At 42.4% G+C, this 71648-nt stretch overlaps 3 protein-coding genes and 1 non-coding gene across 8 annotated transcripts in view; 2 read left to right on the top strand and 2 right to left on the bottom strand.

Annotated features, from left to right (window-relative positions):
• Window positions 1-27830: 27830 nt before the first annotated feature.
• LOC133770641 (U6 spliceosomal RNA) lies at window positions 27831-27937 on the bottom strand. Its single transcript, XR_009867351.1, has one exon. It is a non-coding gene; the product is annotated as a U6 spliceosomal RNA (small nuclear RNA).
• Window positions 27938-38650: 10713 nt separating this feature from the next.
• LOC133769510 (olfactory receptor 4F15-like) lies at window positions 38651-39580 on the top strand. The gene has a single exon (XM_062204724.1). It carries the CDS (start codon window positions 38654-38656, stop codon window positions 39578-39580), a length of 927 nt encoding a protein of 308 aa, XP_062060708.1. The 5' UTR covers window positions 38651-38653.
• A 20853-nt stretch (window positions 39581-60433) lies between these two features.
• LOC133770543 (olfactory receptor 4F3/4F16/4F29-like) lies at window positions 60434-61378 on the top strand. The gene has a single exon (XM_062206621.1). It carries the CDS (start codon window positions 60434-60436, stop codon window positions 61376-61378), a length of 945 nt encoding a protein of 314 aa, XP_062062605.1.
• Window positions 61379-68872: 7494 nt separating this feature from the next.
• Window positions 68873-71648, bottom strand: part of LOC133770027 (neuroligin 4-like) — an 11309-nt gene continuing 8533 nt past the window's right edge. For all 5 annotated transcript variants that reach the window (XM_062205553.1, XM_062205556.1, XM_062205557.1 and 2 more), the window contains 2 exons: window positions 71573-71648; window positions 68873-70762 (listed from right to left, as the gene is read on the bottom strand). The exon at window positions 71573-71648 is cut by the window's right edge and continues 717 nt beyond it. In XM_062205553.1, the coding sequence (XP_062061537.1) occupies window positions 69835-70762; window positions 71573-71648 (1004 nt within the window). In that variant the 3' untranslated portion in view covers window positions 68873-69834. The remainder of the gene's footprint in view (window positions 70763-71572) is intronic.

The following is a 71648-nucleotide window of genomic DNA, read 5'->3' as shown; positions in this document are numbered from 1 at the left end:
TCACTCACAGAGATATTTCATTTAGGTCATTTTTTTTTGTCAGAATGTTTTGGCTTTCCATGCCTGAAATACTCTCATGGGCTTTTTAGCCAGATCTGAATGCCTAAGGGCTGATTCTGAGGCCAGAGTGCTGTTTAGGACATCTGCCATTCTATGAGTCTGTTGTGTATTCCACTTCCCATGTTGGACCATTCTCTCCCTTTTTAATTCTATTATTATTGCAGACACTGGTATTTTTTATGTGATCCCTTTGACACTTATTCCTATTTTTTTTGTCAATTATGGACTTAAACTGATCACTTTAACAAGTAAAATGGCATTGGTACATGCCACCTTGATGGAATTGAATTGGAATCTGCTGGCATGTTTCTAGCTCTACCATTAGGGGTAAGTCCAAGTGAGCATGTGCCAAACTGTAAGATGTAGAGATTTTAAGAAAAGCAAACTAACAAACCTAAATTCTCTATCATCTCTCAGATGATAGACAGTAGGTCCCCACCATCCCAACAGAGATTACCAAATGATGAGTTCATCAAACCAAATTTGAAATCTTTCCTGCTACCAACAAGGAATTTATTTTATATCTGTGCAAACCAGAACCAGAACTAAATATGGCTAAAAGCCAGAAAAACAGCCACCCAGGAAAGAGAGAGAGAAACAAGAATGTCTGTGAAGATAAACTCTTTTTTTTTTTTTTTTTTTTTTTTTAGTGGGAGGTAAAATACAAAGGTTTATTAGGGAAGGGACATCCATAAGAACGGATGGGCACCTCTCCAGACAGGACCTGGGAGAGAGTGCAGTTGCCCGGACGGGTGGGGGGGGGGTGTGAGGAGCGGTGTTACATGTTGAGTGGAGAGAGTACACCTGGCCAGGCAGGCGGGTGGCTCAGCAGAGAGGCAGAGGGCTGAGCGTGCAGTCTAGTTGAGGCCGGGGTTTTTAAGGAGATGGGTCTTGCTTCCCCACCTCTGCTCCTCTTGGAACAAAGGGCTTTTTGGATGTAAATAGAAAAACTTCTATCTTGAGTTTTCCCCTGAAGGTATCAGACAGGAGAAAGCCTAGCTGGCTCCATCCTGAGTTTAGAGGAAGGGTGAGCAAGATCCCCTGGAGAATGGGGATCCAGAGCAGGGTGTTTGAAATGCAGATACTGGGCTGCACCTGGGAGATTGTGGAAGATTTGTCGGGCAGAAGGGGCGGGGACCTCCACCTGGCAGGTTATCAGGTAGAAGGGGGCAGAGCAGGATGCGAACTCTGGGCTGCCCCTGAAACATTGTCAGGATGACTTTGAGATGCAGATGCATATGCTGGACATAGACGTCTTCTCTTTAGGTCTGTTACACACACAAGCTCATAACTGACTTCCTACCTAACATTCCCCCTCAAGAGGTAATACCCAAAATTCTTCTTTGGGATTATGGATGGAGTTCCGTTTTCTGTAACTGCTTCAAAGCTGGAATGTGGGCGTCGAGGGGGATTTGGGTATTTCCTCTTGCTATATGGCATATGGTGTGCAACAGTGGCCTTGGAAAGACTGTCCTGCTCGGTCCAGAGGGCTGCTCAGGTCGTCCAATGGAATGGGCTGGAAGCCTTGTCTGACAACCATTTGGAGTTTGACAGCTTTTAGTCTGTTAGAGACAAAACAAACAAGGGCATTAAAAACACATGGTCCAAAGAGAAGCAGTAAGACTACAGAAGTTATTGGGTCAAGGAGAGGAAATAGCCAATATTTCCATGACCAGATGTCAGGCCAGCAATCCCGGCCCTGCTTGGCCTGGTCCTGGAGCTGTTTGGCTTTGTCCAGTGTGATGTTTTTTTTTATAGAGCCTGGTTGGCTCTTTCTATCTTACCGGAAGACTGAGGTCTCCATGCAGAGTGAAGGGGCGGGTTATTCCTAGGGCCTTACAAATCACTTGTGTAGTCTGGGAGATGAAGAAAGACTCATTGTTGCTTTGTAAAGATTTTGGGAGACCAAAGCGTGGAATAACTTCCTTCAGGAGAGTTTTGGTCACTTCCTGAGCTCTTTTAGTTCTGCTTGGGAAGGCTTCTACCCATCCAGTAAAGGTGTCTATAAGTACAAGCAGGTACCTATAGCCTTGACAGAGTGGCATCTGTGTAAAATCTATTTGCCAGTCTTCCCTGGGGTAAGTTCCCTTTTGCTGTATAGACCCCTGGGAGTTATTTTTCTCTTGTCCTTACCTAGTTTTAGAGCTCTGGTTAAATGATCAGTTCTGTTAACTGAGCAAAAGCTCCTTGGGGCAGAGCACGCTTCAATAACGTGCCATGCCGTAACTGTTGTATACCCTGAGAAGCAGGTCCCGTCTGACAAAACTGCTTCTGTCTGTGAACCAAACCTCATCTGTGTTAGGGGGCTGTCATTTGGGTCCCTTCTGCTGGCATAGATCAAGTCTATAGTCTCAGTACAGGAGTGGAGGGGACCACTTTCCCCTGGAACTGGCATTAAAGTAGCTGGGTTTAGAGTAGAGCAGTGCCTTATTTCACCTGAGGGTTTTTTAGAAGGAGGACCTGAAACATTAGTATCCTACTATCTGTGAGCCAGTGAGAGCCCTTTTGCTCTAATAGAGAATTTATTTGAAGTGAGGTATAAAGGGTGATGATTTGCCCCAATGTAATTCTAGATACCTCCTCTGTCAGCAAGGCAGCTGCTATCATCCTTAGGCAGTGAGGCCATCCTTGTGCAATCATGTCTAAGGTTTTAGAAAAGTAGCCCACAGGTTGCTTAACAGGTCCCAGATCCTGAGTTGACACTCCTAAGGCGACTCCCTGCCTCCCAGTGATGTACAGCTGGGAGGGTCTCTCTGGGTTTGGCAGTCCTAGCGCAGGGGCTTTAGTCATAGCATCCTTTAGCTGAGCAAAGGCTGTGGTTTGCTTTTTCCCCCAAAGGAGGGGGCTCTGCATTGGCTTCCTATTGAGAGCCTAGTTATGAACTGTGCTGTTTCCCTGTATCTAGGAACCTGATAGAGAAAACTGGGATTGCCTGAAGTTTGCAGAAGTAGGAATTTGCTGCATGGCCCATATCCTCTCTGGGGCTGGTTTTCTCTCCCCAGGGGTGAGGATAAGGGTCAAATAATTAATACTCTAATGGACTAGCTATGCTTTGTTTTCCTCTGGATACCCAGTAGCTAGTTTTGCTAGGAAGTTAAGCCAATGTACAAGACTAGAGACTCAGGCTGGGAAAGGAGACAGACTAACAAATCATTTACATTTAACCATCTATATTATGGATTATTGTGCACCCCCCTCAAGAGATAGGCCCTTTAAGTCCTCAGTGAGGACCTGTCCAAATAGGTGCATGACTATCTGAGTTAGCTGTTACTGAAAACCCTGTTTTTAGGAACTGGCAGGGAGGGCTTTCTAAGCTTAACACTATTGGATAGACTTTTAAGGCCTGGCTGGGTGTGTGAGGCCCAGACCTATCCATGGGGTGCTGGAAGAGAATTGAAAGAGATGCAAATCTCCTTTAAGGGAGGCACCCTGTTGACTTGCATTACATGGCTGGACTAGGAGGAGAGCTGAATAGGAGGCTGATAGAAATAGGCAACTTGCGTTTCACTGACCCTAGGCCATCCCCTCATAAGCAGTAGCTGGAGCTGGAAGCTGGGCAGAGGCTGGGCAGAGCCAAAGGCTTTTTAGCTCAGGGCCACAGGGTCTGCGGTTCTGAACTAGGAGTCCTTCGACACCCAGGGCAGTTCTGTGTCCAGTGGCCTTGCTCTTGGCAGAGCTGACAGAAGGCAGTTTTTGTCATGACAGCTCCTTGCCCAATGCCCTGGCTCCTCATATTGGAAACAGGTGCTGTTTGGGGTGCACTGGCCTTGTTGGGTCTCCTTGATGGCGTATCACTGTGCAGAACAGTCATTGATTGGCCTGTTGCCTAACCTTACATCGCTCCTGCTGCTAGCTTGCTCCTCGTTCTCCTGGTCTCTGATAAAGTAGACCAAGGAGGCAACCTCTATGATGTCAGTCAAATGGGTGCTCAACCCATCCCTGATTTTTGAAGATTTCTTTAATATCAGGGTGAGCTAAAAAAAACTATGGTCATGGGCAAATTCTGACAGTATTTTCCTGCGAGTTAAGACTGTGCCCATGAGGAGAACTATGACCTTTTAGGTAAGATCAACTGTGGTGACCTGCTTGCATACTTTGAGGTCATCAGTGCAATTTTCTATCTATCCCTCAGTTTGGTTTAAAAGGAGAGTTCTGGCCAGTGCCGTGGCTTAACAGGCTAATCCTCCACTTTGCGGCGTCAGCACACCGGGTTCTAGTCCCCATTGGAGCGCCAGATTCTATCCCGGTTGCCCCTCTTCCAGGCCAGCTCTCTGCTATGGCCCGGGAGTGCAGTGGAGGATGGCCCAAGTCCTTGGGCCCTGCACCCCATGGGAGACCAGGATAAGCACCTGGCTCCTGCCTTGGGATCAGCGCGGTGTGCTGGCCACGGCGGCCATTGGAGGGTGAACCAACGGCAAAGGAAGACCTTTCTCTCTGTCTCTCTCTCTATCCACTCTGCCTGTAAAAAAAAAAAAAAGAAAAGAACTAGTTATCAGCCTATGAGTCCATTGCTTAGGTTTCCATTAACTGCAAAGAGAAAAACCCATCAGGTTGGAAAGGGTTAATGGATTACGGTTCTTGCTCCCTTAGGTAAGGCCAGCAGTAGTATTGAATTGGAAATTCTTCCAGGGGAGGAAAAAAGCAGCCCTGGGTGGGTGGGGGTACTCTCCCTAGAGATATCTGGCTGTGCCAGCCTGGGTGCGGCAGGCCATGTGGACTGGAATAGAATGCAGAGAAAGGCTGTGGTCTCCCATTTATGGGGAAGACTGCACACACCGCGGCCTAGCAGGACTGGCTGTGGGGTTGGGAAGGTGTGCCATTTCACCAAGAGTGCTGGGAACCTCCTATAATTCAACCAAAGCCAGATCAATCAGGACTACTGCAAACACTCAATCAATTAAAACAGATAGTTAGGCCGGCACCGTGGCTCAATAGGCTAATTCTCCACCTTGCGGTGCCGGCACACCGGGTTCTAGTCCCGGTCGGGGCGCCGGATTCTGTCCTGGTTGCCCCTCTTCCAGGCCAGCTCTCTGCTGTGACCAGGGAGTGCAGTGGAGGATGGCCCAAGTGCTTGGCCCCTGCATCCGCATGGGAGACCAGGAGAAGCACCTGGCTCCTGCCTTGGGATCAGCGCGGTGCGCCGGCTGCAGCGTGCCAACCGCGGCGGCCATTGGCGGGTGAACCAACGGCAAAAGGAAGACCTTTCTCTCTGTCTCTCTCTCTCACTGTCCACTCTGCCTGTCAAAAAACAAACCAACAAACAAACAAAAAAACCCTAACAGTTAACTTTAGCTCCTTTCCAGATTCAGTCCTCCGGCAATCAAAGCTTAGCAACAGTAATAGTTCACAAAAACTTTAAGATGCACCAGAGCTATCATAAGCTGCAAAGAAAACTTTCTACCAGGTTGGAAAGGGTTAACAGGTAACAGCTTTTCCCTAGGTGCAGACACCTGTGGAATTTCCCTCTCCCTTTTCTCCTGGCCTGCGGTATAGGAATGGAGATGGGCAGAGCAAAGAGTGGGGGAGGGAGAAAGCCACAGAGGGCTAGATGCGAGCACCTTCCTATGCAAATCTCAACTGGAGGAGTGCACAGGGAAAGGCCCTGATGTCTGGGGGCTGAGTGGGGTTCGAAATCTCCTATCACTCAAGATTGCCCACTACCTAGTTGTCTGATTTACCTGGAGGGCCAATATTAGCCACTACCGAAGCTAGGCCCTGCTCGCGTAGCAGTAGGCAGCGTGACCAGGCGTCCCTCCAAGAGAGAGACCTGGTCCTTGGGTCGCAGTCGGCTGCCGGGAAGCCAAAGTGAGCTCAGGGGGTCTCCAGGCTCTCAGCCAACTGTCCTTCCTAATTTCCCTCCTGTTCCTTACAATCCCTCTGGAGTTTCGGCCGTAGCTAAGCCGTGGCCAGGGTTGGTGGGTACTCCACGTTCTCGGAGAGCTGTGGAGTGCCAGACACTCAACGGTCACTTCCACAGATCCAGTCCCGCTTGAGGGAAGGAATACTGACCTTCGATGTCTTCTCAAAATCCCTTCGTGGTTGCCAAAAATGTTACCGGAGAAATCGCAGGGTTCTTGTCTTTGCGCAAGAAAGAATTCAGGCGTGAGACAGAGAGTAGTGGGAGGTAAAATAGCAAGGTTTATTAGGGAAGGGACATCCGTAAGAACGGATGGGCACCTCTCCAGACAGGACCTGGGAGAGAGTGCAGTTGCCCGGATTGGGGGGTGAGGAGCGGTGTTACATGTTGAGTGGAGAGAGTACACCTGGCCAGGCAGGCGGGCAGCTCAGCAGAGAGGCAGAGGGCTGAGCGTCGAAGACAAACTCTTAATGATTTCTAACATTCATGATAGGAACCATAAAGACAGATTCCTAGGTTCAGACAATCCAGGAGATGCATTGTTTGAGAAACACAGTTTGACTCCTGAAGGTTTGGCTACTTGGATATCTTGTTGGGACCTTCAGAGTAGTCAAAGTATAATTTTTATTTTTAAAAAAGATTTATTTATTTGAAAGGCAGAGTTACAGAGAGGCAGAGGCAGAGAGAGAGAGAGAGAGAGGTCTTCCATCTGTTGGTTCACTCCCCAAATGGCCACAATGGCCGGAGCTGAGCCCATCTGAAGGCAGGAGCCAGGAGTTTCTTCCGGGTCTCCCATCTGGGTGCAGAAGTCCAAGCACTTGGGTCATCTTCCACTGCTTTCCCAGGCCATAGCAGAGAGCTGGTTGGGAAGTAGAGCAGCCAGGACTTGAACTGGCACCCATATGGGATGGTGGGGCTGCAGACCAGGGTTTTAACCTGCTACACCATAGCGCTGGCCCCCAAAGTATAACTTTTAAAAAGCTGAAAACACGAGTCCAATGAAGTGATCACATGTCATTTCTTTGACTTGCTGATGAGGGAACCGGAATGATTGTGAACTGGTTGCAATCAGTTTCTAAGACTGAGTGACTCTCCCTGTCATCACTCTTTAAGACTTCTTAATCTCCTCAATTTCATGATTCTGACTGTTGTAAATATTTCATAAATGGGCTGGAGTACCATGGCCACTTCAGACCTTTAAAGAGACTGACCCATGGGAAAAAATGTGGAGACAGATTGTTCCTTATTTACAAAAACGCTCTACATCCTTGTAAATCAGTTTCTTCATTTATTCTTTTTAGAGTGCCATTTGTTCTTCCTGTGAAATCCTAATTGAGGTAAGTATGGTACTTGATATATGATATAGTAGCAACCCATATTTTAAAGCATTTCAGAGGTTTAAAATAAAAAAGCATTCAATATGAAAAATGCTCAACTTTACTATTAATCAGAGTAATCCAAATTAAATCAGCTCTCTAGGCCAAAAGCCTATATGTTATGAGGGACACAATAATTGTTTACAACGTTTGGTCTGGAAATTTCCTTAACTTTGTGACAAAGTGAGAGAATCCATTCTTGGTACCTGGGAACAAAGTCCAAGCGATGTGACAGAGTTTAAGTTTGTTGATTAAGCTGTTGATAAGCTGTTCCTGGTTTCCTAGAGAAAAAAGCTCTAAAATGATAACACCCAGACTCCCCAGATCTGGTGGTGCCACTCTTTTATTATTTATTATTATTAGATTTATTTATTTTTTATTTGAAATGCAGAGAGAGAGAGAGAGAGAGAGCGAGCGAGAGAGAGAGAGAGACAGAGAGACAGAGGGAGATAATCCACTTGCTGGTTCACTCCATAAATGGCAGCAATGGCTGGAACTGGGCCAGACTGAAGCCAAGATCCAGGAGTTTCTTCTGGGTCTCCCATGTGGGTATAGGGGCCCAAGCATTTGGGCCATTCTCTACTGTTTTCCCAGGTGCATTAGTAGGGAACTGGATCAGAAATGGTTTAGCTGGGACTCAAACCAGTGCCCATATGGGATGCTGGCACTGCAGGTGGTGGTTTAACCCACTGTGCCACAGCTCTGGCCTAGTGTCACTCTAACAGTCATAAATCCACCAACTCAGCAGACAAGAAAGAATGATTATTCTAATCAGCAATTATCATATATTAATAAATACATGAATATATTATTTCTGTTGACAAATTAAACAGTGTGATTGTAGGACTTCATTATATTTCCTAGAAGCTGTTTTTTTGGAAGCACTTGCACATGTGTACTAGAAGATATGTAAAAGTATTCTTTATTTGATAAAGCAAAATGAGTATGAACCTAAATGTTCATTAGTGGAGGGATGGTTAGACAAACTCTTATAATATTCTCTACTTGCACTTCCACATCTGATTTCCTCATATCCACTCTGATTCATGTACTTTAAAAATGAACTTTATGAACTGAATCAATATGTGGCCCTTGCCCTCTGGCTTCTGCTTGGGTGTAGCTAATGGAAGCTGTGACAGGAATTGGGAGGACAAGGACAGTGAGATCCTCCAGCTTCCTCCCCTCTCTAATTTGTTTTGGAAATTAACTTCTTTTCTCCCCCAGAGCTGTTAGCTCTCAGTTTTGGCCTTTTTCTACTGCTATAGATTTTTCTCTTGGGTTTTTAATTTTTTTTTTTTTGACAGGCAGAGTGGATAGTGAGAGAGAGAAACAGAGAGAAAGGTCTTCCTTTTTGCCATTGGTTTACCCTCCAATGGCCGCTGCAGCCGGCGCATCTCGCTGATCCGAAGGCAGGAGCCAGGTGCTTCTCCTGGTCTTCCATGTGGGTGTAGGGCCCAAGCCTTGGGCCATCCTCCACTGCCTTCCTGGGCCATAGCAGAGAGCTGGCCTGGAAGAAGGGCAACCGGGATAGAATCCGGTGCCGCAACCCGGTGTGCTGGTGCCACAAGGTGGAGGATTAGCCTGTTAAGCCACGGCACTGGCTCTCTTAGGTTTTTGATACTGTTCCCTCCCACTGTCCCTCTTCTTAGGGGTAGTAATTATTCCATATTAAAGTAAGTCCTAGGTTCTTTTGTTTCTTGTTTTTTTTTTTTTTTTTTTTTTTTTTTTTTTTTTTTTTTACAGGCAGAGTGGACAGTGAGAGAGAGAGAGACAGAAAGGTCTTCCTTTTTGCCGTTGGTTCACCCTCCAATGGCTGCCGTGGCCAGTGCGCTGCGACCGGCGCACCGCGCTGATCCAATGGCAGGAGGTAGGTGCTTCTCCTGGTCTCCCATGGGGTGCAGGGCCCAAGCACTTGGGCCATCCTCCACTGTACTCCCTGGCCACAGCAGAGAGCTGGCCTGGAAGAGGGGCAACCGGGACAGGATCAGTGCCCCGACCGGGACTAGAACCCAGTGTGCTGGCACCGCAAGGCGGAGGATTAGCCTATTGAGCCGCGGCACCGGCTGGTTGGTTTTCTTTAATATTGCCTGTGCCATTTGTGAATTAGGCTTTCTTAATTTACTCTATTGAATGTGGTGTGTTTTTTCCTTTTGAGACCTTGATTATATGTAATTCTTCATTTAGAAGCCACTGAAATGGCTTTCAAAAATGATTGTCGGCAATGGTCATCTCAAATATTTCAGCAGGACCTGTATATCTTCCCTAACTGAAGAATTCTGGATTTTGCTCATATGTAACAGCCAAGTACACTATGATTATTTAATTCTTGCATGTGCTTCCCTAGAATGAAGAGAAGATAAGGTCCAGGCACTGCAACCTACCATTCAGCCAAATGTCATAGCCACTGGAGTTTTCCCCTTATTCCTCCAAGTCTCAAGGAATGAACCTTTCTTTGTACAAAAATGTATTTTTCTTTAGGCTTTTCCTGGAGAAATTCCCCTTAGGACTGTAACAAAAATTACTTTCCAACATATTCTACAGATACAAGTACAAAGCCTCCTCTGAAAATAGTTTAAAAAGAATTGCAAGATTTTGACAATACTGGTAACAATTAGAATCTGGGGAAGATGTGTGTGAGTGAATTCATTGGTGTTACACTGAAAAAGACTAAGGATACTATGCCAGACAGAAATTATTTACACGTGTGTATCATCTGGAATTTAGGCAACAATGTAGTGACTTGTGTACCTGGAACAGTGTTAGTATCTTCTGAGGTTGCCTAATGAAACCCTGTGCTCAGTGAAGCTATATTCTCATGTGAACAACCATAAGAGATCATCCATTTTGGGAAAAGGCTCTTAATTATCAGGTGGATTCAAATTCTGTCTTGCAAAATTGTATACAATTGAAGTCAAGTTCTAATCAGCTTAAAATAGATTGGTCTAATTAACCATAATCTTCATTATAACCACAAGGGAAAAAGATGTAGAAAGTGAAGAGATTGGCTGGTGCTGTGATATAGTATGTCAAGCCTCTGCACGAGGTGCTGGCATCCCATATGGGTGCCAGTTCAAATCCTGGATGCTTCACTTCTGATATAGATGTCTACTGATGGCCTGGGAAAGCAGTGGAAAATGGCCCAGGTGCTTGGGCCCCTACACCTAAATGGGAGACCTGGATGAAGCTCTGGCTCCTGGCTTTGGATTGGCCCGTCTCTGGCCATTGCTGCCATTTGGGGAGTGAAACAGCAGATGGAAGACCTCTTTCTGTCTATTCCCTCTCTCTGTTTGTAACTCTGCCTTTGGAATAAATAATCTTTTTTTAAAAAGTGAAGAGAGCAAAAGAAACAGCAAAGTGCAGAGGCAACCAACAGAATTGGAGAACTTATTTGCAAACTATGCAACTGATAAATGATTAATTACCAGAATATATAAAGAGATCAAGACACTCAACATAACAAAATAAACAACCCAGTTAAGAAATGGGCAAAGATTTAAACAGGCATTTTTTTTAAGAAAACTTTTATTTAATAAATATAATTTTCGAAAGTACTACTTTTGGATTATAGTGGTTCTTCCCCTCCGTAACTACCCTCCCACCCACAACCCATCCCATCTCCTACTCCCTCTCCCATCCCATTCTTAATTAAGATTCATTTTTAATTATCTTTATATACAGAAGACAAACTCTATACTGAGTAAAGATTTCAACAGACTGCACCCACACAGACACACAAATTATAAAATACTGTTTGAATACTAGTTTGACTGTTAATTCTCATAGTACAACTCATTAAGGACAGAGGTCCTACATGGGGAGTAAGTGCATAGTGACTCCTGTTGTTGAATTAACAATTGACACTCTTATTTATGACGTCAGTAATTACCTGAGGCTCTTGTCATGAGCTGCCAAGACTATGGAAGCCTTTTGCTTTCACAAACTCCAATCTTATTTAGACAAGGCCATATTCAAAGTGCAACTTCTCACTTCAGAGAAAGGTACCTGCTTTTTGATGGCCCGTTCTTTCTGCTGGGATCTCACCCACAGAGATCTTTCATCTAGCTCATTTTTTGCCACAATGTCTTGGCTTTCCATGCTTGTGAAACACTCATGGGCTTTTAAGCCAGATGCAAATGCCTTAAGGGCTGATTCTGAGGCCAGAGTGCTTTTTAGAGCATCTGCAATTCTATGTGTCTGCTGTGTATCCTGCTTCCCATGTAGGATCATTCTCTCCTTTTTGATTCTATTATTATTAGCAGACACTTGGTCTTATTTATGTGATCCCTTTGACAATTATTCCTATCTTTGTGATCAGTTAGGAACTTAAACTGATCACTTTAACTAGTAAGATGGAATTAACACCTGCCAGCTTAATGGGATTTTGTGTCCCATGGCAAGTTTTTAGCTATACCCTCAGGGGTAAGTTCAAGGGAACATGTGATGAACTGTACATCTCCTCCCTCTCTTATTCCCACTCTTAGTTTTAACAGGGATCAATTTTCAATTGGATTTAAACACCTAAGAATAATTCTCTGTGAATTAAAGAGTTCAACCAATGGTATTAAGTAGAAAAAGAAAATAAGAAATAATAAAATAGTAAGCTGTTCCTTGACAGTCAGGACAAGGGCTGATCAAGTCACTGTTTCTCATAGTGTCAGTTTCACTATTACAGGTTTCCTTTTAGGTGCTCAGTTAGTTGTCACCGATCAGGGAAAACATATGATATTTGTCTCTTTGGGACTGGCTTAATTCACTCAGCATGATGTTTTCCAGATTGCTCCATCTTGTTGCAAATGACTGGGTTTCATTGTTTTTGACTGCTGTATAGTATTCTATAGAGTACATGTCCCATAATTTCTTTATCCAGTCTACTGTTGATGGGCATTTAGGTTGATTCCATGTCTTAGCTATTGTGAATTGAGCTGCAATAAACATAGGTGCACATAGCTCTTTTATTTTCCAATTTAATTCCCTTTGGGTAAATTCCATGGAGCGGGATAGCTGGTTCATATGGTAGGTCTATAGTCAGGTTTCTGAGGAATCTCCAGACTGACCTGCATAGTGGCTTTACCAGTTTGCATTCCACCAACAGTGGATTAGTGTCCCTTTTCCCCCACATCCTCACCAGCATCTGTTGTTTGTTGATTTCTGTATGTAAGCCATTCTGACTGGGGTGAAGTGAAACTTCATTGTGGTTTTGATTTGCATTTCCCTGATGGCTAGTGATCCTGAACATTTTTTCATGTGTCTGTTTGCCATTGGATTTCCTCTTTTGAAAAATGTCTATTGAAGTCCTTGGCTCATCTCTTAAGTAGGTTTGTTTGTTTTGTTGTTGTGGAGTTTCTTGATCTCTTTGTAGATTCTGTTTATTTTTTCCTTTATCAGTTCATAATTTGAAAATATTTTCTCCCATTCTGTTGGTCGCTTCTTCACTTACCTGAGTGTTTCTTTTGCAGTACAGAAACTTCTCAATTTGATGCAATCCCAATGTTAATTTTGGCTTTGACTGCCTGTGCCTCTGGGGTCCCCTCAAAGAATTCTTTGCCTATACACATATCTTACAGGATTTCTCCAATGTTCTCTAATAATTTGATGATGTTGGTTCATAGATTTAGATCTTTAATCTGTGTTGAGTGGATTTTTGTGTAAGGTGTAAGGTAGGGGTCTTGCTTCATGCTTCTGCGCATGGAAATCCAGTTTTCCCAGTGCGATTTGTTGAGTAGACTGTCCTTGCTCCAGGAATTGGCCTTAGCTTGCTGATCAAATGTAAGTTGGTTGTAGATGTTTGGATTGATTTCTGGTGTTTCTATTCTGTTTTATTGGTCTACACATCTGTTTCTGTACCAGTTCCATGCTGTTTTGATTATAACTGTCCTATAGTATTTCTTGAAATCTGGTATTGTGATACCTCTAGCTCTGTTTTTGTTGTACAAGATTGCTTTAGCTATTCGAGATCTCCTGTGTCTCAGTAAAAGATCACAGGAAGTTCAAAGTATAAATTAGAAATTTCTTTGGAAAAATGGAATTCAGCAGTGAACTCATCCTTTCCTGGGCGTTTCTTTGTTGGGAGGGCCTTTATTACTGATTCAATTTCTGTCTTGATTATAGGTCTGTTTAGGTTTTCTATGTCTTCATGGCTCAGATTAGGTAGGTTGTATGTGTCCAGGAATCTTTCCATTTCTGCTAGATTTTCCAGTTTATTGGCATACAACTCTTTGTAGTATTTTCTGATGACTCTATTTCTGTGGTGTCTGTTGTTATATTCCCTTTTTCTTCTCTAATTTTATTGATTTGGGTTTTATATCTCCTTTTTTGGTTAGTTGGTCCAATGGTGTGTCAATTTTGCTTATTTTTTGTAAAAACCAGCTCTGCATTTTGTTGATCTTTTGTGATTTTTTTTGGATTCAATTTTGTTGATTTCTCTCTAATTTAAATATTTCTTTTCTCTTGCTAGTTTTGGGTTTGGTTTGCTGTAGTTTGTCTATATCCTTGAGATGCATTGATAGCTCATTTATTTGGTTGCTTTCTAATTTCTTGATGTAGGTACCTATTGCTATAAACTTTCCTCTTAAAACTGCTTTTGCTGTATCCCATATGTTTTGATATATTGTGTTGTTATCTTCATTTGCTTACAAAAAGTTTTTGATTTCTCTTTTGATTTCTTCTATGACCAAGTGTTCATTCAGGATCATGTTGTTCAGTCTCCATGTGTTTGCATATGCTCTAGGGATTCCTGAGTTGCTGATTTCCAGCTTCATTCCATTGTGGTCTGAGAAGATGCATGATATGATTTTGATTCTTTTGAATTTTCTGAGACTTGCTTTATGGCCTAGTATGTGGTCAATCCTAGAGAAGGTTCCATGTACTGCTTAGAAGAATGTAAATGTTTTATGTGTAGGATGAAATGTTCTGTAGATATCTGTTAGATCCATTTGTGGTATAGTGTCAATTAAATCTGCTGTTTCCTTGTTATCTTCTGTCCTGTTGATCTGTCTATGTCTGAGAATGGAGTATTGAAGTCCCCCAGTACTATTGTATTGGGGTCTAAGTTTCCCTTTAATTCCCATAACAAGTCTTTTAAATGAACTGGTGCCCTGTAATTAGGTGCATGTACATTTATAATAATTACATCTTCCTGTCGATCCCTTAATCATTATATAGTGTCCCTCTTTGTCTCTCTTAACAGTTTTGCGATAAAGTTTATTTTGTCTGATATTAAGATGGCTACGCCAGCTCTTTTTTGGTTTCTGTTGGAATGGAATATCTTTTTCCAACTTTGCACTTTCAGGCTGCATGCATATTTGTTAGTGAGATGTGCGTCTTTTTTTTTTTTAACTTTTATTTAATGAATATAAATTTCCAAAGTATAGCTTATGGATTACAATGCCCCCCCCATAATTTCCCTCCCACCCGCAACCCTCCCCTTTCCCGCTCCCTCTCCCTTTCCATTCATATCAAGATTCATTTTCAATTCTCTTTATATACTGAAGATCAGTTTAGTATATATAAAGTAAAGATTTCAACAGTTTGCCCCCACATAGCAACACAAAGTGAAAAAATGCAGTTGGAGTACTAGTTATAGCATTAAATAACAGTGTACAGCACATTAAAGACAGAGATCCTACATGATATTTTTAAAAAATTGATTAATTTTCTATGCAATTTCCAATTTAACACGAGGTTTTTTTTTCATTTTCAATCATCTTTATATACAGAGGATCGATTCAGTATATACTAAGTAAAGATTTCATCAGTTTGCACCCACACAGAAACACAAAGTGTAAAAATACTGTTTCAGTACTAGTTATAGCATTACTTCACATTGGACAACACATTAAGGACAGATCCCACATGAGACATAAGTACACAGTGACTCCTGTTGCTAATTTAACAATTTAACACTCTTGTTTATGGTGTCAGTAATCTCCCTAGGCTCTAGTCATGAGTTGCCAAGGCTATGGAAGCCTTTAGGGTTCGCCGAGTTCAATCTGATTCCGACAGGGTCATAGTCAAAGTGGAAGTTCTCTCCTTCCTTCAGAGAAAGGTACCTCCTTCGTTGGTGGCCCGTTCTTTCCACTGGGATCTCACTCGCAGAGATCTTTCATTTAGATCTTCTTCTTCTTTTTTTTTTTTTTGCCAGAGTGTCTTGGTTTTCCATTCCTAAAATACTCTCATGGGCTCTTCAGCCAGATCCAAATGCCTTAAGGGCTGATTCTGAGGCCAGAGTGCTATTTAGGACATCTGCCATTCTATGAGTATGCTGTGTCTCCTGCTTCCCATGTTGGATCATTCTCTTTCTTTTTGGTTCTATCAGTTAGTATTAGCAGACACTAGTTTTGTTTGTGTGATCCCTTTGACTCTTAGACCTATCAGCGTGATCAATTGTGAACTGAAATTGATCACTTGGACTAGTGAGATGGCATTGGTACGTGCCACCTTGATGGGTTTGTATTGGTATCCCCTGGAACATTTCTAACTCCACCATTTGGGGCAAGTCCGGTTGAGCATGTCCCAAATTGTACATATCTTCCCTCTCTTTTTCCACTCTTAAATTTAACAGGGATCACTTTTCAGTTAAAATTTAAACACCTAAGAATAATTGTGTGTTAATTACAGAGTTCAACCACCAATACTAGAACAACAACAACAACAACAACAACAAAATACTAAAAAGGATAAAGTATTACATTGTACATCAACAGTCAGGACAAGAGCTGATCAGGTCATTGTTTCTTATAGTGTCCATTTCACTTCAACAGGTTTCCCCTTTGGTGCTCAGTTAGTTGTCGCTGATCAGGGAAAACATATGATATTTGTCTCTTTGGGACTGGCTTAATTCACTCAGCATGATGTTTTCCAGATTGCTCCATCTTGTTGCAAATGACTGGGTTTCATTGTTTTTGACTGCTGTATAGTATTCTATAGAGTACATGTCCCATAATTTCTTTATCCAGTCTACTGTTGATGGGCATTTGGGTTGGTTCCAGGTCTTAGCTATTGTGAATTGAGCTGCAATAAACATTAATGTGCAGATGGCTTGTTTGTTTGCCAAATTAATTTCCTTTGGGTAAATTCCAAGGAGTGGGATGCCTGGGTTGAATGGTAGGTCTATAGTCAGGTTTCTGAGGAATCTCCAGACTGACCTGCATAGTGGCTTAACCAGTTTGCATTCCCACCAACAGTGGGTTAGTGTCCCTTTCTCCCCACATCCTCTCCAGCATCTATTGTTGGCAGATTTCTGAATGTGAGCCATTCTCACCGGGGTGAGGTGAAACCTCATTGTGGTTTTGATTTGCATTTCTCTGATTGCTAGTGATCTTGAACATTTTTTTATGTGTCTGTTGGCCATTGGATTTGCTCTTGAAAAATGTCTGTTGAGGTCCTTGGCCCATTTCTTAAGTGGGTTGCTTGTTTTGTTGTTGTGAAGTTTCTTGATTTCTTTTTAGATTCTGGTTAACAACCCTTTATCTGTACCATAGTTTGCAAATATTTTTTCCCATTCTGTTCTTTCCTATTCACTTACCTGAGTGTTTCTTTTGCAGTACAGGAACTTCTCAATTTGATGCAATCCCAAATGTTAATTTTGGTTTTGACTGCCTGTGCTCTGGGGTATTTTCCAAGAAGTCTTTGCCTGTACCTATATCTTGCAGGGTTTCTCCAATGCTCTCTAATAATTTGATGGTTTTGGGTCATAGATTTAAGTCTTTAATCCATGTTGAGTGAATTTTTGTGTAAGGTTTAAGGTAGGGGTCTTGCTTCGTGCTTCTGCACGTGGAAATCCAATTTTCCCAGCACCATTTATTGAATAGACTGTCCTTTTTCCAGGGATTGGTTTTGGATCTTTGATCAAATATAAGTTGGCTGTAGATGTTTGGATTGATTTCTAGTGTTTCTATTCTGTTCCATTGGTCTATCCATCTGTTTCTGTACCAGTACCATGCTGATTTGATAACAACTGTGCTATGTCCTAAAATCTGGTCTTGTGATGCCTCCGGCTTTGTTTTTGTTGTACAAGATTGCTTTAGCTATTCGAGGTCTCCTGTGTCTCCATATGAATTTCAGCATCATTTTTTCCAGATCTGAGAAGAATGTCTTTGGTATTTTGATTGCTATCGCATTGAATCCGTAAATTGCTTTTGGGAGAATGGACATTTTGATGATATTGATTCTTCCAATCCATGAGCATGGAAGATTTCTCCATTTTTTGGTATCCTCTTCTATTTCTTTCTTTAAGGTTTTGTAATTTTCATCGTAGAGATCTTTAATGTTCTTGGTTAAGTTTATTCCAAGGTATTTGATTGTTTTTGTAGCTATTGTGAATTGGATTGGTCTTATAAGTTCTTCCTCAGCCATGGCATTGCATGTGTATACAAAGGCTGTTGATTTTTGTGCATTGATTTTATATCCTGCTACTTTGCCAAACTCTTCGATGAGTTCCAAAAGTCTCTTAGTAGAGTTCTTTGTGTCCCCTAAATATAGAATCATATCGTCTGCAAAGAGCGATAATTTGAGTTCTTCCTTCCCAATTTGTATCCCTTTAATTTTTTTTCTTGCCTAATAGCTCTGGCTAAGACTTCCGGGACTATATTGAATAGCAGTGGTGAGAGTGGGCATCCTTGTCTGGTACCAGATCTTAGCAGAAATGCTTCTAATTTTTCCCCATTCAATAGGATGTTGGCCGTGGGTTTTTCATAAATTGCTTTGATTGTATTGAGGAATGTTCCTTCCATACCCAGTTTGCTTAGAGTTTTAATCATGAAACGGTGTTGTATTTTATCAAATGCTTTCTCTGCATCGATTGAGAGAATCATATGGTTTTTCTTCTGCGTTCTGTTAATGTGGTGTATCACATTGATTGTTTTGCGAATATTGAACCATCCCTGCATACCAGGGATAAATCCCATTTTGTCTTGGTGGATGATCTTTCTGATGTGTTGTTGCATTCTATTGGCCAGAATTTTATTGAGGATTTTTGCATCTATGTTCATCAGGGATATTGGTCGGTAATTCTCTTTCAATGCTGCATCATTTTCCGGTTTAGGAATTAAGGTGATGCTGGCTTCATAGAAAATTTGGGAGGATTCCCCCTTTTTTGATTGTTCTGAATAGTTTGAGAAGAATTGGAGTTAGTTCTTCTTTAAATGTCTGGTAGAATTCAGTGGTGAATCCATCTGGTCCTGGGCTTTTTCTTTGTTGGGAGGGCCTTTATTACTGTTTCAATTTCTGTGTCAGTTATGGGTCTGTTTAGGTTTTCTATGTCTTCCTGGTTCAATTTAGGTAGGTTGTATGTGTCCAGGAATCTATCCATTTCTGATAGATTTCCCTGTTTGCTGGCATACAAGTCCTTGTAGTAATTTCTGATGATTCTTTTTATTTCTGTGGTGTCTGTTGTTATGTTTCCATTTCATCTCTGATTTTATTGATTTGGGTCTTTTCTAATCCTTTTTTAGTTAGTTGGGTCAATGGGGTGTCAATTTTGTTTATTTTTTCAAAAAACCAGCTCCTCGTTTGGCTGTTTTTTTGTAATTTTTTTGGATTCAATCCTGTTAATTTCTTCTTTGATTTTAATTATTTCTCTTCTCCTACTGGGTTTGGGTTTGGTTTGCTGCAGATTTTCTAGATCCTTGAGATGACTTGAAAGCTCATCTATTTGGTGCCTTTCCAATTTCTTGATGTAGGCACCTATTGATATAAACTTTCCTCTTAACACTGCTTTTGTTGTATCCCATAGGTTTTGGTATGTTGTGCTGTTATCCTCATTTAATTCCAGAAAATTTTTGATTTCTCTTTTAATTTCTTCTATGACCCATTGTTCATTCAGGAACATGTTGTTCAATCTCCATGTGTTTGCACGTGCTCTAGGGATTCCCAAGTTGCTAATTTCCAATTTCATTCCTTTGTGGTCTGAGAAGCTGCATGGTATGATTCTAATTCTTTTGAATTTGCTGAGACTTGCTTTATGGCCTAGTATGTGGTCAATCCTAGAGAAGGTTCCATGTACTGCTTAGAAGAATGTAAATGCTTTATGTGTAGGATGAAAAGTTCTGTAGATATCTGTTAGACCCATTTGTGGTATAGTGTCAATAAATGTTATCTTCTGTCCTGTTGATCTGTCTATGTCTGAGAGTGGAGTATTGAAGTCCCCCAGTACTATTGTATTGGGGTCTAAGTCTCCCTTTAATTCCCATAACAAGTCTTTTAAATGAACTGGTGCCCTGTAATTAGGTGCATGTACATTGATAATCATTATATCTTCTTGTTGAATTGATCCCTTAATCATTATATAGTGCCCATCTTTGTCTCTCCTAACAGTTTTTGTGGTAAAGTTTATGTTGTCCGATATTAGGACGGATACACCCACTCTTTTTTCATTTCTGTTGGCATGGTATGTCTTTTCCAGCCTTTCTGTTTCAGTCTGTATGCATCATTGTTGGAAAGATGTGTTTCTTGTAAGCAGCAAAAAGATGGGTTTTGCTCCTTAACCCAATCAGCCAATCGGTGTCTTTTATTTTTTATTTTTTAAAATTTTGTTTATTTATTTGAAAGACACAGAGAGAGACTGTGAGAGAGTTCTCTTCCATCTCCTGATACAGTCCCCAAAAGCCTACAACAGCTAAAGTTGGGCCAGGCTGAATCTGGGGGCCAGGAACTCCATCCAGATCTCTCATGTGGGGTGCAGAGATCCAACTACTTAAGTCGTCACCTGTTACCTTTCAGGATGCACACCAGCAGGAAGCTGGATCAGAAATAAAGCCAGGAATCGAATCCAGGACTCTGACCTGGGACACAGGAATAGGAAGCAATGACCTAACCATTGTACCTTGTAAACATCCTCCCCCTATTTTAAACATCATATTCTAATCAAATACTCCAAATGTATACTGGATACAGCTAGAGGAATACACTATTCAGAACAGGAAGTTTCTTGCATCCATTAAAAATGCACACTGTAAAGCAGGCATGTGGGCACCCTGTTTAACATGCCCACATTCCACAGTGAGGTGCTCCTACTTCCTGCTCTCTCGCTTCCTGCTATCGTAGACCCTGTGAGCAGTATTGACTCAAGCCATGGAGTTCCTGCCACCCTCACCGTGACCTGGATTGAGTTCTGCGTTCATTGGTCCCTGACTTTGGCCTGGCCCAACACCAATCTTTTTTTTTTAACTTTTATTTAATGAATATAAATTTCCAATGTGCAGCTTATGGATTACAATGGCTTCCCCCTCCCATAACTTCCCTCCCACCCGCAACCCTCCTCTCTCCCGCTCCTTCTCTCCTTCCATTTGCATCAGGATTCATTTTCAATTCTCTTTATATACAGAAGATCAATTTAGTATAAAGATTTCAACAGTTTGCACCCACATAGAAACACAAAGTGAAACATACTGTTTGAGTACTAGTTATAGCATTAAATCAAAATGTACAGCACATTAAAGACAGAGATCCCACATGAGGAGCAAGTGCACAGTGGCTCCTGTTGTTGACCCAACAAATTGACACTCTAGTTTATGGCGCCAGTAACCATCCTAGGCTGTCGTCATGAGTTGCCAAGGCTATGGAAGCCTTCCAAGTTTGCCGACTCTGATCATATTTAGACAAGGTCATAAAAGACAGAGTGAGGATAGTAACCAATGATCCTAAGAGTGGCATTTACCAGGTTTGAACAATTATACAGCATTAAGTGGGGAAGAGGACCATCAGTACACACAGGTTGGGAGTAGAGCCATTGGTGGTAGAGTAGAGGTTATGATTACAAAGGAATGAGGCCCAAGTGCACTAGACAGGGCCTAGAACAAAGGACAGAGTCATTATTAGAGGAGCTAAGAAAGGTGCTGTCTAAGCTACAATTAAGTTTTCTGATTGAGAGGCAAATAGAACCTGATAGAAGGGGCTTGATAATAATCTGGTGGGCTTTAGGCCTTGTAAATTCAGAGGCCCAGACCTATCAATCTCTTCACATGGGGTATATCCTAAGGGAGGTGTGAACCTCCTAGGGGAAGGCACTCTGTTGACTTTCATTACTTGGCTGGCCTGGGAGGAGAGCTGGCCAGGTAAAGGCAGGGGGCATCTCTAACAAGAAATGTACAGTTCTGCCTGCAATGTTGCTGACCCTACTTGACCATCCCCTCAGCTTCAGGGGTCACTTTGGAAGTTGGGCTGAGTGAAGGGCTCTTCAGCTTAGAGCCAATAAGATCTGTGGCTCTGACCTGGGCATCCTTCGACTCCAGGGCAGGTCCATTTCCAGTGATCCAACTCTTGGCAGAGCTGCCAGGGCTCTTCACAAGCTGACTTCTGCTGAAGCCCAGGCTTACCTCATTGAAAGCCACTGCAGTGGACTGGCCTGTTGGGTCTCCTTGAGGGCAAATCACTGTACAGATCAGCCATTAATAGGCCTGCCACCCATTGCTTCTGATGCCTAGCTTTCTTTTCCTCCTGGTTTGTGTTAAAGCAGACCAGAGGATGCAAGTCAAGGGAGTGCCCGTGTCCCATCTCTAATCTTCGGTGGCCTGAACTACAAGTCTATAGTCACAGGCATGTTCTGTAGTAGTTTTTATAAGGTAGACAATGCCCATGAGGAAAATTATATTCTCACTTTAAAACTTTCTTTCCCTTTGGTCTGAAAGGGAGGTTTTTTCTACTTACTGTTTACTTCGCTGATGGCGAAGCGAATCTAGCTATGAGATTATTATTTAAGTTCTTATTTTGGCTATGCTATTGCAGAAAAATGTTAGCCATCTCTTTTATAAGGTCTAAAGATTAAATTGTGCATCCTACAGATTCCTTCATAATAGAATTAGTTTCCTACCTTGAAGAGAATAGAGAAATGAAAGAACAAGTTGGGCTTAGAATAGAGAAATGAGGGAGCAAGTCCTAGATCGCTTGCTGACAATAACAATATCACATGAATACTTAGCAAACCGTTTCAAACACTAGATAACAACTTAAGAAAACATTTACCAGAAGGTCCAATGCCTTCTATAAATTTTAAGAATCATGTATTTGAAAACACCTCTTAAATATCTAACATGGTATAGTTTGTTTAGCCAGTAAACTTAAGCACAACCATCTAAATGTTTTTAGTTTCTTTCTACAAACACGTTTAAAACATATGATACACAGATTCAGGTCACACAAATTAAAATGTATCTTTGATTGATTTTAGCAGCTTAAATTTATGGACAATCTTATCTATACGCCATTTAAAATAAAACTCTTAATAAAATTTCCCCATGTGGACATACAGTATGTACACACATATAACATAGCATAATAGACCAATATAGCAATTTTAATAATAGCTTTTAAAATCATTAACGCTTTTTGTAGATTGCCAATTGATTTGAATTGCTTTTTGTTTTTAGTAACCTCAGTTAACCATACTTTCTCTCAGTTGGTACTGTTAATACATTATTGGCTTCATCTGTTTACAGAGCCATCCCAAAGTACTGAATAAAACAAAAGTGGCTGGAAAAAGTCCATAGGAACCTATAGGAGGACAGCTAAACACAGAACCAACAACGCTTTAGTTTTATGAGCAGCACATCATATATAATTATGGATGACAAAAGACTTTAAGTCACCATGTTTAAAATTATAAACTCATCAACAAACAAGAGGCACTTGCTTACTTCACAGTATTTTTGAAAGCACCTGTAGGATTTTACAAGAATTTACCCCTTTAGGCCTCTGGGGCTTTCTCATTAAGATAACTATCATGTCTAGTAACACAAGATTATTAGACTTTTTAATTCTCAAACATTTGTATTAATAGCATTTTCCATTATAGAAACTTAAAGTCTGGTACTACATCACATCTTGACACTCCTTCTAATATAATCCAAATAGCCTGATTAGTTGGTGTCTCTATAAGATGAGCGTCATAGGTCCTTCGATTTTTTCAGTTGGGCCCAAACTGGAAAAACCAAAGTCCAGGATTTACTGGAAATTTTAGAGTCCAGATTGTTTGAAACTTTAATTTTTTGAATGCCTGTCAAGAATGCCAAGAAGGCTCAAAATCCAAAATATCTGGTTGAAATAAGATTCCTTAAAATCATGACATAACATAGACCAAATTTGATCATTGTTACAAGGTGATTATTCAAATCTTTGAAAATAAGCACATATTTAAATAACCCATAGCTCTTAATAAAAATTCAGCTGTTTTTGAACAATTAGAATTTAACAGACATCAAGAGAACATAATAGATTTCTTTAACACATTGCTTTAACAGAGCATCAGAGTTTAATTCTATGTCAAAGAGAAATTGAGCTTCCTGTGATCTTTTGCTGTGAGGTTTCCTTCCTTTACCTTCTTTCATATTGGTGACCATGTTTCTGTGTTTCTGTGTGTAACACATCTTTAAGCATCTTTTGCAGGGCAGGATGAGTGGCAACAAATTCTTTCAGTTTCTGTTTGCTATGAAAAGTCTTAATTTCACCTTCATTCACAAATGAGAGCTTTGCAGGATATAGTATTCTGGGCTGGCAGTTTTTCTCTCTTAGTACCTGGGCTATGTCTCGCCATTCCCTTCTAGCTTGTAGGGTTTCTGATGAGAAGTCTGCTGTGAGTCTAACTGGAGATCCTCTAAGAGTAATCTGACGTTTCTCTCTTGCACATTTTAGGATCTTTTCTTTATGTTTCACTGTGGTGAGTTTGATTACGACGTGTCGTGGTGAGGATCTCTTTTGGTCATGTTTATTAGGGGTTCTATAAGCTTCCTGTACTAAGATGCCTCTGTCCTTCTCTAAACCTGGGAAATTTTCTGCTAGTTTCTCACTAAAAAGGCCTTCTAATCCTTTCTCCCTCTCCATGCCTTGAGGATCTCCTAGAACCCGAATGTTGGGTTTTTTAATAGTATCCTGTAGATTCCCGACAATATTTTTTAGATTTCTAATTTCTTCTTCTTTTCTTTGGTTTGCCTGTTTCCTTTCCTGTGCTCTGTCTTCTAAGTCTGATATTCTCTCTTCTGCTTCGCCCATTCTGTTTTTAAGGCTCTCTAATGTGTTTGTCATTTGATCTATTGAATTCTTCATTTCATTATGATTTCTCGTCACTATCACAGTTTCTTGTTCCACTAGTTGTTTCATTTCATTTTGATTCCTCCTTAATATTTCATTTTCATGAGAGAGATTTTCTATCTTGTCCATTAAGGACTTCTGTAGTTCAAGAATTTGTTTTTGAGAACTTCTTAATGTTCTTATAAATTTTTTGAGATCCGCTTCTTGCATTTCTTCGATCTCATCATCTTCATAATCTTGAATTGGGGTGTCTTTTTCATTTGGGGGCGTCATAGTGTCTTCCTTGTTCTTGTTAGCTTGGTTTTTGCGTTTGTTGTTTGGCATGTTGGAGATATTTGGTTTCTTCACTGTGGTGTTTTTTCTTGTTACACTATGGCTCTATATTAAGTGGACTGTCTGCTTTCGGTGGAGCCTTAGAGGCTTGAGATGCGTGTGGACTGAGAGCTGTGTTTGGTTTCTCAGGGTTGAGGGTGTGTCAAAGATGACACTCCCAGGTTAGGTGTGGTAAATCTCTCTCTCTTTCTTTCTTTTTTTGATTCAAAAGGGAAGTAATTCCGCACAGCTGAATGTAATTGGAGGTAGTTAGCAGGCAAATGATATACCCACAGGAGCCAGAGATCGGAAGCTCTTTCCCAAGGACCACACAGGGAATCTCTGCTGCCCTCAGTGTGGGCTCCAATTCTCCTGCAGTCTCCCACTGGGTTGCCAAGTTAGATGCTAATCTCCTGTTATTTCACCCCTCCCTCCAGAGTCAGGTTTTTCTGCTAGGCTCAGGGCTGGTGCAGACCCGAGGTCACCCTGCTTATGATGTATGTCCAAAATGGCGCCTGCTCTGTCTTGCTTGCCTTTGAGAGGTGAGCAGAGAGAGAGAAACTTGTGTCCGTATCGGTCACTTTTTTTTTTCCTCTCTCTCTTCTAGTTAGCCTGGTGAATTTTTCCCCACAGAGTTTCAAGCCTCGTTCCCTCTAGCCTCCTCTTTCTGCTTGCCCGCTGGTGTCTCGGGCTATTGAGGTTCGGCTCACCTCGCGTTCCAGCGCTGGTGTGTTGAGTCTGCTGCTGGTGTCCCGAACTTGGGCTCCCATGCTCTCCACGCAGGTACACTGTGAATCACTAGTTCCAGAAGAGTTTCCTCTGCTGTTTCTTCCCCTACTCTTCCTTGACCCTGCAGTATCTCCACTTATATTAAACTGTCTCTCCCCCGGACTAATGGTGTGCTCCCTGCCTATTCCGGCATCTTGCCGCTCTCTCGGTGTCTTTTAACTGGACAGTTCAGGCCATTAATGTTCAATGTGAGTATTGAGAAGGAGTAACTTTGCCCTGCCATTTGCCAAAGATATTTTCTAATATATGCTTTGAGATTCCTGTGATCTTTTGCTGTGAGGTTTTCTTCCTTTACCTTCTTTCATATTGGTGACCATGTTTCTGTGTTTCTGTGTGTAACACATCTTTAAGCATCTTTTGCAGGGCTGGACGAGTGGTGACAAATTCAGTTTTTGTTTGCTGTGAAATGTCTTTATTTCACTTTCATTCTCAAATGAGAGCTTTGCAGTATATAATATTCTGGGCTGGCAGTTTTTCTCTCTTAGTACCTGGGCTATGTCTCGCCATTCCCTCCTAGCTTGTAGGGTTTCTGATGAGAAGTCATATGTGAGTCTAATTGGAGGTCCTCTGAGAGTAATCTGACATTTCTCTCTTGCACATTTTAGGATCTTTCCTTTATGCTTCACTGTGGTGAGTTTGATTACAACGTGTCGTGGTGAGGATCTCTTTTGGTCATGTTTATTAGGGGTTCTATGAGCTTCCTGTACTAAGATGTCTCTGTCCTTCTCTAAACCTGGGAAATTTTCTGCTAGTTTCTCACTAAAAAGGCCTTCTAATCCTTTCTCCCTCTCCATGCCTTGAGGATCTCCTAGAACCTGAGTGTTGTGTTATTTTTATAGTATCCTGTAGATTCCTGACAATACTTTTTAGATTTCTAATTTCCTCTTCTTTTCTTTGGTTTGCCTGTTTCCTTTCCTGTGCTCTGTCTTCTAAGTCTGATATTCTCTCTTCTGCTTCGCCCATTCTGTTTTTAAGGCTCTCTAATGTGTTTGTCATTTGATCTATTGAGTTCTTCATTTTATTATGATTTCTCATCACTATCACAGTTTCATGTTCCACTAGTTTTTTCATTTCATTTTGATTCCTCCTTAATATTTCATTTTCATGCGCGAGATTTTCTATCTTGTCCATTAGGGATTTCTGTAGTTCAAGAATTTGTTTTTGAGAACTTCTTAATGTTCTTATAAATTTTTTGAGATCTGCTTCTTGCATTTCTTCTATCTCTTCATCTTCATAATCTAGAATTGGGGTGTCTTGTTCATTTGGGGGCATCATAGTGTCTACCTTGCTTTTGTTACCTCGGTTTCTGCGTTTGTTGTTTGGCATATTGGAGATAATCTTTAGTTTTTTTGCTCTGGTGTTTTCTTTCTTGTTATACTATGCCTCTAGATTAAGTGGCTGTCTGCTTTGATGGATCCTTAGAGGCTGTGATGGGTGTGGCCAGAGTGCTCTGTTTGATTCTTCAGGTTTAAGGGTGTGCCAAATGTGACTCACCCAGATTGTTCTCTCCCTCACTCGCTCTTTTCTTTTTCTTTTTCTTTTTTTTTTTTGACTCAGTTGGTAAATAATTCCGCACAGCTGAGTGGAATTGAGTGTAATTGAAATCTGGCCTCTGTGGGTATTCGTTTGATCTACCCCTGGGACCACACAAAGAGTTTATGCATCTTCAGTATGTTCTCAATTTTTTCCACAATCTCTCACCAGGTTGCTAAGGTTACCGAGTTTGTGTACTCAGTGAGTTCTCTTGCCCCCCCTCGGATTTTCACAGTCTCAGATCGTTAGCTCCACCTACTTTCACTAGATTCTAACCTCCTGTTATTTCTCCCGACCAGAGTCAAGTTTTTCTCTGCTTGGCTTTGTAAGGTGAGTGGAGAGAGAGGCTAGTGTCCATGCTGGTTCCCCTTATTTATTAGTTTTTTTTTCTCTCTTACATTCAGCCTGGTGAACTTTCCCCAGTAGGGCCTCAGGCCTCGTTCTGCCTTTCCCCACCAATGTCTTGGGTTTCTGAGGTTTTTGTCTTACCTCCCCTCCCAGCACTGGTGAGATTCTGCAGCTCAACTCCCGCGGCTGGGCTTCCATGTGGTGGGCTCCCCATAGGTCCTCTGGGTCACATCCACTGGATCCAGAAGCGTTTCCTCTGCAGTTTTTTTTCTTGAGTCTTTTCCTGAGGCTACAGTAACTCCACTCTTATTAAACTATCTTTTCCCAGACTATTGGTGTATGCCCTCACTATCTGCCATCTTGGCTCCTGAGATGTGCTTCTTGAAAGAAGAAAATAGATGGGTTTTATTTGTAATCCATTCAGCCAGTCTGTGTCTTAACTGGAGAGTTGAGGCCATTAACGTTCAATGTGACTATTGATAAGTAGTGACTTTGCTCTGCCATTTTTCCAAAGATATTTCTTTTTTTTATTTTTGAAAAATGTGGAATGCTTCACGAATTTGCATGTCATCCTTGTGCAGGGGCCATGCTAATCTTCTCTGTATCGTTCCAATTTTAGTATATGTGCTGCCGAAGTGAGCACCAAAGATATTTCTAATTTATAGTTTGAACTTCCTGTGATCTTTTACTGAGCAATTTTCTTCCTTTACCTTCTTTCATATTGGTGACCATGTTTCTGTGTTTCTGTGTGTAACATATCTTTAAGCATCTTTTGCAGGGCTGGACGAGTGGCAACAAATTCTTTCAATTTCTGTTTGCTATGAAAAGTCTTTATTTCACCTTCATTCACAAATGAGAGCTTTGCAGGATATAATATTCTGGGCTGGCAGCTTTTCTCTCTTTTACCTGGGCTATGTCTCACCATTCCCTCCTAGCTTGTAGGGTTTCTGATGAGAAGTCAGCTGTGAGTCTAATTGGAGATCCTTTGAGAGTAATCTGACATTTCTCTCTTGCACATTTTAGAATCTTTTCTTTATGTTTCACTGTGGTGAGTTTGCTTACAACGTGTTGTGGTGAAGATCTTTTCTGGTCATGTTTTTGGGAGTTCTGTATGCTTCCTGTACTTGGATGTCCTTTTCTATCTCTAAACTGGGGAAGTTTTCTGCTAATATTTCACTAAAAAGCCTTCTAATCCTTTCTCTCTTTCCATGCCTTGAGGATCTCCTAGAACCCAAATGTTGTGTTATTTTTATAGTATCCTGTAGATTCCCAACAATATTTTTTAGTTTTCTAATTTCCTCTTCTTGTCTTTGGTTTGACTGTATACCTTCCTGTGCTCTGTCTTCTAAGTCTGATATTCTCTCTTCTGCTTCACTGATTCTGTTTTTAAGGCTCTCCACTGCATTTTTTATTTGTTCTATTGAATTCTTAATTTTACTTTGATTTCTCTTAAATATATCAATTTCATGTTCTATTGAATCCTTCATTTCATTCTGATTCCTCATTAAGGTTTCAATTTCATGCGAGAGATTTTCTTTCATGTCCTTCATGGGTTTCAGTAGTTAGTGCATTTGTTTGATTACTTCTATATAATCTTGTAATTAATTTTTTGAGTTTCATTTCTTGCATTTCTTCTATCTCATCATCTTCATAATCTTTTATTAAGTTGTTGTGTTCTTTTGTGGGTGTCATGTTGTCTTCCTTATTCTTGTTTCTTGGATTGTTGCATTTGTTGTTCCACATTTGTGGAGATACCTGTTGGTTTCTTCTTTTTTTTCCCACTGTGGCAGTTTTTCTTGTTGTACTATGCCTCTGCAGGTAAGTGCACTGTATGCTTTCAGTGAATCTCTAGAGGCTTGTGGTGGGTGTAGCCAGAGAGCTCTGTCCAGTTCTCCAGGGTTAAGGGCGTGCCTAAGGTGACACTCTGAGGTTTGGCGTGGTAAATCTTCTCTCTCTCTTTTTTTAATAGGAGGGAAATAATTTTGCTTTGCTGAGCTCTTCTCTTTGATGGATACCAGTGCCTGAGTGCTAGCCCTAGTGGGTATAATATTAATCTGCTCTGTCCCAAGGACCACATAAAAGATCTGTACAGGCCTCAGTGTAAGTTCAGATTCCCCTGCAATGTCTCTCACCTGGTAACCAGTACCTCTGGAGCTTGTGGCATCTACCACTGAGACTTTTCAAAGTCTCAGCCATACTGTGAGTTCTCTCACAGACCCTCAGGTTTTTTTTTCTTTTTCACTTTTCCGATTCAGAAGTTTCACACAGTTACAAGCTCCCTGCCCCCTGTTGTTTCTCCCCACTAGAGTCAGGAGTCTCTGCTTGGCTGGTTGCTGGGTGCAGACACAAGCTGGCACAGCTGTTATGGTGGCTGCTCTATCAGCTTGTACACCTTTGTAAGGTGATTGGAGAGAGAAATGTATCTTTACTGTCCACCTCTTTTTTTTCCTCTTCTCTGGTTAGACTGGTGCACTTTCCCCCACAGGGCTTCAAGCCTCATTCCGTCTAGTCTCTTAATGCTGCTTTTTCAGCAGTGTTTCGGGCTACTGCAGTATACTCTCATCTTACTTTCCTGCGCTGATGCTTAGACTCTTGGCTCTTGGAGTCCCGAGCCATGGGCGCCCATGCCCTCTACGTAGGTCCACCGTGTCCTTCTTATTTTGGTAGTTTTCTCTGCCGTTTTTCCCCTAACTCTTCCCTGAGACTACACTATCTCCACTTTTTTTTTTAAAGAATTTATTTATTTGAGAGGTAGAGTTACAGACAGTGAGAGGGAGAGACAGAGAGAAAGGTCTTTCTTCTGTTGGTTCATTCCTCAAATGGCTGCAACGGCCGGAGCTGCCCAGATCCGAAGCCTGGGGTCAGGTGCTTCTTCCTGGTCTCCCACGTGGTTGCAGGGACCCAAGGACTTGGGCCATCTTCTACTGCTTTCCCAGGCCATAGAAGAGAGCTGGATTGGAAGAGGGGCAGCCAGGATTAGAACTGGCACCCATATGCGATGCCTGTGCTGCAGGCAGAGGATTAATCTACTGTGCTACGGAGCCAGCCCCTATCTCCACTTTTTTTAAAGTATCTTCTCCTGGACTAGATCAGTAAGCTCCCTCCTATTCCGTCATCTTGGACCACCCCCTAAAAAGGCATTTTTCAAAAGAGGAAATCCAAATGGCTAAAATACACATGAAAAAATGCTCAGGGTCACTAGCCATCAGGGAAATGCAATCAAACTACAATGAGGTTTCATCCCACTCTGTGTTAGAATGGCTTTCATACAGAAATCAACAAACAACAAATGCTGGTGATGATGTGGAGAAAAATGTACCCTAAACCACTGTTGGTGGGACTGTAAACTGTTAAAGCCACCGTGGAAAACAGTATGGAGATACCTCGGAAACCTGAATATAGATCTACCATATGACTCAGTAATCCCACTGCATAGAATAAGCATTAAAAATTCAATATAATTTCAAGATATTAGCTAACAGATTCAATGTAATTCTTATCAAAATTCCCATGAATTTTAACAGAAGTTAAACAATTCTAAATTTTTTTTTCGTATCATGGAAGACTCTGAGTAGCCAACGCATACCTGACAAAGATAGCTAAAATTGGAGGAATTACACTATGTGATATAAAATTATATATAAATATATATGAATAAAAACTGTGGTATTCATATGAAAACTGATATATAGACCAATGGAACAGCATGTAGAGCCTACAAATAAGTCCAGGAATTTACAGGTCACCTATTTTAAAATAAATTTTATTTTAGAGGTAGAGTGAATGAGAGAGAAAGAGTCAAAGAGTGAGTTGGGAGAGTGATCCCATCCAATGCCCAGGTCTGAGTCAGGCTGAAGACAGGAACTGGCTACTCATTCCAGGTCTCCCATGTAGGTAGCAGGGAGCTAGCTACTGGAACCATTACCACTGCCTCCCATGGTGTGTGTTGGCAGGAACCTTGAATTTGGATAGGAGCCAGGATGGAATCTAGACATTCCAACATGGGATACAATGCCTGGGATTCAGCCAAACAAAAGCCAGAATCTGGGCACTCAATTGAAATCTCCCACAATGAATAGTAGGAGCATAATTACTTGGGATATCATCTATTACCTCCAAGAGTCTGTATTAGCAGGAAGCTGTCAGATGCTGGAGCCAGACATAGAACCCAAGTCCTCCAGTATGGAATATGGGTGTCTTAATTGGAATTTTAATCATCTTACTTACTAGACTAAACATGTCTTCCTGGTGCAGTAAAAATTAAAAAAAAAAAAACTTTTCTGCTCTTTTCTCCCAACTTACCTTTCATTAGTATTAAACCACTATGTTTTCTCAGACATGCCAAACATCCCACGATTCATTCTGCATGCTGTTAATTTATCCCAGAATTAATTCCTCTTCTCTTCATTCCTTTAACTCTTAAATCTCTATTGACACTCCACTTGCATGGTAAATCTGCCCAGACCCTCACAGGCAGATTTAGTAGTTCTTTCTTCTATGTTTGCAACCACTTCCTTAAACATGCCTTTCATGGAGCTATAATTCAGATTGATTAAAATGCTTTGTATGAATGTATGTATTTACTTTTTGGGCTTCATACTTCTTGGGTAGGGACCAATATATGGGTAATAGTCAAGAATGGACTGATTGGGTGTTTGGTGTAGTGGTTAAGACATTGTTTGGAGTGCCTGCATCCTGTATCAGAGGGCCTGGTTTGAGTCCTCTTGATTTCAGTTTCTTGCTAAAGCACATCCCTAAGACAGCTCAAGTAGTTAGATCCCTGCCACCCAGATACTGATGGGTGGTCTCTGTCTTTCTGACTTTCAAGTAATCTAAATAAGGATTAAAAAACGAGAATGGGCTGAATGACTAAATTTACTGCCTAGGTTCTAATTTTTTTTTATTTTTTAAATTAAAGATTTATTCTATTTATTTGAAAGGCAGAGTTCCAGAGAGGGAGAGATGCAGAGAGAGATATTTTCTATTTGCTAGTTCGCTCCCCAAATTGCCACAATTGCCAGGGCTGGGCCAGGCTGACGCCAAGAACCAGGAGGTTCTTCTGGGTCTCATGTGGGTGGTAGGGGCCCAAACTCGGGTCATCTTTTGCTGCTCTCCTAGGCCATTATCAGGGAGATGGATCATAAGTGGAACAGCCAGGACATACACTGGTGCAAATATGGGATTTCAGTATTGCAGGCAGTGGTTTAATTTGCTATGTCACAACACTGGCAACTCTAGGTCCTAGGCATTAATTTTCAAGGGACTTAGAATGTAACAGGTTTTAAAAAATCTCTTTGGCTGTCATTTTAGAGATTGTACATTGTAAGCCTTTAAAAAAGTCCATTTGTTTAGTTTAAAGGGAGGGAGAGAGCAAGGAGGGATAGAGAGAAATCCATTTGTTGGTTGACTCCCCAAATGCCTGCAACAGCTGTAGGTCGGTCTGGCTGAAGTCAGGAGTCTAGAACCACTCTGGATCTCCCATGTGGGTGTCAGGGACCCAAGTACTTGACATATCATCTGCTCCCTCCCAGGGTGCACATTAGCCTCAGCTGGACTAGAAGAAAGGCCCAGACTTGAATCCAGGCATTCTGCTATAGGGTGTATGCGTTCCAAATGTCATCTAACTGCTCTGCCAGATGCTGGCATCACCACTGCTGAATGTGAAAAAATTCAAGTAAATTCCTCCTAATTAGCATGTGTATGTGCTTGAACTGATAAACATTTATAATGAAATTCACATAATTTTGATCACATGTGTTCACACTCCCCAGGCATTCTGCCTCATTTTAGGCCAACAATGAGCAACTCAAAGTGGGCAGATAAAATTGCCAAAGGTGAGGCTCTTAAAACATCAAATTTTAGTTTTATTTCCTCTCCAGTGACTGATTACACTTTTTTTTTTTTTTTGGTTCTTGCCAAACCAACTGGGTTCCAGGGACAATTCCCTTGACCATATGAGCAAAGCTGACAAATCCAAGCTTCTGAACCGGCACCTGGTCATTGTTCTCCATTGCTGTTAATTAACCATGGCTTTGACGTACGTTCAGCATTTTACATAGTAGCAGTAGTGCAAGCAGAAGCCGAATTACCAAGGAACTCTGGTTACCTGAAGATGCTGTGGTCTTGGAAAGGGTAGGTGGGAAGATGGAAACCAATATACTTGAGCTATTATACTCAGTTTAAGAAAAGCAGTGTATTACCAGAATCTACCTATGTAGACACCAAATAAGTCTTTGGTTGTGGCCCAGTCAGTTATAATGTGAGGCAATATATTGTAGAGAAAGTAAAAGGAAAATAACTGACTTTTAACTTTCACCAGGTAGTAAAAGTATGTTTTGGGTTTTAAGGAGGAAACTAAAGCTATGGAGGAGAATCAGGATCAGCCCAAAGTGGTGTCTTCAGTCAGGGATTTGGGGATTCCAATGATGACTTAGAAAAGGATTTATTTTTGGGGTTGGCATAGTGGTGCCACCTTGATTCTGGCATCCCATATAGGTATATTTTGTGTCCTGGCTACTCCACTTCTGACCCAGCTTCCTGCTAATGGCCTGGGAAAAGCAGCAGAAGATGGACCAAATGCTTTGGGCACCAGCCACCCATGTGTGAAACCTGGAAAAAGTTCCTGGCTTCTGGTTTTTGCCTGGCCTAGCCCTGGCTGTTGTGAGAAGTGAACCAGTGGATGGAAGATCTCTCTGTATGTCTCTCCCTCTCTCTCTGTAACTCTGACTTTCAAATAAATAAATAAATAAATAAATAAATACATCTCTTAAAAATAATTGAAACTAGAATAGGATTTTTTACCTCATCAATCTCTTCAATAGGCACTTGGGGAAATTATTAACTCATAGAAGTTACAAGTCGATACTATATGCTCTATTTTATTTCTGTTTTGGCAGAAAATTAAAATAGGATGCATTCATGAGACACTAGTGTTCTGTGACATTTTTGGGGACCAAAAGCCAAACAATAAACACAGACCCTAGAGAGAGATGAACTGAGAACTCCATATGACCTTAGCACATCTAATAATAAATGTATCATTGCTTTCTTTTTTTAATTATTTTTAAAAAAAAATTTTGACAGGGAGAGTGGACAGTGAGAGAGAGAGAGAGAGACAGAGAGAAAGGTCTTCCTTTGCTGTTGGTTCACCCTCCAATGGCCGCTGCAGCCGGCGCACCACGTTGATCCGAAGGCAGGAGCCAGGTGCTTCTCCTGGTCTCCCATGGGGTGCAGGGCCCAAGCACTTGGGCCATCCTCCACTGCACTCCCGGGCCACACAGAGAGCTGGCCTGGAAGAGGGGCAACCGGGACAGAATCTGGCACCCTGACCGGGACTAGAACCTGGTGTGCCGGCGCCGCTAGGCGGAGGATTAGCCTATTGAGCCGCGGCGCTGGCCCACCATTGTTTTCAACTGTGATATAGTAAAGGTGTGTTAATGGTATTAATGGGAGAATTATTCTTTCTGCTATAATTTATATTTCTTGGGCATTTAGTTGTGTTTTTCTTTCTCTCATGTTTTGACCACCTCAATGTAAAATAGAAGTATATAAGGTTAAGAGAAAAGCATGTATTTAGAAATCAAAGAGCATGAGAATTGTTCTTAAGAGGAAAGGTGAAAAAAAGTGGGTAACAATCTGATTGTATCATTCAAAACAGTAAGGATTACATGACTGGGTTCCTGTAACATTGTATGCTAACTGTCGGAGAAGCAGACAGATGCACATAGACTTAAACCAAAAAGCCAGAAAATTCAGTTGAGTACAGGAAAATAGGTTTGGATTGATAGAATGTTAAATCATAAAAATGACTAACAAAGACAGACATCAGAGTCTCGGGTAGTGTATTTTAAATAATTTGTATATACCCCTGATACGAAGGAGGGCAGAAATTCTCTTTATATATTCTTTCTATTGTTTCATTGGCAGGGCACTTGTTTTCTCCAATTATAAATGTTAAAATGGCTAAAAACTTCCGGAGGACTGACCAAATTCATGCAAATGATAATATTCAGAGAGCAAGTTTTGAAGGGTCATGTTCTTTAACTTTAATGGCCTTTAAGAAAAGAATAGTATGGTGGATAAAAATTCTGGAGAAGAACAGATTTAAAGTGTCCTTTTGGACACATGACTCTGCTACTGAGTTCTTCGTTTCCATTTCCATTTTAAGTTCCTGACCCAGTTCTTGACTTTCTCTTTTTCCTTATCTAATTCATTTTTTGGTTGTATACTTGGGCAATTCCAGATGTTCCAAAACTATCTGAATTTTTCTACCCTCAAAACTCAAGTTGCTTAAATTCCTGCTACTGCTTCCAGAAAGTGGTAAGAAAAAACACTTTACACAAGGCTGTGAAAACTTGTCATTTCTTATGGTCTGCATCCTTGGGGAGCTGAATATATTATCCCACAGATTTATGCTTGGGTCTCTAGGAAAATTATGATTTTATCTATCAATTTAGGGAATACATCAGGTATACTGCCAAGTTTTTTTTTTTTAAAGATAATGTATTACATGAAATTTACATTTTTATAGTGCAGCCATTAGAGGATTCCAGTGTTCCTAACAATAACTAGTTAGTAATTGTTCAGAGACCTCTTATTCTCTGAGCTGTATTGCTCTCCCCTTCCATCTATCTATTTCTCTATTCATCGTGCACACATGCATCCACTGATCTGTCTTTCATCCAATTAGTTATCCACTAATTCAACAAACACTAATGAGAGAGGTACACCCTGTGACAGGAATGGTGCTGGGGATGCCTGAGGAATAAATACAAAAGACTGACATTTGTCTAGAGGAACTAATAGTCTAATGCAGGATTTCTACCTTGGCACCATTGACATTTGGGACTGGGTCATTCTTTGTTGTGTGTGTGTGTGTGTATGGGGGGGGCTATCCTGTGATTGAAGGTTGCGTGGTAGTGTCCCCAGGCTGTGCTAACTGGATGTTAGTGTCATGTACTTTGTCCTATCACTCGCAGTTGTGGCAACCATAAATGTTTCCAGTCATTGCCAAGTTACCCTGGAGGGTTGTAGCATCCTAGGTTCAGAACCATTGGATTGATGAGAGTGACATAAGAGGTCATAATTTGCTTATATTTTGATGCATTACAATAAAGTGCACAAAGGAAGTATATTCTATCTGCATATAATGATCTCTGATCAATGCTAACATACTTCTACAAGATAGTTCTTAGTTCAGTCACAAAAGAAGAGATCTTATATTTGAGGAAATAATTCATTACTGCTGAATTTACTTTGTTATGCAGTAACTTTAGTAATTCCATATGAGAGATCCTAATTCATGTAAATTCATCTGAATAAACAAGCAGACTTCATTGTTGCTTTTCCTTACATGAAATTTCTGTTGAACTATCTATCAGAGAAAGTTTAATAGAAAATTTTAAAAAATGTTAACTAAGTGCCAAATTATTTAAAATGACCCAGGATATGGTTTAGTAAGTAAAGAATATTTTTCTTTTTTCACTTCAAAATTCTTGAAAATGTTGTCATAATTTTTTCTGTCCTTACCATTCATTACTTATGGTATTTTTGTAGCATTGGACTTTTTGTGCAAGATATTATTTCACTTTATTTGTCTCAGATTCCCTTCTGAAAGCTTTAAATATCTCCATATTTTGTGGTTCTTACTGAACTTTGTGACTAAATGTATATTTACTCTATCAACATTGTTCATAATTTTGTATATTTGGGGTCTTTTCTATTTATTTGCAAATAAAAATTCACCAGTGAGATGCAGTGTTTCACAAGCCCCAAATAGTTATGAGTATCTGTAGACCTGAAAATTTCTCCATCATTTTATAGAATTTTCCTGTCAGTCCCATTTTTTAATAACACCCCCCCAAAAAATGAAACACTCCCAATACTACCCTATTTTTCCTTGCTTAATTTTCTGCATAGCAAAATTACCATCTAACAGCACATATATCTTTATTTATTGATTATTTAATTGTCTTTTTTGATCAAAACTCACATTTATGTGGGTGGATTCACCTATATGAGTACTTTCCTTTTTTAATTAAATTTGTATTTATTTATTTGAAAGTCAGAGTTACACAGAGAGAGGAAGAGACAGAAATCTTTCATCTGCTGGTTCACTCTCCAGATGACTGCAACACCCAGGGCTGAGTGGATCTCCTATGTGGGTAACAGAGGTCCATAGTACTTGTTAGGATGCTGTTTTTCCCAGGCCATTAATGGGGAGATGGACCAGAAGTGGACCAGCTGGGTGTTGAACCAGCACCCAGATGGGATGCTGGAATTGTAGGCAGTGGCTTAACCCTCTACACAACGCCAGTTCTGAGTATTCTTCTTTTTATTTTTTAAAAAGATTTATTTATTTATTTGAAAGGCAGAGTACAAAGAGGCAGAAGCAGAGAGAAAGAGAGGTCTTCCATCTGCTGCTTTTACTCCCCAGTTGGAGCTGTGCCAATCCAAAACCAGGAGCCAGGATCTTCTTCTGGATCTCCCACACAGGTGCAGGGGCCCAAGGACTTGGGCCATCTTCTACTGTCTTCCCAGGCCACAGCAGAGAGCTGGATTGGAAGTGGAACAGCTGGGACTTGAACCAGCGTCTATATGGGATGCCAGCACTGTAGGCAGCAGCTTTACCCACAGTGCTACAGTGCCAGCCCCCCGAGTATTATTCTTGACAATAATCCTAGTGCTTTAGACCAGTTTCTGGCACATAATGGAATGAAGTAATAGGAACTATTTTATTTTAGTCATTAATTCACAAAAAACCCATTTTGAAAACTTTTTATGTGCAAGACTTTGTATGAACAAATTATGGGGACAGAAATGCAGAGGACTAATTATTGATAGGTTTGATTAACATATAGTCCTGGGGGAAAATAAACAAGTGGCAATAAGTTTAGGAAATAAATTTAGGCAGAATGGTGGGTCATGAGGAAGATGTGACTGATGAGGTCAGTCTGGATATCAAACAATGAATAATATCTTGAGCAATATGAAATAGGAAAAGATAACTTCTGACTTGAGAAACAAAACCAGAGTCACAGAAATCTTCACATATACAGCAATTTCACATCAGTGCTACTTGTTTGTGTTTTCGGCAGATGCGGTATGGGCACTGGTCCTCTAGATCCTTCACCATTCCTCTTGGTAGTAAGCCCATGTAACGATGCATTAACGGCTGTGTGTAACAGCAGCATTAATGGCCACAAGAATGCTACTCAATTGTTGTGAAATGTTCAGGTAATATTTGAATTCCATAATTTATATACTTCTCCAAAGAGGACATTCATATAATGCTGTTTATTTCAATTTTTTTCTTTTTTCACCTTTAGGGAACCTGAGAGTGAATCTACCAAATGAGCTAATGAATGGAGGAAATCATTCAGTAGTGTCTGAATTTGTGTTCCTGGGACTCTCCAATTCCCGGGAGATTCAGATTTTTCTTTTTTGTTTTTCTTGTCTCTTCTATGTTTCTAGTTTGACAGGAAACTTCCTCATAGTCATCACTGTATCCTTTGACCGTTACTTGTACTCCCCCATGTACTTTCTGCTGGCCAACCTTTCTGTTATTGATTTGATATTTTGCTCCGTTGCAGCACCCAAGATGATTTGTGATCTTTTCAAGGAGAAGAAAGTCATCTCTTTTGGGGGCTGTATGGCTCAGATCTTTCTCAACCATGCTGTTGGGGGTACTGAGATGGTGCTGCTCATAGCCATGGCCTTTGACAGATACGTGGCCATATGCAAGCCTCTCCACTACTTGACCATCATGAGCTCACGGGTGTGCACTTTGATACTAGTCGTTGCCTGGATCATCGGTCTCATCCACTCGTTGAGCCAGTTGGTGTTTGTTGTAAACTTGCCCTTCTGTGGCCCTAATGTGTTAGACAGCTTTTATTGTGACCTCCCTCGAATCATCAAACTCGCTTGCACAGATACCTATAAATTTGAGTTTATGGTCTCTGCTAATAGTGGCTTCATTTCCTTAGGTGCTTTCTTCTTGCTCATCCTCTCGTACATCTTCCTCCTGTTCACTCTTCAGAAACACTCCTCAGGAGGTTCATCCAAGGCACTTTCTACTCTGTCAGCTCACATTACTGTGGTGATTTTATTCTTTGGTCCACTTATATTTTTCTACACATCGCCATCTCCCTCCACACATCTGGACAAATTTCTAGCCATATTTGATGCACTTGTGACCCCTTTACTAAATCCAGTCATCTACACATTCAGGAACAGAGAGATGAAGAATGCAATGAAGAGAGTATTCAGGCGGGTCGTGGCTTTTTAGAAGAATTGCTTAAATGGCTGGATTGAAATACAAAGATCCCAAGTGATGTTGCAAGTCTATCATAGCCAATGCTTATGGGGAAAGGACTTTCTACTTGCCAACACTGTGAGTGCTCACAGAACTTCATCGCCTACATGGTCTGTCTTGTTACTACTGGAGAATGGGTGACATTCCTCCTTGAAGAGAAAGAAGGATTTTTACCTAAAATATATAGAGATAAAATTATATTGACTCTTGTTTTTCTTTTCTGAAAGAACTGTGTCAATAATAGCTTTCACATATATTAGATAATTGTGTAAATAACTTATTTCTCAGGAAAATTGTACACTGCTTTCAAGCGATCCTGCCCCATAATTGGAGTACTTGTTAACAGCATGCTTTATTATCTGTTTGCATCCCATAGATATTTTTCATTTGTTTGGCTTTGCTATGTCAGCCTTTCAATTATGGGTAAAAAGGATAAATGTTTAGGATTTGTGCCCTTTTACATATTCTGATCCACAGATCTTGCTTTCATGTTTTGTTTTCTATATGAGGGAACAATGTTTCTACCTTATTTTAAGTCAAGTAGATCTGGTGTTGGCACATTTTTTTCTCTGTGAGGAGTTATACATAGTTTCATCTTTGGGAGCTACATGGTCTCCTTTGCAACCATTCAATTCTGCTGTTGTAATGTGGACAACACAAACCTGAATAGGCATGGCTGAATTCCAATAAAGATTTATTTACCAAAACAGCAGATAGGTTGAATCTGACTCAATGGTATGTTTGTCAACTTCTAAAGTAGATGTTGTTCAACATACAAATTTGACTATTATTCCAGGTATCATAGTCCTTATTTTATAACAGGAGTCTAAAATGAAAGGCATTATAGCATAACATACAATTTATGATTAAAACATAGATATTCTGGTCCCAATAATATCAACTAACTTGCTGTGTTATCTAACTCACTTGATCTGTCTATAATTCAATTCTCTTTTTGAAGATGGCAGCCTAAATCACAGGGTCTTTAAAATGATTAAGTCAGATGGTGTTTGCAAAGACTTTGGTGGGGTCGGCACTATGGCCCATCAGGTTTATTGCCTACAGTGCCAGCATCTCACATGGGACCAGACTGCTCCACTTATGATCCAGCTCACTGCTTATGCACCTGGGAAAGCAGCAGCAGATGGCCCAAGTGCTTGAGCCCCTGTACCCTCCTGAAAACTTTGAAGAAGCTCCTGACTCTAGTTTTGGCCTGGCCCAACCCTTGGCATTGTGGGCATTTAGGGAGTGAACCAGACTTTCCCAGTGTTCTCTTCTAGTAATTTGATGATATCAGGTCATAGATCGAGATCCTTGATCCATTTAGTGTTTATTTTGTATAAGGTGTAGGGTAGGGGTCATGTTTCCTATGTCTGCATGTGAAGATCCAATTTTATCAGCACAATTTGTTGAAGAAACTGTCCTTTCTCCAGAGATCTATTTTAGCATGTTTGTATGTTTGTCAGAGATTACTTGGTTGTAGCTGTATGGATCATTTTCTGGGCTTTCTAGTCTGTTCCATTGGTCTGCATGTCTATTTTTGTGCTAGTATCAGGTATCTTGATTATAACTGTTCTGTATGTTTGATATTGAAGTCTGGTATTGTGATGCCTCTGGTTTTGTTTTTTTGTTTAAGACTTTTTTTTTTTTTTTACTATTCAGGATCTCTTGTGTTTCCATAGGAATTATAGCATCATTTTTTTCTAGATCTGAGAATGTCATTGGTATTTTGATTGGGATCACATTGAATCTGTAAATTGCTTTGGGTATATGGTCATTTTGATGATGTTAAGTCTTCCAATCCATGAACATGGAAGATTTTGTATTTTTGTGTATCTTCTTCTATTTTTTTTTTTTAATTTTTGACAGGCAGAGTGGACAGTGAGAGAGAGACAGAGAGAAAGGTCTTCCTTTTGCCGTTGGTTCACCCTCCATTGGCCGCCGTGGCCGGCGCGCTGTGGCCGGCGTACCGTGCTGATCCGATGGCAGGAGCCAGGTGCTTCTCCTAGTCTCCCATGGGGTGCAGTGCCCAAGCACTTGGGCCATCCTCCACTGCACTCCCTGGCCACAGCAGAGAGCTGGCCTGGAAGAGGGGCAACCGGGACAGGATTGGTGCCCCGACCGGGACTAGAACCCGGTGTGCCGGCACCGCAAGGCGGAGGGTTAGCCTAGTGAGCCGTGGCGCCGGCCGTCTTCTATTTATTTCTTTAATGTTTTATAATTTTTATTGTGGTGATCTTTCACATCCTCGGTTAAATTTATTCCAAGATACTGAAATTTTTTGTAGCTATTATGAATGGAACTGAACTTACACATTGTTTCTCAGCCATGGCATTATTTATATACAAAGGCCATTGATTTTTGTGTGTTGATTTTATATTCTACAACTTTATCAAACTCTCTTATGAGTTCCAGTCATCTTTCAGTGGATTCTTTAGGATCTCCTATAGGTATAAAATCATGTCATCTGCAAACAGGGATAATTTGACTTCTTGCTTTCCTATTTGTATCCCTTTTCTTTTTCTTATCTAATGGTTCTTTCTAAAATGTCCATGATTGTATTGAAAGTGGGCATCCGTGTCTGGTTCTGCATTTTGTGGAAATGCTTCCAAGTTTTCACTATTCAGTATGATGCTAGCTGTGGGTTTGTTGTACATTGCTTTGATTGTATTAAAGAATGTTCCTTCTATACCCAACTTGCTTAAGGTTTTTATCATGAAAGATGCTGAATTTTATCAAATGCTTTCTCTGCATCTGTTGAAATAATCATATAGCTTTATTACCCAGTTTTTTAATGTGATGGATCACATTAATTTATTTGTGATTATTGAACCATCCCTGCATACCATGGATAAATCCCACTTGGTCAGAGTGAATGATCTCTTTGATGTGTTTTTGGATTTGATTAGCTAATATGTTGTTGAGGATTTTTGCATCTATGTTCATCAGGGATATAGGTCTGTAGTTATCTTTCTCTGCTGTATCTTTTTCTGGTTTATAAATTAAGGTGATGCTGTCCTCATAGAAGGATTTTGGGAGGATTCCTTCCATTTCAGCTGTTTTAAAAACAATTAAAATTAATTCTACATTAAAAATCTGGTATAATTCAGCAGTGAAGTTGTGTGGTCCTGGGCTTTTCTTTGTTGGGAAGGTCTTTATTACTGATTCAATCTCCCAATCATCAAGTTGGTTATTGGTTTATTTACATTTTCTGTGTCTTCATGACTCAGTTTTTCTAGATTGTATGTGTCCAGCAATCTATCTAGTTCTTCAGGATTTTCCAATTTGTTGGCATATAGCTGTTTGTAGAAATTCCCTTGTGATTCTTTTTTTTGTTGTTCTGATCTATAGTATTTATTTATTTATTTTTCCCCAAAGAAACCATTTATTTAATGAGTACAAATTTCATAAGTACAATTTTAGGAATATAGTGATTCTTTCCATCATACCCACCCTCCCACCACCACTCTCACTCTACCTCCTCCTACCTCTCCCATTCCCAGTGCCATTCTCCATTAAAAAAAAAAAGACAAACAACAACAACAAAAAACTGTTCCTTGACAGTCAGGATAAGAAGTGTTCAAACCATTGCTTCTCAAAGTGTCAATTTCACTTCTACAGGTTTCCTTTTAGGTGCTCTGTTATCACAGATCAGGGAGAACATCTGATATTTGTCTCTTTGGGACTGGCTTATTTCACTAACTCTGATGTTTTCCAGATTCACCCATTATGTTGCAAATGACCGGATTTCAATTGTTTTACTGCTGTGTAGTATTCTATAGAGTACATATCCCATAATTCTTTATCCAGTCTTCTGTTGATGGGCATTTAGGTTGATTCCATGTCTTAGCTATTGTGAATTGAGCTGCAGTATACACGGGGGTACAGATAAAAGTTTCATATGCTGATTTCTTTCCTCTTGGGTAAATTCTCAGAAGTGGGATGGCTGGGTCTTATGGTAGGTCTATATTCAGGTTTCTGAGGAATCTCCAAACTGTCCTCCATAGTGGCTTTACCAGTTTACATTCCTACCAACAGTGGAATAGGGTACCTTTTACCCCACATCCTTGCCAGCATCTGTTGTTGGTAGATTTCTGTATGTAAGCCATTCTAACCGGGGTGAGGTGAAACCTCATTGTGGTTTTGATTTGCATTTCCCTGATGACTAGTGATCCTGAACATTTTTTCATGTGTCTGTTTGCCGTTGGATTTCCTCTTTTGAAAAATGTCTGTTTAGGTCCTTGGCTGATCTCTTAAGTGGGTTGTTTATTTTGTTGTGGAGTTTCTTGATCTCTTTATACATTCTGGTTATTATTCCTTTATCAGTTGCATAGTTTGTAAATTGTGGAGCAGATGGGATTCCAGCACCCACATGGGATGCCAGTACTACAGGCACTGGCCCTACCTGGTAGGTCATAGCACCAGGCCCTCTAATTTTTCTGATTTTTCTTTTTGTTCTGACTGATATATTTCCAAAGATTTGTCTTCTAACTTGGATATGTTCTATTTTTTACCTCACCAAATTTGTTGAGGTTTTTCTACTGTACTTTTATTTGACATATTGAATTTTTCATTTCTGTTTGATTTCTCTTCAATACCTCAATCTGCTGTGAATGTTTTTTCCTCTGGCCATGTATGGATTTCTTTAACTTATGAATTTACTTCTCATTGCTTCTGAGTTATCATATGATCATTCTTTTGTATTCCTTTTCAAGCATTCCATCAATCCCTAAGGTCTTCTTCGCCTTCTATTTTTTTCAGAAAGCATTTAGTTATTAAATATAAATTTCATAGGTACAGCTTTTGGAATATAGCTGTTATTCCCCCATATCCACTCTCCCACCCTAATCCTGTCCCACCTCCTACACCCTCTCCCATCCCATTCTTCATCACGACTCATTTTCAATTATCTTTATATACAGAAGATCAACTCTTTACTAAGGAGAGATTTCAACAGTTTGCACCCACACAGACACACAAAGTATAAAGTACTGTTTGAAGACAAGTTTGACTGTTAATTCCCATAGTACAACTCATTAAGGACAGAGGTCATACATGGGGAGCAAGTGCACAGTGACTCCTGTGATTTAACAATTGACACTCTTATTTATGACGTCAGTGATTACCTGAGGCTCTTGTCATGGGCTGCCAAGGCCATGGAAGCCTTTTGAGTCCACAAACTCTGACATTATTTAGACAAGGCCATAATTAAAGTGGAATTTCTCTCCTCCTTTCAGAGAAAGGTACCTCCTTCTTTGATGGCCCATTCTTTCCACTGGGATCTCACTCACAGAGATATTTCAATTAGGTAATTTTTTTTTTTGCTACAGTGTATTGGCTTTCCATGACTGAAATGCTCTCATGGCCTTTTTAGCTATATCTGAATGCCTTAACGGCTGATTCTGAGGCCAGAGTGCTGTTTAGGGCATCTGCTATTCTATGAGTCTGCTGTGTATCCTGCTTCCCATGTTGGATCATTCTCTCCTTTTTAATTGTATCTATTGTTACTAGCAGACCCTTGGTCTTATTTATGTAATCCCTTTGACAATTAATCCTATTATTATGATCAGTTATGAACTTAAACTTATCACTTTAACTGGTAAGATGGAATTGGTACCTGCTAACTTAATAAAATTTGGAGTCCCATGGCAAGTTTTTAGTTTTACCCTTAGGGGTAAGTCCGAGGGAACATGTGTCGAACTGTACATCTCCTCCCTGTCTTTTTCCCATTTTTATGTTTAACAGGAATCAACTTTCAATTGGATTTAAACACCTAAGAATAATTCTGGTCTTTACATTCTTTTTTTTTTACATTTTTTTTAAACTTTTATTTAATGAATATAAATTTCCAGTGTACAGCTTATGGATTACAATGGCTTCCCCCTCCCATAACTTCCCTCCCACCCGCAACCCTCCCCTCTCCCGCTCCCTCTCCCCTTCCATTTGCATCAGGATTCATTTTCAATTCTCTTTATATACAGAAGATCAATTTAGTATAAAGATTTCAACAGTTTGCACCCACATAGAAACACAAAGTGAAACATACTGTTGGAGTACTAGTTATAGCATTAAATCACAATGTACAGCACATTAAGGACAGAGATCCCACATGAGGAGCAAGTGCACAGTGGCTCCTGTTGTTGACCCAACAAATCGACACTCTAGTTTATGGCGCCAGTAACCATCCTAGGCTGTCGTCATGAGTTGCCAAGGCTATGGAAGCCTTCCAAGTTTGCCGACTCTGATCATATTTAGACAAGGTCATAAAAGACAGAGTGAGGATAGTAACCAATGATCCTAAGAGTGGCATTTACCAGGTTTGAACAATTATACAGCATTAAGTGGGGAAGAGGACCATCAGTACACACAGGTTGGGAGTAGAGCCATTGGAGGTAGAGTAGAGGTTATGATTACAAAGGAATGAGGCCCAAGTACGCTAGACAGGGTCTAGAACAAAGGACAGAGTCATTATTAGAGGAGCTAAGAAAGGTGCTGTCTAAGCTACAATTAAGTTTTCTGATTGAGAGGCAAATAGAACCTGATAGAAGGGGCTTAATAATAATCTGGTGGGCTTTAGGACTTGTAAGTTCAGAGGCCCAGAGCTATCTATCTCTTCCCATGGGGTATATCCTAAGGGAGGTGTGAACCTCCTAGGGGAAGGCACTCTGTTGACTTTCATTACTTGGCTGGCCTGGGAGGAGAGCTGGCCAGGTAAAGGCAGGGGGCATCTCTAACAAGAAATTTACAGTTCTGCCTGCAATGTTGCTGACCCTACTTGACCATCCCCTCAGCTGCAGTGGTCACTTTGGAAGTTGGGCTGAGTGAAGGGCTTTTCAGCTTAGAGCCAATAAGATCAGTGGCTCTGACCTGGGCATCCTTCGACTCCAGGGCAGGTCCATTTCCAGTGATCCAACTCTTGGCAGAGCTGCCAGGGCTCTTCACAAGCTGACTTCTGCTGAAGCCCAGGCTTACCGCATTGAAAGCCACTGCAGTGGACTGGCCTGTTAGGTCTCTTTGAGGGCAGATCACTGTACAGATCAGCCATTAATAGGCCTGCCACCCATTGCTTCTGATGCCTAGCTTTCTTTTCCTCCTGGTTTGTGTTAAAGCAGACCAGAGGATGCAAGTCAAGGGAGTGCCCAAGTCCCATCTCTAATCTTCGGTGGCCTGAACTACAAGTCTATAGTCACAGGCATGTTCTGTAGTAGTTTTTCTAAGGTAGACAATGCCCATGAGGAAAATTATGTTCTCACTTTAAAACTTTCTTTCCCTTTTGTCTGAAAGGGAGGTTTTTTCTACTTACTGTATACTTCGCTGATGGCGAAGTGAATCTAGCTATGAAATTATTATTTAAGTTCTTATTTTGGCTATGCTATTACAGAAAAATGTTAGCCATCTCTTTTATAAGGTCTAAAGATTAAATTGTGCGTCCTACAGATTCCTTCATAATAGAATTAGTTTCCTACCTTGAAGAGAATAGAGAAATGAAAGAACAAGTTGGGCTTAGAATAGAGAAATGAGGGAGCAAGTCCTAGATCGCTTGCTGACAATAGCAATATTACATGAATACTTAGCAAACCGTTTCAACAATTAGAAACAACTTAAGAAAACATTTACCAGAAGGTCCAATGCCTTCTATAAATTTTAAGGATCATGTATTTGAAAACACCTCTTAAATATCTAACATGGTGTAGTTTGTTTAGCCAGTAAACTTAAGCACAACCATCTAAAATGTTTTTAGTTTCTTTCTACCAACACGTTTAAAACATATGATACACAGATTCAGGTCATACAAATTAAAATGTATCTTTGATTGATTTTAGCAGCTTAAATTTATGGACAATCTTTTTTTTTTTAATTTTAAGAATCATGTATTTGAAAACACCTCTTAAATATCTAACATGGTATAGTTTGTTTAACCAGTAAACTTAAGCACAAACATATAAAATGTTTTTAGTTTCTTTCTACCAATACGTTTAAAACATATGATACACAGATTCAGGTCACACAAATTAAAATGTATCTTTGATTGATTTTAGCAGCTTAAATTTATGGACAATCTTATCTATAAGCCATTTAAAATAAAACTCTTAATAAAATTTCCCCATGTGGACATACAATATGTACACACATATAACATAGCATAGTAGACCAATATAGCAATTTTAATAATAGCTTTTAAAATCCTTAACTCTTTTTGTAGATTGCCAATTGATTTGAATTGCTTTTTGTTTTTAGTAACCTCAGTTAACCATACTTTCTCTCAGTTGGTACTGTTAATACATTATTGGCTTCATCTGTTTACAGAGCCATCCCAAAGTACTGAATACAATAAAAGTGGCTGGAAAAAGTCCATAGGAACCTATAGGAGGACAGCTAAACACAGAACCAACAACGCTTTAGTTTTATGAGCAGCACATCATATATAACTATGGATGACAAAAGACTTTAAGTCGCCATGTTTAAAATTATAAACTCATCAACCAACAAGAGGCACTTGCTTACTTCACAGTATTTTTGAAAGCACCTGTAGGATTTTACAAGTATTTAACCCTTTAGGAGGCCTCTGGGTCTTTCTCATTAAGATAACTATCATGTCTAGTAACACAAGATCCTTAGACTTTTTAATTCTCAAACATTTGTATTAATAGCATTTTCCATTATAGAAACTTAAAGTCTGGTACCACATCACATCTTGACAGTACTTCTAATATAATCCAAATAGCCTGATTAGTTGGTGTCTCTATAAGATGAGCGTCATAGGTCCTTCGATTTTTTCAGTTGGGCCCAAACTGGAAAAACCAAAGTCCAGGATTTACTGGAAATTTTAGAGTCCAGATTGTTTGAAACTTTAATTTTTTTGAATGCCTGTCAAGAATGCCAAGAAGGCTCAAAATCCAAAATATCTGGTTGAAATAAGATTCCTTAAAATCATGACATAACAAAGACCAAATTTGATCATTGTTACAAGGTGATTATTCAAATCTTTGAAAATAAGCACATATTTAAATAACCCATAGCTCTTAATAAAAATTCAGCTGTTTTTGAACAATTAGAATTTAACAGACATCAAGAGAACATAATAGATTACTTTAACACATTGCTTTAACAGAGCATCAGAGTTTAATTCTATGTCAAAGAGAAATTGAGCTTCCTGTGATCTTTTGCTGTGAGGTTTCCTTCCTTTACCTTCTTTCATATTGGAGACCATGTTTCTGTGTTTCTGTGTGTAACACATCTTTAAGCATCTTTTGCAGGGCAGGATGAGTGGCAACACATTCTTTCAGTTTCTGTTTTCTATGAAAAGTCTTAATTTCACCTTCATTCACAAATGAGAGCTTTGCAGGATATAGTATTCTGGACTGGCAGTTTTTCTCTCTTAGTACCTGGGCTATGTCTCGCCATTCCCTCCTAGCTTGTAGGGTTTCTGATGAGAAGTCTGCTGTGAGTCTAACTGGAGATCCTCTAAGAGTAATCTGACGTTTCTCTCTTGCACATTTTAGGATCTTTTCTTTATGTTTCGCTGTGGTGAGTTTGATTACGACGTGTCGTGGTGAGGATCTCTTTTGGTCATGTTTATTAGGGGTTCTATAAGCTTCCTGTACTAAGATGCCTCTGTCCTTCTCTAAACCTGGGAAATTTTCTGCTAGTATCTCACTAAAAAGGCCTTCTAATCCTTTCTCCCTCTCCATGCCTTCAGGAACTCCTAGAACCCGAATGTTGGGTTTTTTAATAGTATCCTCTAGATTCCCGACAATATTTTTTAGATTTCTAATTTCTTCTTCTTTTCTTTGGTTTGCCTGTTTCCTTTCCTGTTCTCTGTCTTCTAAGTCTGATATTCTCTCTTCTGCTTCACCCATTCTGTTTTTAAGGCTCTCTAATGTGTTTGTCATTTGATCTATTGAATTCTTCATTTCATTATGATTTCTCGTCACTATCACAGTTTCTTGTTCCACTAGTTGTTTCATTTCATTTGATTCCTCCTTAATATTTCATTTTCATGAGAGAGATTTTCTATCTTGTCCATTAAGGATTTCTGTAGTTCAAGAATTTGTTTTTGAGAGCTTCTTAATGTTCTTATCAATTTTTTGAGTTCCGCTTCTTGCATTTCTTCTATCTCATCATCTTCATAATCTTGAATTGGGGTGTCTTTTTCATTTGGGGGCGTCATAGTGTCTTCCTTGTTCTTGTTAGCTTGGTTTTTGCGTTTGTTGTTTGGCATGTTGGAGATATTTGGTTTCTTCACTGTGGTGTTTTTTCTTGTTACACTATGGCTCTATATTAAGTGGACTGTCTGCTTTCAGTGGAGCCTTAGAGGCTTGAGATGAGTGTGGACTGAGAGCTGTGTTTGGTTCCTCAGGGTTGAGGGTGTGTCAAAGATGACACTCCCAGGTTAGGTGTGGTAAATCTCTCTTTCTTTCTTTCTTTTTTTGATTCAAAAGGGAAGTAATTCCGCACAGCTGAACGTAATTGGAGGTAGTTAGCAGGCAAATGATATACCCACAGGAGCCAGAGATCGGAAGCTCTTTCCCAAGGACCACACAGGGAATCTCTGCTGCCCTCAGTGTGGGCTCCAATTCTCCTGCAGTCTCCCACTGGGTTGCCAAGTTAGATGCTAATCTCCTGTTATTTCATTCCTCCCCCCAGAGTCAGGTTTTTCTGCTAGGCTCAGGGCTGGTGCAGACCTGAGGTCGCCCTGCTTATGACGTATGTCCAAAATGGCGCCTGCTCTGTCTTGCTCGCCTTTGAGAGGTGAGCGGAGAGAGAGAAACTTGTGTCCATATCGGTCACTTTTTTTATTTTTTTCCTCTCTCTTCTAGTTAGCCTGGTGAACTTTTCCCCACGGAGTTTCAAGCCTCGTTCCCTCTAGCCTCCTCTTTCCGCTTGCCTGCTGGTGTCTCGGGCTATTGAGGTTCGGCTCACCTCGCGTTCAAGCGCTGGTGTGTTGAGTCTGCTGCTGGTGTCCCGAACTTGGGCTCCCACGCTCTCCACACAGGTACACTGTGAATCACTAGTTCTGGAAGAGTTTCCTCTGCTGTTTCATCCCCTACTCTTCCTTGACCCTGCAGTATCTCCACTTATATTAAACTGTCTCTCCCCTGGACTAATAGTGTGCTCCCTGCCTATTCCGCCATCTTGCCGCCTAAAGATCCATTTTCTTATTTCAGTTCGATTTCTCTTCAAAATCTCACTCTCATAGGAAAATTTTTTCATCCAAATCATGGATGAGTTAAATTCCTTTAACACAGGAATTTTCTTCTCATCTGGTCTGAGTAATCCTATGGTCATTATATTTTGAATTCCTCTTGAGGCATTTCTTCATTCTATTCATCTTCTCTAAGAGCGTTGTGTTTCTTTGAGGTAGTAATGTTTTCCTTATTCTTGTTTCTTGTATATCTGTGTTTATTTTTAGGCCTTTGTGGAATTGCTTGTTGGTTTTCTCTTCTGATGGATTTTATCTTTGAGCTGTTCTCCTTGGCTTAGCAGAATGTCTGCTCTTACAGTGACTATCCAGAGGCATGTGTTGAGTGTGGCCAGAGAGCTCTGGTCAGTGCTCAAATGTTCAGTAAGTATCTGGGTGACACAATTGTTGGACTTGGTGGGTTTCCTCCATTGTCAGCTGCAGAGAGGGTATGATCATACTTTTGGCATAATTACAACCTCACCTTCTCTCTTCAAAGTGATCAATGACTGTGGTTAGCCTACAGTGGGTACAACCCCCAACCACGTTGGTGCCTGAACCACACAAACTATTTGTGTAGTTCCTCAGTGTGAGGAATGAACCCTCTGCAGTGACCCATACTAGGCCATCAGAAAGCTGTAAGCCTCAGATGCCGACAAGTGATTCCCCAGAGACCCAGCTGCATGGTGTGCCCTATTGCGCTGTCACAGAATTCCCACTGTCACAGTTCAAGGCTGCCATAGTTACGGAGTGCAGAGGATCCACTAAGATCCATGAACCTGGCCCATGCGTGGATAGTCAAAGGCATTCCCAGAGCCAGCTGCCTATTTGTGGTCCACCTTGGCAGTTTGAGCCCTAGGGCCTGTGATATGTTGAGAGGCTGGGGGCACCTCACAGTCCTCAATGGCTATCCAGCCCTCAGTCAGTTCTTCTAGCCAGACTTAAAGTCAATGGGAATGTAGATTTTTCCCTCTTGTAAAATTCCCTTGTGACACACACACACATGAGAGCCACCACAGTCTCTTTTGGTGTCAAAATGGTGCCTTCTCCCCACCAATTGCTGGGTGCTCTTGTGAGGAGATGGGTAGAAAGAAACATGCTTATCTTCTGTGGAGTTAGATGGGTACCTTCCCTCAAATGCCTGCAATGACCAGGGCTTTGACAACTAGTGTCAAAGGATGTATGGTGTAGAGGAGAACAAGAAACAATTATTTGTAGTTCTTTTTTTGACAGGCAGAGTTGGACAGTGAGAGAGAGAGAGAGAGAGAGAGAGAGAGAAAGATCTTCCTTCCATTGGTTTACCCCCAAAATGGCCGCTATGGGCGGTGCTGCACTGATCCAAAGCCAGGAGCCAAAGCTTCCTCCTGGTCTCCCATGCGGGTGCAGGGCCCAAGCACTTGGGCCATCCTCCACTGCACTCCCAGGCCACAGCAGAGAGCTGGACTGGAAGAGGAGTAACCGGGACTAGAACCCAGCACCCCATCCGGGACTAGAACCTGGAGTACCGGTGCCGCAGTGTAGGATTAGCCAAGTGAGCTATGGCACAGGCCAATTATTTGTAGTTCTTTGTTTAAAAATACAACTGTGTTATATTAGTTATGTGGGTTGGTTTAATATATAGATTGCCATCACATTTTGATAACAGTGTTCATTTTACATTGTTGTTCTGATAATAAAAAAGATACATAAAAAGGTTTCCAAAATCACTTCATTTTTGCTTTAAAAATAGTTTATTTTCAACTGTGGGTCATCAAAACTGCGTTCATGCCTTAAATTTTTTTCTTTCTTTTTTTTTAAACTTTTATTTGATAAATATAATTGCCAAAGTACAGTTTATGGATTACAATGACTTCCCCCCTCCCACCTGTAACCCTCCCATCTCTTGCTCCCTCTCCCATTCCATTCACATCAAGATTCATTTTCAATTATCTTTATTTACAGAAGATCGATTTAGTATATAATTAGTAAAGATTTCATCAGTTTGCACCCACACAGAATATAAAGTGTAAAATACTGTTTGAGTACTAGTTATAGCATTAATTCACATTGGACAACACATTAAGGACAGAGATCCTACATGAGGAGTAAGTACACAGTGTCTCCTGTTGTTGACTTAACAATTTGACACTCTTGTTTATGGCGTTGGTAATCACCTGAGGCTCTTGTCATGAGTTGCCAAGGCTATGGAAGCCTCTTCAGTTCGCCAACTCCGATCTTATTTAGAAAAGGTCATAGTCAAAGTGGAAGTTCTCTCCTCCCTTCAGAGAAAGGTACCTCCTTCTTTGATGGCCCATTCTTTTTGCTGGGATCTCACTCACAGAGATCTTTCATTTAGGTCCTCTTTTTTTTTTTTTTTCCAGAGTGTCTTGGCTTTCCATGCCTAAAATACTCTCATGGGCTTTTCAGCCAGATCCGAGTGCCTTAAGGGCTGATTCTGACATGCCTTAAATTTTTAAAAATGAATAAGGTCACTTTAAATTTTGCTATGAATGCATCTTTAGTTGGCATGAAGCAAAAATTCAAGGAGAAGGAAAGATGGTAGACTAGGAATGTTCCAGGGTTCATTTCCCCATAGTAATATCAGTGTGAGCAGTTGTTCATATGTGAGCTTCTTTCACGAAAGCAAAGGGATATAGGTGAGAGATTAGGATATGTAGGGAGCATAAAATTAAGAAGGGCTGCATTGATGAGGGTTGGGAGGACGGTTTCACATTCTTCTTTTCATTCTTCCTCCAAGCCTTCACAGCACAATGTGGACAGAGATACTGTACATATTCTGGAAGAGTCAAGCTAAAAGTCAAGGAGAAACTGAATTTTCCATGGACTCTAGCACAAGGCCCACCCCAGTGAAAGAACACCAGGTTATTCTACTTGGCCACAGGCTACAGACTTCCCTCAGTCTCCAGACTGGGACCTGTGGTTCTGGCTTGTAGAATGCCCCCCAAAACCCGAGCCTCCAGGACCACTTCACTGCTAGGCTGTTCCTTGTACTCTGGGTTTTCGGCAAGCCCCCAGGACAAGTCAGTTGTCAGGGCTGCTTCAGGCTCCAGGCCAGCCAGCCCCAGTACCAAGTCAGGCTCACCTGGCCTCAGGTGCCAGGACAGTACTCATAGACTTAGACTTCATGCTGGTCCCAGGGACTGATGGGACTCCGTAGATGCTGTCTCCAAGAACTTTCTCCTGGGCCTGAGGCTGCCCCAGGCTCCAGGTCAGTATCAGTGCCAGGGAGGATCCCACAGCCCCAAGTCTATGAAAAAATGAGCACCACACCAGGATCAGGGAGATGAACCTAAACCGCAGTGAGGCATTATCTCACATCTGTTAAATGACTATTGGCAAAAAGGTGAAAGATAAATTTTGAGTAGGATGGAAAAACAACTTTTGTACCCTATTGGTGGGAATGTAGGTTAATATACCCATTACAAAAACCTGTATAGATGTTCCTCAAGGAAGGAAGAAGGAAATATCACTATACTCTTAGAATTGTATCTGTGAGCTACACTGAATTTTTTTTTTTTTTTTTTGTAGAAATATCACCATAACACTGGCCGGCACCGCGGTTCACTAGGCTAATCCTCTGCCTGCGGCGCTGCCACCCGGGGTTCTAGTCCCGGTCCGGGGCGCCAGATGCTGTCCCGGTTGCTCCTCTTCCAGTCCAGCTCTCTGCTGTGGCCCGGGAGTGCAGTGGAGGATGGCCCAGGTCCTTGGGCTCTGCACCTGCATGGGAGACCAGGAGAAGCACCTGGCTCCAGGCTTTGGATCAGTGCAGCGCGCCGGCCGCAGCATACCGGCTGCAGCGGCCATTGGGGGGTGAACCAACGGAAAAAGGAAGACCTTTCTCTCTGTCTCTCTCTCTCACTGTCTAACTCTGCCTGTCAAAAAAATAAATAAAAAAAAGAAATATCATCATAACATAAAAAAAAAAGCTTTAAAAACTCTGAAAATGTAGCTACTCTAATAACCAGTAATTCCATTACTGGATATATATCCAAAGGAATTGAAATTAGTGTGTTGAAGAGATACCTATATTTCTATATTCACTGCAGCATTAATCATAATAGCAAGGATATTGAAACAGCCCAATCATCTATTGACAGATAAATGGCTATATTAGTTAAATTTTTGTAACTTTAATGAAAATATTTGAGGTGAGCAACTTAGAAGGGAAAAAGCTCTGTTTCAGTTCATACAGGTCAGTCTCACAATTCAGTGCCAGTGTTTTTGCATCTGTTGACATGGGAGGGTGGAGGGATGATCGCATGGCAAACCAGGAGGCAGAGAGACAGAGGAGCATGATCTGCCTGCATGACCTACCCTCTCCTGAGAGCTGTCTTCTAAAGACCAGCCTCAGTGATCTGAGACCCAGCTCCAGACCTGTCTGCACGACACCAGGAGTGGCTCAAGTCTGCACACGTAAAGCACTACTATTCCATTAATTGTTAACAGAAGACTTTGGGACTTAAACCGATGTATGAATTTGGTGAACCAAATCCTATTCAAACTGTAACAATGGCTACAAAATGTGGAGATTTATATATATTCATGTATGCACAGTGGTACATAAGCATGTGGACTTCAAAAAGTTCATGGAAAATGGAATTAAAAGATCATTTTCATGCAAAAATTTTGAGATTATTTTATTTGATGAGTCTTTAAAAGGTTCATGAAAAAAAAACTATTCATGGGTTTCACTTTTTTGGGGCACCAAAATAAGCTGATCTTTTGAATTCATTTCTTCACAAACTTTTGGAGATGCCCTTGTGCATATATGGAGTATTCAACCTTAGGAAGAAGTAGATATTGTCATTTTTAATAACATAAGTGAATCTGTAGGACATTGTTTTAAGTGAAATAAGGCATACACAAGATAAAAACTGCGTGATTATGCTTATATGTAGGATCTAAAAAAGTAGAAAGGTGGCTATCAGGGGCTTCAGTGAGGGTAGGGTAATGAGTAATATTGATTAAGGAGCACAAAATTTCAATTAGATAGAATGCACAAATTCTGAAGTCTGTTGTACACTGTGGTGACTTTGGTTAATAAGAGTATACTGTAAACTGGAAAATTACTAAGTGAATAGATATTAAATGTTCTCATCACAAAACAATGCATATATGAGGCAATGAATATGCTAATTAAATTGACTTAATCACTTCATAATATACAATAGCAAAAAAATCACATTTTTACATTAAAATGTCTGCATTTTTATTTGGATATTACATCATAAAAAGGAAAAAAGAGAAACTAAAAAAAAAACCAGAAAGTAGAACAAGGTAGAGAAAAAGATTCAAAATAGCTCTAGGAAATGGCAAGATGTCTTTATCATAAGAAAACTACAAAAACAACAATGATAATAACAAAAGAAAGCCAGTCATTAGTAATTTTCACTTGGATACCTTGGGAAAACTGAAATGATCTAAAGAGATAATTCCCCAGGCCAAGTGAGCACAGTCTGGCAACCCTGGATGTCTGCGGTATAACACGGTCACCACCTTCTGGAGCAGTTGTTAGCTTCTATTGTTACTGTGACATTGTTGTATCCTGTGTGTGTGTGTGTGTTTGTAACTATCCTGCATAGGTTATGGTAGATATTTTAGGGGCATTCTTGGATCTCTAGGGATACTGTCTTCTTAGTTCTCTCGGTAAAACAGGTAGGTGCAGGGATGAAAATTGCAAAACTATCAGAGGAAGCCTCTCTGCGGTAGGGACAGAGACGGTCTCAGTGCTGTGAGGACTGCCCTGGTTGGATCTGCTCTGATACACTGTTAGACCTCGTCCACTGCTACATTTCCCACTTTGGCTTCTATGATGGCTGTGCTGCACTTACCTCCTTCCACTTTACTCAGGAATTACTGACTCTATGACACTTGTGTAATACTCATCTTATTATGCCTGTGGATATTTACTTAAATGTCATATAGGCAGTGCTTTTCTAAGCACCTAGCAGAGTAGATGCCACAAATGCATTTTGATTAGTATAATAATTAAACAAAAGGGCACGATAGGATTGGAATAAAGAAAACTCAGACTACATTGGCCTTGACTTGCCATCTGCATCCTTTATGATTTTTTTTAAATTTTTTTTTTGACAGAGTTAGACAGTGAGAGAGAGACAGAGAGAAAGGTCTTCCTTCCGTTGGTTCACCCCCTAAATGGCCGCTGCGGCCGGTGCGCTGTGCCGATCTGAAGCCAGGAGCCAGGTGCTTCCTCCTGGTCTCCCATGCGGGTGCAGGGCCCAAGCACTTGGGCCATCCTCCACTGCCTCCCCGGGCCAGAGCAGAAAGCCAGACTGAAAGAGGAGCAACCAGAACAGAATCTGGTGCCCCGACTGGGACTAGAACCCAGGGTGCCGGTGCCACAGGTGTAGGATTAGCCAAGTGAGCCGCAGTGCTGGCTTTTATGATTGTTTGACATGTATGAACTGTCTCTGTAACTTCCATTTGTACATGGTTGACAATAGCTATGTCTAAAGAATATTAAGCAGATCTTGAAAATGTTCTTTTGGGAGCAAAGTCTTACTTCCTAAGAGGTAGGTATTTGTGGATTTATCTCCTGTTCATAGTCAAGTTTATACTTTTTTGTTTTATCCCTTTATTATTATTATTTTAGTTGTACATATTTATGGGGTACAGTGTGATATTTCCATTAAAGTATACAGTGTGTATTGATCAGATCAAGATAGTGAGTGCTTCCTTCTCCTCGTCATTATTCTATGTTTGGAGCCATTGAACTCTTCTTTTCTATTTGCTCATAGAATATATAATAGGTTACTATAAAAATACTTACTATAAAAATATTCCATCTTATTCCTGTCTGTCTTTCAGATTAATGCTAAAAGTTCATTATGTTGAGTATTGGCTAAAGGTTTGCATAGTAAAATTTAGAGCATCAAAAATATGATGTGATAACAAATATTCATTTAAATACTTTACCATTGTTAAGTGCTTTCAAATGAGCCCAAGATAAGAAGTGTGAATGTACAACGTGTTCTGTCTACAGTTTATTCCTAACACTTAATTAGCCACATTAGCGTGTTGAGCCAAGGGGCCAGCCCATAATTAGCCACATTTAAATGTTACATCTAATTATTTGTTATGCAAAAACATTTATTGCAAAAAATAGACAATTTATGTAAAAGTTTGTGTTTTTTAACTTTGACTTTTTGTTCTTCCTTCATAGGTTATTTTCTATAGGATCTGTAATTTTGGATCAGGAACTAAGAGATCTGGGTTTGGTCCATAGTTCTGCCATTAGTGTCAATATGAGCAGTGCAGTTCCTATTTTTGAGTGTCTGGGTTTTCTTATGAATAGTGGATGGCTGGACAAAGTCATTTCTTGGAGTTAAGTAGCTATGAGTCCACTAGGTGCTTGTATTTTCCCACACCAAAGCCTTTATGTGTTTTCATCTATGACTGGGTATCTGGTCCTGTTACCAGGGCCTCAGTCATTCACCCGTGCACTTCCATCCCCCAATTGTCATTCTGTTGCTTTCACGCTGAGCAGCATCTATAGTTTCATGTTCCCAGTCCAGGCTCAGATTTATGAGAACTGGAGAGCAGAGAGTACGTTCCTCTTGACTACTGACTATAGGCTTGGAACGTGACCACAGAATCCTCTGCTTGAGTGTGGAGAGTCTGCTCGGTGGCTGTCAGTTGGAATTGAAGTCAGGGTGCAGTGAAAGCTTCTGGGAGGTTTGGGGTAGATGAGATGAATGAGGTCATCCATTAGGCAAGTCTTTGGGTGAGATTCTTCAGGTCTGTAGAACTGTGTCTGCAAATGAAGAGGGGCACCTGGACGCCAGGTCATGGGCACCCCAGCATCTCCCAAGGAGGTAGAGCTGCAGGGCTGTTCTCAGGGTTCACTTTATGCTGGGAATTGTTAGACACAGCGTGACAGAACTTTTCCACCCCTTCATCCTTCTCCCTTCAAACACAGTCAAACTTAAGATGTGCCAACTGTATGTGTCAGCTTTCGGTCCATATCATCAAGGCCAAAGAAAAATTCTGCTAACACAGATATTACTTACTGAAATCTGACATACCTTTCACTTCAAAATAAGCTAGAAGCTTAAGTATACAAATAAATGAACATACCTACATGAATTTTGACCTAGAAAACATGGCGTTGAATATCAGAGCAGGTTGCAATAAAGAAAGCACTGAATATGTTAAAGGGAGATAGTTCTGGGCAGAACAAAGGAATGGGTAGATGAGATTGAAGCAACAGTGAAGAAAACCTTACTATTTCATTGGCTATAAATACCTTCTGAATGTGTGGAGAAGCAGAAGCTGTACACAGGTCCATTTCACATCATAGGTGGTTACATAGGTAGGTGCTTTAGTGGAAACTAGAGTGAGATCCTAAATACTTATGTATTTCTTAGGTCCGGAGGAACATTTTGCAGAGCCAGGTGAAGGCTCTAGAGAATTTTGTTGAGTGGTGTGGCCAGTAGAGGGCTCTGTAAGATCCTAGTAGATCAATCAGTGGCAGTCAGCTGAAGCTAGAGCCAGAACACAGCTTTCAAAAAAGTGGAGAGATTCAGTGGTTGACTCTTGAGGATACTACATGAGGTGACATGAACCAGAGAAAAAAGACAAGTACTGTGTGGTTCCAATTCCATGCCACCTATGAAGCACTCAGACTCAGAGAAACAAAGTAGAATGGTGGTTAGCTTGGACAGAGGGAGGGGAAAGGTGAGCCAGTAAGGGAAAAGGGGACTTTGTTTAAAGTTGTTTAATGAGTGTTAAGTTTCAGATTTGCAAGATGAAAAAGTTCTGGAGATATGTTTTACAAAATATGAATTTACTTAACACTATTGGACTGCACACCTAAAATGATTAAGAAAGCAAATTTCATGTGTGTATGGGTGTGTGTTTTACCATAAATAATGGGGAGACTCAGAAGAACAGTAAAACAGGTGAAGCATGATGAAGAATGCACCGTGTATCTTTGATAAGGCCCATGTTATTTCTTCTAACTTTCTTGCTGGGCTCTGATGTTTCAATTCCTTAGTTTTATTCATCTTCATTGCAATCTATACCCTATTCTCAGTTTGTTTCATGTTAACTAAGTCCCATTAAAGGTTTAAGACAAGGCTTAGTCCTGGATGGTGGTCCATTGATTAATCATAGTTAGCGTTTCACCTGAACCTGTCTCTCTGTGTGTAAATTTTATGGAGTGGAGAGTGTGAAAGTGAACACAAAACAGAAATGTGATGTGCAGAGTTGGCAAATTATGGTCACATACAATATGAATCACTCATTTTCCTTTAGGGACAATTAAATATACTGTTCCATGTATACCTTCTTCTTTGTTTGTGAGAAAATATAATTTCCTGCTTGCATATCCTATTTTTTGTGTAGGCATAATTTGTGTAGGCTTGATTCTCCTGTTCTGGGCTTTGGGAAACTTTGTTGGTATTTCCAATCAAAGTCTGTGCTCTTGAACTGTGATTTTGTCATCACCATCATTGTTATCATCACCACCATCACCAATAGCATCACATGAAGAATAGGATTATCAGATGGTTCTCATTCATAATGTGAACATAAAGAACTAATAGCAGTATCTTTCTGAATAACCACACCTTCTTTCTTATTCCCTTTCTTATAACTGCAACTGCACCCAGTGGGCTTGACCCATGGCTGGAGGGAACCACTCGGGGGTGTCCGAGTTTGTGTTCCTGGGCCTCACCAGCTCCCAGGAGCTCCAGCGTCTCCTCCTGGTGTTCTCCTCAGTCCTCTACACGGCGAGCATGACTGGGAACAGCCTCATTGTGTTTTCTGTGACCACCGACCCTCACCTACACTCCCCCATGTATTTCCTGCTGGCGGGCCTCTCCTTCATTGACCTGGGAGCCTGCTCTGTCACGTCCCCCAAGATGATTTATGATCTGTTCAGAAAGAGCAAAGTCATCTCCTTTGAAGGCTGCATCGCTCAGATCTTCTTCATCCATGTGATTGGCGGTGTGGAGATGGTGCTGCTCATGGCCATGGCCTTTGACAGATACGTGGCCATCTGTAAACCTCTTCACTACCTGGCCATCATGAGCCCACGGGTGTGCATTTTGTTTGTGGTTGCTGCCTGGGGCCTTGGCATTATTCACTCCCTGTTCCAACTGGTGTTTCTCATTGGCTTGCCCTTCTGTGGCCCTAACGTGTTGGACAGCTTTTACTGTGACCTCCCTCGGCTCCTCAGGCTGGCCTGCGCAGACACCAGTCGGCTGCAGTTCATGGTGACTGTGAACAGTGGGTTCATCTGCGTCAGCTCTTTCTCTGTGCTTCTCATCTCGTACATCTTCATCCTGGTCAGTGTTTGGAAACACTCCACAGGAGCTTCCTCCAAGGCCCTTTCCACACTTTCAGCTCACATCACTGTGGTGATCCTGTTCTTTGGTCCGACCCTGTTTGTTTATACCTGGCCACACCCCAGTTCACAGATGGACAAGTATCTTGCTCTCTTTGATTCTGTCCTCACTCCCGTTCTGAATCCAGTCATCTACACTTTCAGGAATAAAGAGATGAAGGCCGCCATGAAGAGAGTGTGCAAACAGATTTACAGGAAGATGTCCCTAATGGTGGGTTAAGATCCTCTCCTCCCCAGCCTGCAGCTTATGTGTCTTCCTTTGGAATGGTAGATTCAGGAACTCTAAGATTTAAATACTGATTTGGATGTAGTTATGCTGTGACGTCCTTCTTATCTGATGAATATGTTTACTGCTCACGGAGGTCAGGCCACGATGCACTACATATGCCCACGTGTATCCCTGTCTTTTAATATCTTTCTGCAATGTTTTGTGGCTTTCGGTGTACTGGTTTTGCATTTTTTATATTTATTTCATATTTTGTGTTCTTTAATATTGGTTTTTGTCAAAATTTACATTGTGCCTGAGGTGCAGATATTTCCGATGTCTTTCCATGCAAGACACAGTAGAATGAAGCTTAAATTTATTCTGTGGTAAATGTCAGCAAAATAAGCAGATTGTCCATAACAATGTATAAAAATGGTCCAGTTTGTTCTCTCTCATGCGACTGGGTCAGAGGAGACGTCCCCGGAGGTTGTCGGTCCTGAGTGGGAGGATAACAGAGAATCTCCCACTGAGAGTCTGGACCAGGGGTTTGCACCTGTGCTTCTGAGACTTCCTCTTAGCTCTCTGCCCCAGCACTACCTTGTGTGATCTGTGTCGGCCATGGAGCTCGGTGCACCTGCAGCTTCATGGGTTGGAGGGCTGTGATGGGAAGTTCAGGCTGCAGGAGGTGCTGGAGGCCCTTGTCCAGGTCTCAGAGAATCCTCCAGAGTGACCGAGGGGCAGGGCCGTCGGCGGTAACTAAGTAACTGCCTGGCATTCCCTTGTCAGAATGCCTCCTGGAACACCAGCTGCTTTACTTCTGATCTCGCTTCCTGCTAACGCACACCCAGGGAGGAAGAAGATGATGGCTCAAATGAAATGAAAATGAATAAATGAGAAGAACAATGGTTGTGAATGTCGATTGAGCAGACATTCAGATACAGGTGGACCTGTTGGCAGACAATGTTCAAGAGAGAATTGTGGAATAAGAACTGGAATGAACCCTCTGAGGATCCAAAAATGTGAGCTACAGCTTAGAAACTACACATTCAAGGGAGCAAGATTTTTTTAAAAGATTTATTTATTTATTTGAAAGGTAGAGTTACAGAGGGGCAGAGGGAGAGGCAAAGAGATTGGGGGGTGGGGAGAGAAAGAGAGAGAAAGAGAAAGTTTTTCATCCACTGGTTCCCTCCTCAAATGACTGCAACAGCCGGAGCTGCGCCGATCTGAAGCCAGGAGCCAGGAGCCAGGAGCCAGGAGCTTCTTCTGGGTCTCCCACGCAGGTGCAGGGGCCCAAGGACTTGGACCATCTTCCACTGCTTTCCTAGGCCATAGCAGAGAGCTGGATCGGAAGAGGAGCAGCCAGGACTTGAACCGGCACCCATATGGGATGCTGGCACTGCAGGCGGCGGCTTTACCCACTGCACCACAGCGCTGGCCCCAGGAGCTAGATTTTGATTGGGTTGGTTTTTAGAATAATTTATGCTCCAGAACACTTTTAAAGAACATAGTAATCAGCAAGAACTCTGAGTTAATAGTTGGATGAGGTTATGGGAAAAGAGAAGAGAGCCTAGCAAAGCCACTGTCATCCGAGGGCGTACTCAAAGCCATGCCCCTTGAGGAGTATCCTCAATTCTTGGTATTCTGGGGTGAGGAACAGAGTTTATTAAAATTTCCAGCAGGTTATTAAACAAATAAGCAATAAGATAAAAATAAGAGCTGGAGACCAGGGAACCAGTACCAGTTATTGCTACAACCTATTACCTAAAATGTTTAGCTTCCAACAAAAATTGTGAAGCATGAAAATAAACAGACAAGTATAACTTATACACCAAAAGCAGTAAACCTAAACAGCCTGTGGGAGTGTCTAGATGTCAATTTTAACAGAAAAAACATTCAAAATAAGAATTATATATATGCTCACAAAACTAAAATAACAATAAAAATGTACTCTGTGAGCTTAACAGCAAGAGTGAATTGGCAGATAAAGAAGTTAACAAACTTGAAGGCAGATTGATAGAGATTATTTAAACTGAAGAACACACACACACACACACACAATAAAGGCAAAGTCCAGCTGAAATGTGGGACATCATCAGACACATCAAACACGTATAATGGAAGTACAAAAAGTAGATGAGACAAAGGAGCAGGAAAAATATTCATAGAAATAATGACCCAGCCCGGCGCTGTGGCACAGTGGGTAAAGCTGCAGACTGCAGTGCCGGCTCCCATGTGGATTTCAGTTTGAGTCCCGGCTGCTCCACTTCCCATCCAGCTCCCTGCTGTGGTCTGGGGAAGATGGCCCAAATCCTTGGGCCCTGCACCTGCATGGGAGATACAGAAGAAGCTCCTGGCTCCTGGCTTCGAATCAGCACAGCTCTGGCTGTTGAGGCCATCTGGGGAGTGAACCAGCAGATGGAAGACCTCTCTCTCCGCCTCTCTCTCTCTCTCTGCCTCTGCCTCTTTGCAACTGTGCTTTTCAAATAAATAAATAAGTAACTAAATAAATAAATCTTTAAAAATAAAAAGAAGAAATAATGACAGATAATTTCTCAAATTTTAATTTGGAAACTATAACATAAGCATCCATGAAACTAAAAGTAGGATTTAAGGAATATGGACACAAAGATAACACAGGATTCTAAAGTAAGGCGCATTATTTAAAAAGCTGAAAGCAAAAGATGAGGAGAAATTCTTGAACACAAGAGAAAAACGAGTTGTGATTTACAGGGGAAATGTGGTGGGAATACCAGCTGACTTCCCAGTGGAATAGTGGTGGCCAGAGAGCGTCCAGAGAAACCGCCATCGACCGAGGGCCCGCGTTTAGCTCTGCCACCTTTAACTATGATGGCGGAGACTACAGGAGTTAACAAGGTGACGAACACGGAGAGGACTGGCTGCTCCCAGGCCCCCTTAGGACGATGGGGGAGGCTCTTCAGCTACAGTAGCCTCAGAGGTGACGAACACACCCCTGCCAGCCCACTCACCCACAGAAAGCCCGGCAAAGGTAACCGGAGAATCAGGAGAAGCAGTGTACGTGCAGACATGCACATTTCTCCTCCTATAGTTATTTTAGAGTCGTCTATTTAGAATAAGGTGAATGGACTCTGATGTGTGGAATGATGTGGAATGATGGAATGATGGAATGTGTGGCAGTGTGGTGTCTGTGGTGCGGCCTCTCCTGTGGATGCTGATGGAGTCCTGGCCGCTCCGTGTGTGGCCCGGCTCCCAGCCAAGGAGGCTGGATGGAGTTCCTGCCCACGGCTTAGCCTGGCCTGGTCTGGGCAGTTCTAGGTATGATCGAAGATCTCTTTCTTTGTCTCCCTCTCTATAACCATTCCTTTTGAATAAATAAATAAATCTTTTAAATATGTATTTTAATATGTTTGCCAGTAACTGCATACAGGAGGTTGGTGGGAAGGCAGTTGTATGGAGTTAAGGGAATAGTGACAGGAGGTAAAGTAATAATTATAGGAATGATTGTAGGGTTTGTCATTTTAGGAACCTAAAAAAGACCATTTGATTTGGTTATTTAATTTACAAATTCCAGAAAATGGAAAAACAAATAGAAATTCTGTACTTAGAAGATAAGGGATGAAAGCGCAGACATCACTAAATTATCAACGCCAAATTTCTTTTTTGAAAATACTAATGAAATGGAATTATTTCTAGAAAAACTAAAAATACAATTTAAATGAGACATTTTCCAAGCACGGGTACAGTGGAGCTCTCACTTTAACCTGCAGCTGGTAGAGGGTGGACGATGGCACATTTTATACACGCAGGGCTGGAGGTCCCGATAGAGCAGTCAGCAAGGAAGGACGTGACAGGGTCTGTGTGCAGACAGCCTGACGCTGTGCATGGGAAACCCTACCCCAACAATACTGGAGCAGAGGGCAGGGGGAGGGGTGAGCAGACACAGAGGGCAGGGGAGGGTGAGCAGACACTGTAGACACAGCAGAGGGCAGGGGAGGGGTGAGCAGACACTGCAGACACAGAGGGCAGGGGAGGGGTGAGCAGACACTGCAGACACAGCAGAGGGCAGGGGAGGGTGAGCAGACACTGCAGACACAGAGGGGCAGGGGAGGGGTGAGCAGACACTGCAGACACAGAGGGGCAGGGGAGGGGTGAGCAGACACAGAGGGCAGGGGAGGGGTGAGCAGACACTGCAGACACAGAAGGCAGGGGAGGGGTGAGCAGACACTGCAGACACAGAGGGGCAGGGGAGGGGTGAGCAGACACTGCAGACACAGAGGGGCAGGGGAGGGGTGAGCAGACACAGAGGGCAGGGGAGGGGTGAGCAGACACTGCAGACACAGAGGGCAGGGGAGGGGTGAGCAGACACTGCAGACACAGAGGGCAGGGGAGGGTGAGCAGACACTGCAGACACAGAGGGCAGGGGAGGGGTGAGCAGACTCTGCAGACACAGCGGAGGGCAGGGGAGGGTGAGCAGACACTGCAGACACAGAGGGCAGGGGAGGGGTGAGCAGACTCTGCAGACACAGCAGAGGAGCAGGGGAGGGGTGAGCAGACTCTGCAGACACAGCGGAGGGCAGGGGAGGGGTGAGCAGACACTGCAGACACAGAGGGCAGGGGAGGGGTGAACAGACTCTGCAGACACAGCGGAGGGGCAGGAGAGGGGTGAGCAGACACAGAGGGCAGGGGAGGGGTGAGCAGACACTGCAGACACAGCGGAGGGGCAGGGGAGGGGTGAGCAGACACTGCAAACACAGAGGGCAGGGGAGGGGTGAGCAGACACAGAAGGCAGGGGAGGGGTGAGCGGACACAGAGGGCAGGGGAGGGGTGAGCAGACACTGCAGACACAGAGGGCAGAGGAGCAGGGGAGGGGTGAGCAGACACAGAGGGCAGGGGAAGGTGAGCAGACTCTGCAGACACAGAGGGCAGGGGAGGGTGAGCAGACACTGCAGACACAGCGGAGGGGCAGGGGAGGGGTGAGCAGACTCTGCAGACACAGCGGAGGGCAGGGGAGGGTGAGCAGACACTGCAGACACAGAGGGCAGGGGAGGGGTGAGCAGACTCTCCAGACACAGAGGGGCAGGGGAGGGGTGAGCAGACTCTGCAGACACAGCAGAGGGCAGGGGTGAGGGGTGTCTGACACTGATCCAGCTGTGTGACAGGTGCTGGGAGCTGTCTCCTCAGTAAACGGTTTTGGAGTAATGACTGCCCACGTGCAGAACTGAAATCAGACACTTATATCATGTATGAAAACCTACTCAATACAACTGAAGACTTAAGGAATATTGGAAACTGAAATCTCTAGGAGAAGAAATCGGGATAAAAGTCTGTGACTGTGGTCAGGCCATGAAGTTTTTGTACTTGAACCCCAAAACCCAGGCTTATTAAAAGATTTTTTTAAACAAAGTTTTACTTTTGTAAAGCCAGAATGAAGTGAACAGCATGGGTGTAGCTCCCCCGGGACTGGCCCACCGTCGGGAGCCCGGATCTGGGAAGGCACTGCCCTGCTGCACGGCACTTCCGGCCCAGTCCCTGGACTTCCCAGCGCCCCGACGACACAGGAGACAGCAGGTCGTGGTGGCCGGCCCGTGAGGAACAAGGACACGAGCCCTGCCCCGGGTGGATGCAGAGGCGGCCGGGCCCCTGAGGAAGGCCCATCAGCCCTCCAGTGCACATGGGGGCCCTGACAGCCCCATCACTGCCAGCACTGCCGGCGAAGAGGGCACCGCACCGTCTAGGGAGAGCCCAGAGTGTTCCAGAAACTTCCAGACGATGCCAGGGAACTTCCTGGAAGGTTCTAGGGAAACACTTTAGAATGTTCTAGAAAAAGTGTCTGGAATGTTCCAGAGAATTCCAGACAATTCTAGGAAACAGTCTAGAAAGTCCTAGGGAAAACTTCGGAAAGTTCTAGAAAGTTTCTGGAACGTTCCAGAATGTTCCCATGCCTTTTCTGCTGCAGTCGAGGGTAAGAACTACTTCAAGTTCCTGGTGCAGGAGCCCGGCCATGTCGTCTACAACAACGTGGGCACCGACGGCACCGCCACATGCATCACCCTTGCCGCCAGTGAGCTCCGGATCCTTCCGGAATGTTCCAGAGAGAGTTGCAGGGCCTTTTCCAGATCGCATACAGTCAGTGCCTCCTAGATAGAGTGACGCAGGGTCCTGTCGTGTGTGGGATGGGTTGGCCGAGTATATAGTAAGTGCATACTAGATACGGCAACCCAGACCCATCCTGTTCTGCATCAGTTTGCCTTTTGTATGCAGTTGGTGCATAGCAAGTAGGGCAACCTTGGTTCTGTCCTATCCTGAATGGGTTTGCTCTTCTGTATGCACTTGGAGCATACTAAGTAGAACAATCCTGACCTGTCCTAGCCTGCATTGGATTCCCAGATGTATGCAGTCGGCGCCTACTAGATAGAGCAGTATTGGCCAAGTCTATACAGTTGGCACACACTAGATCAGTCTCGACCGTGTCCTATCTAGGGTGGATCTGGCTGAGTGTATGCAGTTGGCACATACTATTGGCTCCCGTCGTAGCTCAAGCAGAGGGCCTGAGCACCAAGCAGCTGAGTGCTATGCGGAGCTCCCGGAGCAGAGCGGGATTCCACAGGAGCACATCCGGAGCTTGGGTGTGGGTGAGCATTCTGGAACTTTCCGTGGAAATCCTCAGAGTTCTGTGGAATCCTCGGCCCTGCTGTGCTGACCTGGCTCTCCTCTCTCTGACAGACACCTGTCATCCAAGCCTGTGCCCGGGGGAACGTTCTAGAACATTCTAGAATCCCTGGGATTATTATTTTTGGATTTTTTCTGTCCCTCTTTGCATTGGTGTCTCCTTCCACCAAAGATAACAGGAAAGAATGTTCTGGAAGGTTCCAGAATGTTATGGAATTGTCCGTTCCTGGCCGCCTGTCTCTTCTCACTGGTGAAATAAACTCATTAATTGCACACGAGTGTGGTTCTTGGGTGTTTCCAGAACTTTCCATGGTTGTCTGGGGTTCCGGAAAGCTCCATGGATGGTTGGTGTTCTGTTTCCTGGTTCCCTTCCCTTTGTGTCTCTGGGTTTGATTGGTTATGCTTGTGTCTGTCTCTCTGGGTTTGAGTGGTTCTGCCTGTTTTTCCGGATTTCATTGGTTTCTCTGTCACTGGGTTTGGTTGCTTCTGCCCGTTTCCCTCTGTTTCTCTGTGTCTCTCCCTCTGGGTTTCTGAGTTTGGTTCCATCTGTCTTTCTCTGTCTCTCTGGGTTTGACTGGTTCTGCCTGTCTCTCTCTGGGTTTGACTGATTCTGCCTATTCCACTGACATTCTAGAACTGTCCACGGAGACACGAGACATCGCCACATAGGCGATCGACTACTCTTCCTGGTCCCCTTTATAGAACCTTCTAGAATTTCTAGACCAAAATGCCTATGGAATTTTCTGGAATGCTCTGGAATGCTCACACACACACACACAGAACTTTCCAGACACAAATGCACGCACACAGAAGCTTACAGAACTTTCCAGAATGATGGGATAGTCGGCCATCTTGGTTCAGTAGAGATTTATATCTGTATTTATATTTATTTACATACAGCAGAATCAGAGACTGAAAACGCTGACAACAGCTCTGGAAATATGTCTGCACGGAAGCGCCCAGAACATTCCAGAAGATTCTGGAAGATTCCAGGATGGGTTCTGGTGCCAGGTTGAAGCCAAGAGTCTCCTGTGCCTCAGCAGAGTCCCTCAAAGGAATTTTTTTTTTCAGTAGGAATATATATATATAAAAAATTGGAACGCTCTACAGCTTTCCATCATCAAGATAAGAATTTCCGGGAATTTTTTTTCCTTGTTGCACAAAATCAGAGATTGGAATTTTTTTGGGTTTCTCCTTGGTTGTGGATGGTTTCAAGGCTGCCCACATTCAGGGACGGTTTTGAGGCCACTCTTGTCCATGGAGAGTTTCAAGGAGAGTGTTCACGAATAGGGCTGGGAAAATTTTCTGGAATTTTTCAAGTTTTCCAATGTTCATGGCTGGTTTCAAGGCCACCCATGTCCACGGACAGTTTCAAGGCTGCCCATGTACCATGGATAGGGATGAAATTATCTGGAATTTTCCAGGGTTTCTCCTTGTCCATGGACAATTTCAAAGCTCCCCATGTTCACCAAGAGTTTCAAGGTTCTCCATGTCCATGGACAGTTTCAAGGCTCCCCACATCAGCTAGTGGATGCTGTGGATAGTTGCAAGGCTGCCCATTGTCCATGGACAGTTTCCAGGTGGCCTTTATCCACAGTTTCAAGGCCACCCATGTCCTCAGTCTCAATGCTGACCAATGTCATGGCCAGTATCAAGGTTACCCATCTCAATGTACGGTTTCAAAGCTCCCCATGTCCACAGTTTCAAAGCTCCCCACATCTACAGTTTTGAGGCCACCCACGCCCTAGGCCACCCAATGTGCATGAACAGTTTCAAGGCCCCCCCCCATATCTATGAAAAGTTTCAAGGCCCCCTCACGAGCCCTATACCCTGGTGGTCGAGTGTCCATGAGGCAGACTGGCCACTCCCTGGCCGCTCCCGCCCCCCCGAGTGATGGTGCTGGGGGCGCCCGGTGGAGGGTCCTCGGGCGCGCGGCGCAGGGCCAGGGCGTAGTCCGGCGGGCAGCCCAGCCGCAGGGCATCCTGGGAGTGGCACGGGGCGGCGGCGGCGACGTCCTTGGGTGTGTGGCTGGTGTCACGGCGGTGGGCGTGGCTGCCATCAGCCCCGCCCCCTCGGCGTTGACTGACGCGGCGCCGGCGGTCCCGCTTGTAGTAGAGTGCGGCGAAGGCCACGACATTGAGGAAGAGGAGGGAGGCGCCCACGGCCAGGGTGACGCTCAGCTCGGCGGCGTAGTCCCGGCGCGTCTCGATCAGCACCGCCGCGGCCTTCCGGAAGCTTCCGGGACGCTCCGCACTGCCATCCTGGCTGCCCTCTTGGGTGCCGGGCCAGGCATTGCTCATTGAGCGCCGAGTGCCGATCGGGCTGCCATCTTGGATGCCGGGCCAGGCATTGCTAGCTGAGCGCCGAGCGCCAATCGGGGTGCCATCTTGGCCACCATCTTGGATGCCAGGCCAGGCATTGTTAGCTGAGCGCCGAGCACCGATTGGGGTGCCATCTTGGCCGCCATCTTGGAAGTGCGGCCACGCATGGCCAGCTGAGCGCCGAGCGCCGATCGAGGTGGGGGTGGGGGAAGCGTCCTGGAGGAGCTCCCGCAGGCCATGCAGGTGCGGCACAAGCTCGAGCCAAAAGGCCACCTTGGTGGCGCGGTAGTGGTCGCGCACGCGTGGCCGCAGCCCGATGTGCAGGTACAACTGCTCCCGGGGGCTGTACTTGGCCCAGGCCACTGCCTCAAACCGGTTCGGCTTCGTGTGGATGAACTTGGTGTCCTGCGGCACTGGCTGGTTCGGGTCCCTGTGGGCGGAGACAGACAGAATCAGTCAATCCAGAGAAGGTGAGGGGCAGGCAGAAGCAGTTGATCCCAGAGGAGAAGGGCAGGCAGGAGCAGTAAATCCCAGGGACAGACAGAGGCAGGCAGGAATAGTTGATCCCAGAGAAAAAGAGAGGCAGGCAGAAGGAATCGATCCCAGAGACAAAAAGAGGTAGGCAGGAGCAGTTGATCTCAGAGAGACAGGTAGAAGTCATAAATCCCAGAGGAGTAGAGACAGGCATAAGGAATTGATCCTAGAGAAGAAGAGAGGCAGGCAGGAGCTGTCAATCCCAGAGAGACAGGCAGGAGCAGTGGATCCCAGAGAAGGGGGGGGAGAGAGAGAGTGAGAAAGAGAGAAAGAGAGAGAGAGAACGAATTGATCTCAGAGGAGAGAGAGGCAGGTAGGAGCAGTTGATCCCAGAGGAGAGGCAGGAACAGTTGATCCCAGAGAAAAAGAGATAGGCAGAAGGAATTCAGAGAGAGGAGAGAGGCAGGCAGAACCCATTGCCTGCCTACATAAGGAGACAAGCAGAAGTAATCAATCCCAAAGAGACAGATATGACATATTGGCAAGCCTGAGCAATCGATCCCAGACAGCCCAATTGCCAGGCATGAGCAATCAAACTCTGATGGCCTAATCGCCAAGCGTGAGCAATTGATCTGTGCGACTGATGGGCAAGCATGAGAAATCAATCCCAGATGGCCTGATCACCAGGCATGACCAAACTCCGACAGCCCGATCGCCAGGCATGAGTAATCAATCCCCGACAGCAGGCTCCCTCGCCCACACGCACCCGGTCTTGGCAAAGTTGGTCCAGTAGGTCATGACCACAGCGCTGAGCATGACATCGTTGCGGGAGAAGTTGCAGG

This window comes from Lepus europaeus, chromosome 11, assembly GCF_033115175.1.
Source record: "Lepus europaeus isolate LE1 chromosome 11, mLepTim1.pri, whole genome shotgun sequence".
Classification (NCBI taxonomy): Eukaryota; Metazoa; Chordata; class Mammalia; order Lagomorpha; family Leporidae; genus Lepus; species Lepus europaeus.
Note: the sequence above shows the minus strand (reverse complement) of the source record. Positions and strands in the feature narration are given on the sequence as shown.

Bases quoted from the DNA above. Each gene is read 5' to 3' on its own strand.
- LOC133769510 (XM_062204724.1), top strand. From the start codon at position 38,654: ATGAATGGAGGAAATCATTCAGTAGTGTCTGAATTTGTGTTCCTGGGA.
- LOC133770543 (XM_062206621.1), top strand. From the start codon at position 60,434: ATGGCTGGAGGGAACCACTCGGGGGTGTCCGAGTTTGTGTTCCTGGGC.